General features: G+C 42.4%; 4 protein-coding genes across 5 annotated transcripts; all 4 read right to left on the bottom strand.

Annotated features, from left to right (window-relative positions):
* Positions 1-8,866: 8,866 nt before the first annotated feature.
* On the bottom strand, positions 8,867-10,783 carry LOC129483998 (probable lysine-specific demethylase 4F). Its single transcript, XM_055281403.1, has one exon. The coding sequence runs from the start codon at positions 10,781-10,783 to the stop codon at positions 8,867-8,869; it is 1,917 nt and encodes a 638-aa protein (XP_055137378.1).
* An 11,302-nt stretch (positions 10,784-22,085) lies between these two features.
* On the bottom strand, positions 22,086-23,031 carry LOC129483997 (serine/arginine-rich splicing factor 8-like). 2 transcript variants are annotated; one of them, XM_055281402.2, is made up of 2 exons: positions 22,534-23,031; positions 22,086-22,326 (listed from the first exon to the last, which is right to left on the bottom strand). In XM_055281402.2, the coding sequence occupies exons 1-2, from the start codon at positions 22,965-22,967 to the stop codon at positions 22,086-22,088; spliced, it is 675 nt and encodes a 224-aa protein (XP_055137377.1). In that variant the 5' UTR covers positions 22,968-23,031. The 2 variants fall into 2 exon arrangements, with proteins under 2 accessions (XP_055137377.1, XP_055137376.1); XM_055281401.2 differs by having other exon boundaries at positions 22,086-23,031.
* Positions 23,032-34,258: 11,227 nt separating this feature from the next.
* Positions 34,259-35,749, bottom strand: KDM4E (lysine demethylase 4E). Its single transcript, XM_055281400.1, has one exon. It carries the CDS (start codon positions 35,747-35,749, stop codon positions 34,259-34,261), a length of 1,491 nt encoding a protein of 496 aa, XP_055137375.1.
* Positions 35,750-57,490: 21,741 nt separating this feature from the next.
* LOC129483994 (probable lysine-specific demethylase 4F) lies at positions 57,491-59,333 on the bottom strand. The gene is given in 2 exon segments (XM_055281399.1): positions 57,491-57,574; positions 57,624-59,333. Coding segments are annotated over 2 exon segments (1,791 nt in total). The 5' UTR covers positions 59,331-59,333.
* Between the last annotated feature and the right edge of the window lie 12,756 nt (positions 59,334-72,089).

The following is a 72,089-nucleotide window of genomic DNA, read 5'->3' as shown; positions in this document are numbered from 1 at the left end:
GATAGTCAGCTGATCCTGCAGGGACTCTGGAGCACAAATGGCCTCAGGATTGTCCTGAGTTCAGCAGAGATGGCCAAGCTTTATGCTCCAGCACTGAGCAGTCATCGGATGTGGGCTACATTCAGAAGAGACATGGCCTTGGTTGGGTAAGGCAGCTCTCTGCAGCTGAAGGCTGTCTACCTCCTGCATTCCAGGGCCAATGATGCTTTTTCCTATCACATAATAATTGATTCCTTGGTCACACAAGATGTACTGTAGGTCCAGCAGTTCTCTAGGGCTTCTCCCTTCCAGTGAATCCAGTATGCTTTCATCTTGTGGTTCCACCATCTCAGTATTAGCTTTAGCCCCTTTTCAGCCAGGCAACTCACTCCATCTTCCTGTGTGCCTGGAGACTCTGTGTTCAGCCTCTCAGCTTGAATTTTATAAAGAATAAACTTCCATCTCTTATTACATTAGGAATGACAAAATTGTCTGAATGAGTGAGATAGGCAAGAAAATTTGTGTTTTTCTGTTCTTTATTGAGAAGTTCAGACAAGCACCAATTGTTTTTTACTTTGGCCCTCAAATTGCCTGGTGCTTCAACTTTAGAGCCTTAATAACATTCTGTAAGGGCAGTTAAGCAAGAGTAGTACTAAGGGGAGGGGTGGCTTGCTTCTCTGAATGTTTCCTTCTACATCCAAAACTGTCACTTTCAATTTCGAAAATAAGTTTTGAATTTGTCCACTTCTGTGCATTTGCAATATGAACAATTGAGTCTAAGCAACTGTCACTCTCACTTTTAGATGTCTGTTTCTCCTTCTGGCAAATTCTCCACAGAGCAACTAAACTGATTGTTTAAATGTACAAATCACATCTTCACTGCTGTTTTACACTTCCAGTGCCTTCTCAGTTCAAGTTGATAGAATACCCAATAATGCAATTAACATGAGTCACAGGGCCTAAGTGGTCTGATCTCTGCCTCTTCTTCTTCTGTGTGCCCCAGATATAAATAAGCCTCTATCGTATCGCTGGAAAAACAAACTCACCAAGTTCTATATTAGGCCTATTGCACTTACAGTTCCCTGCAAGTGGAAAATCTCAGTACGGACCTTCTTATTTTTCTCAGTTGGGGCCCCAGAAGGTCTCCTGTTCTCTGAAGCCTTCCTGGACCAGCGGCTCGGCCAACCTCTGCCCATTCTGCCCTGTTGTCCAATCCTGCTTTAGTTCCTACACAACACACATTCCTGACTGAAACTGTCTTATTCACTTATTTGGGGGTTTATTTACTGGGCTGAGTCAATGAATTACCAGTGTGAAATATGCACACAGCTTGGAGCATGGGAGAGAAGAGAGCCAGATGATGGCACCTTTATCCTAGGGCTGTTCATCTTTCCCAGCAACTTGGGTCCTGCTACTTGGCTGAGTGCCAGGCTGGTCCTACCAAGCTATCCTCAAAGCATAACTGCAACCCAGTGCTCCCACACAACCAGACAGCCAGAACCTCATAACCATACGCTGAGCTCACTCACCACCACAAAATGTAACCAGTCCATAAAATATTAGTGTTGCCTGAAATGTTCTCAAATAACTGAAGAAAAATTCATGGAGAATAACCTCTTCCTGCAATGTTTTTGAAATTACAATATTAGAAAGAAAGTAAGATTTTACATGTTGGTGACCTTTAATATATTTGTGAACAAATACTGGCGATATCACATTTTAAATATCTCAATGACTTAGAAATATGATGCTTTTTTTTCTGACTCTATTGACCTAATTGGCCATAAAAGGCTAGTTTTGCAAGAAGGGGAGAGTTGAGGGAGGGAGGGAGAGATAAGGGAAGAAGATTGAAGGGGAACCACACTCCAAATTCTTCAGAAGTTCTGCAGCCTCTATAGTTGGTCCAGAGTTTAGGACACTAGGGTAGATGAGCTCTTGGCAAACCCAGGAAGACCTCGTTCTCAGAGATACTCATGTCCAGCGGATGAAATCTCAGCTGGTGACGCAGAAGTAGAAGTCTCAAGATATTACAGTGTCTGAGAGGATGAAGAAAGTATAGTGAATTTGGTAACCACCTTGGACTCAGCAGTGCCCGGGGCCTCACCACAGGAGCTAAGCACTGGGAGGCACTGCAATTTTAGTGGCCTGAAAATTTGCCAAAAATTCTGAGTTGTAAATGTGACCAATCTCAAGAAGCCCCCACAGAGCAGAGCAGTGGGGTATAAAAGCTGACCGCGGACACAGGGGCGGGGCCCCAGCAGCACCCAGAATCCTTGGCAGGATGCTGGATCCTGGGCTCAGTGGTACAGGCCTATCCATCAAAGCTGCGTCTGTGGGCAGGGGCTTAGGTTCAGGGCCTGGAGGTGTGCAGTCTGTGACTACCAAAAGGCACCTCCTGGCCAGATGGAGCCTGGAGGATTGGCTTCTGAACCCCCAGTTACAAAGGATAAGGACCACAACCACATCTACCAGTTGAAAGGTTCAGACCAAGGTTGACAAAGCCAGGGTGGGCAGTGGGTCCAAGCTAAGGTCCTGGGCTAGGAAGCATCACTGCAGGCTAAATTGGCCACAGGAACACCGGGCACAGAAATATGAGGCAACAGGCACCACAGCTGGAGGTCATAGGCTGAGTGGGTCACGGCCCTGGTGACACAGGTGGTGCCTCAGTCCAGAGAGCCCTCTCAGGCACTTGGATCTTCCACAAGGTGGGCATCTCCAGGCTGGCCTGTGCCCTGGATTCCATGGGGTCTGCAACTAATCCCTCTTGCCTGGGTTTCCACAGCTCATAGCACTTGGGTTACAGGATGCCCATGACAGCGTCCAGGGAAAAGATCACAATGGCTTCCTCACCACTGCTCTGAGGCCACTTTGCTTATCACATGGTGGCAAAATTCATGGCCTCCTTGAAATTGAAGCCATGGCTGAAGTCAGCATGGTGGCCATAGGGAAGCCATTTAGATATTTAGCCCCCTCCTTGAGTTTTCCCTGCATTCAGCCTTATCAACTACAACAAAATAAATTTTGTCTCTTCCCTTCCATTAATTATAGCTCTAAAAATTTTTGCAGTGGTTAACAGCACTAATTCCATCAATTATTGACTGAAATGCCTCAAATACCTCACATTAAGGAAAATGCTGGCTTGGGTCTAAAATAGCTAACTAGTAGATAGAGAATTTTTGAATTTTATTTTAAGGAAGGATTCATTGCTTCCTTGTGGGTGTGTGTAAAACAAGACTGTTGAATTATATCAAATGCCTATCAACATCTATAAACATGATCATATAACTTTTCTTCTGGTTGTATTTACGGGATAAGTTATATTCCTAGATTTCCTTGTTCAAACCATCACTGCCTTCCTGCAATAAACCCCATGTAGTCATTGTATGTCATTCTTTTAATTTACTTAGATTCTCTTAGCTAATATTTAAGTTAAAATTTTTACATTGATGTTCATCAATAAGTTTTGTCCATCATTTTCTCTCATTCTGCAATTCATCAGGATTTTCTGTCAATGATGTGCTTATTTTAAAGCTTGAAATTTTTCTCACTTTAAAGGCCTATGTATACTCGAAATAAAATTTTCACACAATTCCTCTGTGAAATTGTCTAATCCTTGGCATTTTTGAAGAGTCAGATCTCCCGCCATCTTTCTGTAGTTCATACACAGAAATTTATGTCTTAAACTTTCTATGTAGTAAGTTAATTTTTCTAAAAAAACCATATCATTGGAGCTTTATGTTGATTTATTATTTTACAGTTATTCTGACTCATTTTCTGTGTATATGCGTATCAATTCCTTCTTGCTACTTTCATATAATTGATCTTTTCCTAACTTGTAAATCAGAAACTTAATCCAGTTAATTTTATTATTTGAATGTGATGAAGAAAATAATTAAGGCTGCAAATTTTCCTCAGCACTATTCTAAATGAATCTCATATATTCCTTTTTGTATGTTATTAAGTTTTAAATTTAAAAACACTCCAGTAAATGCTTACTGTATTCCAGGCATTGGTATTAACAAATTACATATATTCACTCATAGAACTGTCAACTAAACACATGAGGTAGGTGCTATCTCCATTTTACATTGAGGAAACTGAGTCATTAAGTAATTTTCAAGGTCACACTAGCTGGTAAGAGAAGCTGGAATTCAAAATCAGGCTATCTTGCTCTACAGTTCATATTCTTAATAGATATTTATTGTTTTGTGGAAATTTGGCTTTTATGATTTGTGCTTCCCTCAAATCTGAGATCCATTCAATAAAAAAAATTTATCCTACCAGGAAAAGGACCTGTACATTTTCTGACTTTCAAAAATATTTCAAATTTTATTGCATGATAATTCAGAATGTTTGAATTTTTTTCATTTTGTTTAAAGAAGATATTGATATTTTCTATTGACACTGATACATTGTCAAATTTCGTGATTGACTCTTTGGCAGGATAGGTTGTCAAGGACACGACATATACTTGGGATGCAGTGACCGTGGTGACCATAGAGTCAATACAATAGGCCTTAGCATTCATATTGTAACTGAGCTCACTCAAGCAAAGCTACCTTTAGTAGGGACTTTCCCTTCTAGAGAGCATGCACATTTTGATTTTACCTGTCCTCAAACTGATCTTTTGCTCATTACAATAGTAAAAAACACACCCATGGGTGGAGATTTAAGATGCTAATGAGACATGGGATGTATGAATAAGCATGTACAGCTACTGTACATGTACAGAAGACCATCAGAACCTGCTTATTAGTAACACCTGTTACCACCTCCTTATGAATAACCATGTAAAATTCCCATAATGGGGGTTTCTCCAGCAATAATCAATGCTGTCTCACCCTAACAAGCAGCCCACCCTGAATTCCTTCCCTCTCAGTGTGTACGGTCTATTCTGCACTTAACTTTCAAAATATTATTTTTCTTTCACAATAAATTACTCTATGCTGTTCTTCTTTTGCTGTATGTCTCTTGTTTAATTTATTTTAAACTAAGAAGAAACAGAGGTATCACAACAGCTGTCAACAGCACCTGAAGAGAGGAAGTACTTTCTATCATCTGGTTTGTCAATTCTACCTGATTGTTAATGTTGTCTAAGTTTTCCATATCCTTAGGTTTCTCTATTTTTTTCTGGCTTGGATGAATAAGGTGGCTATATTAGTTCATTCTCACTTTGCTGTAAAGAATATACCCAGGTAATTTATAAAGAAAAGAGGTTGAATTGGCTCACAGCTCTGTGGACTGTACAGGAAGCATAGGAATGTCTGGTTTGGGGGAGGCCTCAGGAAACCTACAATTATGATGGAAGGCAAAGGGGAAGTAGGCACATCTTTCATGGTGGGAGCAGGAGGAAGAGAGAGAGGGGTGAGGTGCCACACACTTTTAAACAACCAGATCTTGTAAGAACTCTATCACAAGAACAGCACTAGGGGGATGGTGCTAAACCATTTATGAGAAACCACTACTACGAGCCAATCACCTCCCACCAGAGCCCACCTCCAAAACTGAGGATTTCAATTCTACATGAGATTTGAGTGGGGACACAGATTCAAATCATATCAATCCTCCCCTGGCCCCCTCCTAAATCTCATGCCCTTCTCACATTGCAATATATAATCATGCATTCTCAAATGTTCCCCAAAGTCTTAACTCATTTCAGCATTAACTGAAATGTCCAAAGTCCAAAGTCTCATCTGAGACAAGGCAAATCCCTTCTGACTATAAGCCTGTAAAATCAAAAACAAGTTAGTTACTTCCAAGATAGAGTGGGGGTACAGGCATTGGGTAAAGACTCCTGTTCCAAAAGGGAGAAATCGGCCAAAAGAAAGAAGCTAGAGACCCCAGGGAAGTCTGAAACCTAGCAGGGCAGACATTAAATCTTATACTTCCAAAATAGGCTCCTTTGACTCCATGTCTCTTATCCAGAGCACAATAGTGCATGGTGTGTACTCCTAAGGACTTGTGTAGCTGTGCCCCTGTGTCTTTGCAGGGTTCAGCCCCTGCAGCTGCTCTCCTGGGCTCGTGTTAAGTGCCTGCAGCTTTTCCAGAAGTAGGGTGGAAACTGCTGGTTGGTCTACCATTCAGGCATCTGGAGGAAAGTGATCCTTTTCTCACAACTCTGCTAGGCAGTACCCAGTGGGGACTCTGTGTGGGGGTTCCAACCTCACATTTCTGCTCTGTACTGCTATAGTAGAGGTTCTCTGTGAGACCCTTTCCCCTGCAGCAGACTCCTGCCTGCACATGCACACTTTTCCATACATCCTCTCAAATCTAAGCAGAAGCTCTCAACCCTCAGTTTTAGCATTCTGTGCACCCTTGGACTTAACACCACGTGGAAGCCTCCAAGGCTTATGGCTTGCACACTCTGAAGCAATGGTGTGAGCTCTACCTGGGCCCCTTGAGCCACAGCTAGAGCTGGAGCAACTGGGATGCAGGCAGCAGTATCCACAGGCTGTACAGGACAGCAGGGCTCTAAGCATGGTCCACAAAACCATTCTGTCCTTCTAGACCTCCAGGCCTGTGATGGGAAGCATTGCCATGAAGGTCTCTGATATGCCTTCAAGATGTTTTTCTTAATATTTTAGCTATTAATACTTGCCTTTCTTTTATGATGTAAATTTCGGCAGCCAGCTTGAATTCCTCCCCTAAAAATGTCCTTTTCTCTTCTGCTACATGGCCAGGCTGCAAATTTCTTAAACTTTTATATTTTGCTGCCCTTTTGTACTCTGCTTCACTGGAACTGGATATAAGTTCCACTTTCAGGTCATTTCTTTGTTCATGAATGTGAGCCTAGGCTGTTAGAAGCAGACAGGCCAGATCTTAAACTCTTTGCTGCTTAAAAATTTCTTCTGCCAGATACCCTAAATCATCACTCTCAAGTTCAAAGTTCCACAGATCCTTAGAAAGGGGCACAGTGCAACCAACCTCTTGGCTAACACATAACAGAAGTAAACTTTGATCCAGTTCTCAATAAATTCTTCTTCTCAATCTGAGACCTACTCACACTGGAATTCATTTTCCATATCACTATCATGATTTTGGTCACAACAATATAACAAGTGTCTAGAATGTTCCAAACTTTCCCTCAACCTCCTGTAGTCTTCTGGGCCCTCCACACTCTTCCAACCTCTGCTGATTACCCAATTCCAAAGCCACTTCTACATTTTCAGAAATCTTGAAACCTATTCCTGGTACCAATTTGCTGTATTAGTTCATTCTCTCATTTCTATAAGAAAAATACTTGAGACTGGGTAATTTATGTAGAACAGAGTTTTCTTTGGGTCATGGTTCTGAAGGCTATACAGAAAGCATAGAAGCTTTTGCTTCTGGAGAGGCCTCAGGAAATTTACAATCAAGGCAGAAGGTGAAGGAGAAGCAGGCACATCTTATATGGCTGGAGCAGAAAGAAGAAAGATGGTGGGGAGGTGCTACACACATTTATTTATTTATTTTGAGGTGGAGCCTCACCCTGTTGCCCAGGCTGGAGTGCAGTGGCATGATCTTGGCTCACTGCAACCTCCACCTTCCAGGTCCAAGCGATTCTCCCACCTCAGTGTCCCAAGTAGCTGGGATTACAGGTGCCCACCACCATGCCCAGCTAATTTTTGTATTTTTACTAGAGATGGGTTTTCACCATGTTGGCCAAGCCAGTACAAAACTCCTGACCTTAGGTGATCTGCCCGCCTCAGCCTCCCAAAGTGCTGGGATTACAGGCATGAGCCACCACACCCAGCCATGCTACAGACTTTTAAACAATGAGATCTTGTGAGAATTCTAATGGGAGAACAACACCAAGGTGATGGTGCAAAACAGTTCACGAGAAACTGCCCCCATGATCCAATCTCTCCCACCAGGCCCTAAATCCAACACTGGGGATTACAGTTCCACATGAGATTTAAACCATGTCAGTGACTTCAATGTGCCTGTGTTTAATGAGTCTCTTTCTGTTTTATATAAGTCATACTTTATCAAACTTACTTCAATATTCATGACTGCTGCATTTTCATTGTGAAATTTAGCCTTTTACATTGAAGAGAAGCCTTCTATGTACATTTGGTCTTCATTCAGCTTAGACTGATATTAAGATCTGTGACTCTACTTTTATGTTTGTTCTTTCCTAGGTATACTTTTGCCATTCTTTTATCTCAATCACTTTTCCTCATCACTTTTTTTGATACATCTTTTATACTTTTATATAATTCTAATTTTAAAAACATGTATTAAGGATTTTTTTTCTTTACTTTGCAGATACACACTAGAGATTGCAAATTTAATACACATCAATAACATTACAAAATATCTCTGGGGCCATGAATGGCTAGCAGACTCAGTTGGTCTACAGGTCTAGTTTTGTGCATGAACAGTGGATGGTAGCCTGGGGTGGAGTGCATGTTGCAGTTGAAGGATTGTGAGAAGCCCCAAAACTCACTGGGGCTGTAGCAACGTCCAGTGGAATCCAAGGCCAGAGAAACAGAGGACCAGATGGAAGGTAAAAATGAGGGATTCAGTGAGATTCTCAGCAACATCCAATGTAAGTCCAAATTACTGTGGGATCTGGACCCATAGCACTGTAAAGGAGGTATCCTGAGGGCACAAAAGCAACAAGTGCTGTCCGTGGTATCTGGCCATGGTGAAGGCCACAGGCACAATGATTAGGAGAAGACTGAGAGTCCCTGAGAGATATTACAACATCCTACGGCAACCTTTGGGGTGGGGAGTTCACTGGCCTCTGGGAGCCCTGGTTGTCACAATTGGAGACAGCATCTGGGGGCCTTGGAAATTTGTCAGTTATGGGAGGTAAAGAATCTTCACTGTGAAGAGGCCCAGGCCAGAACTGTGCTTGGCAGGAATCTTCTCTGATTCCTGGGGTTGGGATAAGAAGTAGCTATCACTTGACATTTGACACTATATTCAATAGCCATGGGTCCAGAGGATTGATCATGCGTTCGAGAAAAATATCTCCAAAATCAGTAGTGTATCTCTGTCTGGCTTTAGCCCCAGCAGATGAGTCAGGGGCGCAGGAGATCCTGGAAAACTTAGTTGGGACCGGAACCCTAGAGGCATAAGAATGGTCCATTGCTGCAATCTTGGCCAGGTTCACCGGGGATTTCCAGTCCCCACCAGTGTCCCTGGACAATGTAATCAAAGGCACAGTGACACTGGGAGGAATCATGGGGACAACATCAGGAAGACTACTAGCAGTGCTGTCGAGGGATAGCAGGCAGGGGCCAGGGTGCATGGGTTCATCAGGATCCAGTGGGGGCCCCAGGGGTTGAAGATCAGGGGCACAACAGCAGCCAGAAGCCTTGGCAAAATGTGGAAGGCCACCACTCAAAGGTGCGAGTTTGTCTGTCAAAGCTTCGTCAGAGAACTGGAGTTGAGGTTTGCGGCCTGGAGCTCTGCTCCCTGTCCCCACTGTGAGGCGCCTCTTAGCTGCAGACTGAACAGTTGTCTCCTCAGTCTCCAGTTCTCGAGGACGACGACCACGGCCTCTACCACGACCTCGACCACGACCACAGCCGCGACAAGGACCCCACCTTCCAGTGGAAGGGGGAAGAACCCAGGCTGACGTCTCCAGGGTTTGGATTGCAGGTCCAGGCACAGCGTCGGTACTACCGCCCTTTGGGTTGAAACAGAGCCCTGGGGCCACAGTCTGTGTGGGACAGCTGGTTCTGTGGTTCCGGAGATGCCTCAGGCCCAGAGCAGCTCTCCTAAGTGCTATGTCCTCCCTCCAGTTGCTCGGCTCTTGGCTTTCTGCAACCCTGGGCTCCATGTGATCCACAACAGTCAAGTCTTGCCTGTGTTTCCAGAGCTCATAGCTCTCTGGTTGCAGGATGCGCACAAAGGCGTCCATGGAAAAGGTCACTCTCGCCTCCCCACAGCTACACTGTGAAGCCACTTTGCCATAATCAATCCATCGTGGAGTGGCAAAGTTGATGGCCTCTGCGCAGTTGAAACCATGGTTGAAGCCAGCATGGTAGCCATAGGGAAAGGTTACTATGAACTCCCCAGCCTGCTGAGTCATGCAATTGAAGGGGATCCCATTCTTTTTGAGAACTGTAGGTGAGATGAGGGCCACCTTGTGCCGCAGGAAGCCCTCACAGCCCCGGGAATTGCCTGGGAAGAGCTCCCTGGCCAGGCGTTCCAGGCGCTGACCGTGTTCTGGGGGCACCACGTACCAAGTTTTGGGCTCCCCAAAGTGCACGTAGTTGATGCTGTAAAGGTCCATGTCCTCCGTGTGCCAAGCGAACGTGGTCTTCCACATGCCAAAGTACAGGTAGGGTGTGTTGACACCCTCGATAACAACCCCACATTCCTGCTCCAACAGGTCCAGAATTGTTCCCAGGTGTCCTAGGTTCCATTGTTTAGTGCTTTCTTCAAATAAGGAGCCGCTGATATCAGCACCATAAATTGGTGGATTACCAGGGTGGCTCTTCCAGTATTGTTGCTCCAAATCTGCAAAATTCTGGTGTGGCGGAGTCTGATATTTTTTACTGTTTGCCAAGTGGCGATACTCCCTCACGGTCATGGCTTTCTTCTTTTTATGGTATTGAGTAAACACACCTCCCTGCCCAGAGGTCACCTGCTGGAGGGGAGTGGCTACTAAGATGTCTTCGATATCATCGTAAGTCTTTCTGGCTTTCCATTCCTTGGGTGGAATTACCTTGGCGAGGCCAGCTCGGTGTGCGCCTTGGGACTCCATGTAAGCAACATATTTGTTGAAATCTGTAAATTCTTCCATGGTTGGGTAAAAAGTCATGATGGTATGACTCGTGTTCTGGGGACTGGAGTGCACAGACTTCATGGCTGCACACAAGAAGCAGCTGACTCCCAAGTTCTTGGGTGTCCTCTAGATGCCTGAGAGTGCTGGGGAGGAATTTCTTTTCTCCACTTTGTTTTTCCAAAATACTTTGGTTTATCTGTGAGGGAGTAACTCACACTTGAACTTTTGAACAAGTGAGATCTTTCAGAGGCTTTCTGACTTCCCAGGAGGACTCTGCTCCAGTCAGTAATTTTTTGTCTGAAGAAAATAGAATATATCCCAGTGGGGCAGGCGCCCCGGCTGGAGTCCAGCTCCACTGGCAGCTCTGTGAGTTTCCTCAGTTGGGGGTGTCACTGTGAGGCTTCTCTTGATTCTCAGGCTTGGGTGCCCAGTAGCTGGTAACTCCACTGTACCCGGGCGTCTCCTCTAGGAAATCAAATCAATAAACCTGAACAACGACACAAAATACAGAATATTTGAAAATACGTGTATAACCAGACAAAAGAAATACTCAGCTAGTATTAAGCTAAACTAAAGGGTATGCTGTGTTAACATCAGGATATAAGGTCAAATAATAAAACAGAAAAAGAGCAGCATCTAATCAAACTAAGAGTGAAAATGATCAAGTTTGCAAAGGAATGAATTAAGCAATCCACTCAAGAAACTGGATGCATTAACATCAAAGGAAACAATGAAAATAAAGACACAAGCAGAAACCATTGCAAAAGGAAACAGAACCTCCAATAGGAATGATGACAACTAAAACTTGACTTTTCAAAAAGATGGTGAGAAGTAAAAAGCCATAGGCATGAAGAGAAAAGAAAATACAAATGAAACAATTGAGATAACTTAGGAGGCATAGCTAAAAATCTTGCCGAGATGTTTTAAAAATTTTAACTGAATCTTATGAGCAACTTGAGTGAGAATAATTTTCTCAGTAGGACAAATCAAAAAGTGCTCCAACAGAGAAATAAAATGACCTAACTTCCACCAAAAACTCACAATTCCTGATGAAAATACTCCAGGACCCAGAGAGAAGGTTTCCTCTTGGTAGCTGAACTCCAAATGCAGCCCCAGGTTGCAAAGACCCTGGCTTTATACCTGGGCGGCATCCTAACCCAATCAGTGCCCAGGTAATGTAATCACTGGGCTGGGTCCAGATTAGGCATCCCACCCGTCTGTGCCCCACCCTTTTGTTTTACATTTAAATCCTAGAACAATGCTAAGCGATTAAAAGTCAAGTTATGGGCCGGGCGCGGTGGCTCACGCCTGTAATCCCAGCACTTTGGGAGGCCGAGGCGGGCAGATCACGAGGTCAGGAGATCGAGACCATCCTGGCTAACACGGTGAAACCTCGTCTCTACTAAAAATACAAAAAATTAGCCGGGCGAGGTGGCAGGCGCCTGTAGTCCCAGCTACGCGGGAGGCTGAGGCAGGAGAATGGCGTGAACCCGGGAGGCGGAGCTTGCAGTGAGCCGAGATCGCGCCACTGCACTCCAGCCTGGGTGAAAGAGCGAGACTCTGTCTCAAAAAAAAAAAAAAAGAAAAAAAAGAAAAAAAAAAAAAAAGTCAAGTTATGGGAACAGGGAATCTAAATAAATACTAAACGAAACCGAGGGTAACAATATTAACATCCAGTGTATATATAAGATCCAAGAGGGACATTTTATAGTTAATGAAAAAAATTCACAGGAAAATATTACAGGGATGAACTTTATGCACCTAACCACACAACAGTGACACACTGAAGCCAAGACTGAGAGTTGTTGTAAGGTCAAACAGTAAAATCCACAATCGTGTTGGGAGTTGTGTGTGTGTGTGTGTGTGTTTAACATTTTCCTTTCAGAAACCAATAAGGCAGAGCAGAAAATTAATAATGTTTAGTAATATGTACAAGCTTAAGAACTTTGAGGATAGAGATTGTAACAATTAAAAAGCAAATGTGAAATGCTTTTCGGTACATAGGTAACATTTATAGTAGATAAATTTACCAATATAGGACTACAAAGTAAATATCAAATAAAAATTAAATTAAATGAATATACTGGCCAAAATGAAATGAAATTGAAAGTCAACAATACAAAACCTGAATCCAACCATATTTATTTGAAAATTAATATGCACACTTCTAAAATCCTATTGATCTTCACGTTGAACTCAAGCAGCGAGAAAAAAAATGGAACAAAATTCTGCAGAAGAAAATGAAAGATAGAAATAATGATAGAAAGATAAAAGGGAAAATGTATACTAACATAAAGGTGATTAATAAAACTAAAATCTGATCTTTTTTAAAGAAAAAAATACATAAGTGGAAGTATTGATAAAGAACACTTTGTAGACCTGGGCAAGTAATATACAGAAAGAGCCCAAAGCATTCGTAGCCACGGAAAATAAAAACTCCATAAATGCACACAATAAAAAATGCGGTTACTTCCAGTGGGACAGAAGGAAAACAATTCCCAATGGCCAAATCTCCAACAAATTGAGCAAGAAAATATGTAAATTGAATTATAATCCAAAATATGAAATAAATATCTATGAATTCATACTGATATAAATTAAAGATTAAGTCAACAAATAGCTGAGAAGTGACAAAGCTCTCTTTCATCAGAATTCTGAACAAATTAAATTAATTAAAATATTGTCTATTTTGAAAATGTTATGGCCCTATATAAATAAAAATAGAATTGTGTTTTATGTATTTTCATGTATTTTTTGTGTGGCATTTCCCTCATCTATGTTCTTCTGTGCAGCTGTACTTTGTCTTGTTTCCTTGCTGTAATTTATTCAGTGTTATAAGTGTTTCTGTTTTTAATGGGTATTTGGTTCCTTTCTGCTTTTGACCTCTTACAAAAAATGTTGCTCTGAAAATGCTTGGACATGGATAGCGCTTGGAGCTCACATGTACTCCCGTCTATGAATAGATATCTTGGTCACAGAAGGCAGTCAGGCCTCCATATCCTCTGGGTTCAGCAGCAGTGGATTCAACCAACCAAGGATCAAATGCATTCACAAAAAGAAAGAAACGGTGAAAAATAACGGTACGATAAAAACAATAAAAAGTAGAGTAAACAACTACTTGCCTGGCATACTAACCCAAGATTGAGCGTTCTAGAATTTAGTAAGATAGTTCTTACTTTTCTAGCTGCCCTTGTCTTGTCTCCTATTTGCTTTTCTCCAGTTTAAGATATAGGCAATAAAACACATAGATCTTAGGTCTCCACTTCAGTGAGTTTTAAAAATTATATACACCCATGTAATCAACACATAAAAGATGTAGAACATTAGCACAGCCCCATAAGATTCTCTCAGGACAGAAGCTTTCCAGCCAATCCTGACTCCCCACCAGAGGCAATCACTTTCTAAGTTCTATGATTACAGGGGAGTATGGCCTGATTTGGGAATGAATAGGAATGGAATCATACAGTATGTATTCACTTGGATTTTGCTACTTTTCCCATATGGGATGTTTGTGAGATCATCTATCCTGTTGCACGCACCGGCAGTTCACTCCTTTTAATGGATGAATAATATTTTAATACAATATAGTTTTTCTACTCATCTTTTCGGAGATATATGGATTGTTCACAGTTCTTCATTCTTACCAGTTGGGCAGATACCTAGAAGGAGAATTGCCAGAGACAGATGAGTGTGCAAATTTATAGAAGACTGACACGGTTTTTCAAAGGGGCTGTATGATGTCATATTCCCACTAGCAATGCATGTGAGAACCCATTGCTCTGGATATGAGACTGTTCCTCTCAGAGCCAGAGTGCATGGTCCAGTAAATCCAGGCATAAAACAGGGACTCATTCATCATGCCAAATGTAAGATGTTTGCTTTTTGTCCTCATGACTTCTGGTGTTCAAAGGAACATGTTTTCAATGGAGTCACAACAACAATGCCATACATAGGAAGCTGAGATTCCCATGTGGCCATTTCAATCTCCTCACATCACTGAATAACCATGCAAAGAAGGAATATAATTTCAGCAGGGAGGTGATTGATCTTTTTTCTCTCAAGGAACTATGCCATTTAAACACAAAGAAACCTAAAGTACACTTGCAGGTCAGGTTTACTACAGAGCAGACTCTAAGACGTCAGCACCAAGATCTTTCTTAAAGAGTGTCGTTGGGATCCGTATCTGAGAAAGGGAGGAGGGGGAAGCAGGTGTGAGCACAGGGAAATGTTGATCTGTGGGTTAGGGCCAAAGATAGGCAGCCGATCCTGCAGGGAGCTCTGGAGCTCAAATGCCTTTGCAGGGTTGTCCTGGGTTGAGCAGAGATGGTGAAGCTTTATCCTCCAGCACTGAGAAGTCATGGGATGTCAGCCAAATGGGGAAGAGGCATGGCCTTGGGTGAGGCGGCTCTCTGCAGCTGAAGGCCGTCTGCTGACTGCAGTCCAGAGGCAATGAGTCTTTTACCGATCACATAAAAGTTTATTCCTTGGTCATGCAAGATGTGCTGTGGGTCCAGCAGCTCTCTAGGGCTACTCCCTTCCTGTGAATGCAGCATGCTTTCATTTTGTGATTCCACCATGTCAGTGTTAGCTTTAACCTCATTTCAGCCAGGCATCTCACTCCATCCTCCTCTGTGCCTGGAGTCTCTGAGTTCATCTCTCAGGTTGAATTTTCCAAAGAATAAACTTCCTTCTCTTGTTACATTAGGAAAGACAAAGTTGCCTGAATGAATGGAAGAGGCAGGAAGGTATGGGTTTTTCTGCTGTTTATTGAAAACTTTAGAGAAGCACCAATTTCTGATTATTCCTGCTTTAAAATTTCCTACTGAAATGCTGATAGGGGAAGAAAGGAAGGGTCCTATTAAGGATACTACTTAACAAGCAAGGTGGCTTTCTTCTCAGAATGTTTCTTTCTGTATGAAAACTATCATTTTCAATTTCCAAAATATGTTCCGTCCACTTTTGTGCACTTCCTTTTTGTTGCTGGTTTTAAAGACAGAGTCTGGCTCTGTCACCCAGGCTAGACTGCAGTGCTGCAATCATGGCTGACTGCAACTTTGACCTCCCAGTCTCAAGTGATCCTCCTCTCTCAGCCTCCTGAGTAGCTGGGAATACGGGCATGTGCCACCACACCCAGGTAGTTTTTTTTTTTTTTTTAACTTTCTTCTGCAGAAACTGAGTTTCACTACGTTCATGAGGCTAGCTATGCAATTTCAAAACTAACAATTAAGCCTAAGCAACTGTCACTCTCACTTGTATTATAAATGGTCAAACTGCTTCCCCTACTGGCAAACTCTCCACAGAGCCACTAAGCTGATTATTTAAATGTGTCAATCACATCTTGTCAACTGCTGTTTTAAGCTTCTGATGCCTTCTCACTTCAAGTTGAAGGAACACCAAATAATGCATTTAACTTGAAACATGAGGCTCTACATGTTCTGTCCCCAGACTCTCTCCCTTCCCCTCTCTGCCCGAGACACAAGTAAGCTTCTTTTGTATTCCTGGAAAAAGAAAATCACTAATTTCCATGGTAGGTCTATTGCACTTGCTGTTCCCTGCAAGTGGAAAATTCTGCTCTGGACTTTCCGTTTGGTCAACTAGTTCTCAAAAAGGTCTCCTGCTCTGTGAATCCACCCTGGACCCGCAGCTCAGGCAGCCCCTGCCCATTCTTCTTTGTCATCTAATCCTGTTTCAGTTTCTGCACAGCACACATTGCTGATAAAAACTGTCTTGCTTACTTAGTGGGACTTGTTTATTGGACTGAGCCAATGAATTAACAATGTCAAACAACCCGCAGCTTTGAAAAGCCAGTGGAATTTGGCTGTTTTGGCTTGTGTTTTCGTCTTATCTAAAGCTTGCCCAATAAAGAATGTTCGCCTTTCAGAAAAAAGCATCTCTACATTTTCTATTTTTAAAACCAATTTCTAGTTTTATTGCATGGTATTGATTTTTTCTTTTTCTTTTGATAAGTTATTGATGTTTTGCTTTCATCCTAATATATTGTCCAATTTTGTGAATCATTCATTAGCACTTGAAAAAGGTGAGTATTCTCTATTACCAGGTGCATACATTGTACCTTGTTAAGCTTGTTTGTTTTCTATATCTGTATATGTGTCCATTTCTTTTCTGTCCTCAACACAATAAAGTGACTTAAATTCTCTGGTTTTTCAAACACTACTCCAACTTGTTTCTTACCAACTATAATTTTTCCTTAATCAAACTCACATGGGTTCTAGGCTAGATCTCAACCTTCTGGCCCTAAGCCTGCACCGTGTCCTCGTGGAGCTTGTTCTGAGGAGGAAAAGAGGAAGGAAATGAGACTTTACCAGGACTTTCTTCTCCACCTCTGTGGTACAATCCTCTCTGGACCCTGCAGCCCATGCTTGCCCCTCCCGATTTCCTCCTAGAAACACAAGCACAGCACAGAAAACTCCCTGGATAACCCTCTCCCAAGTACGGCCCGAGCCCAGCATGGGGTCCTGGGACAACCGCCTCTGGATTCTCTGGGCAAGCGCTCACCCTACGTGGATACAGTCAGGACTTTGGCAGCCTCTGAGACCAGAAGGCCAGGAAGAAGGAAGCCCACTAGAAGCGGTGCCCACTACCCACCCACGCTCACTCTGAGAGAAGCACACAAGCTTTGCACTGCCCGTCCTGTGCCAGGTAAAGGGATCCCGTGAGCTTTAGTGCATGTACAGTGCTGGCTGTGAGCTTGGAAAGAGCTTCCTGGCTCCACACAGCCACCTGGTCACCATGCCCAGCTTCCCACAGAGCCACATGGTACCCATAGTGAGTTACCACTAGCAAGAATAAAAAGATGTGGAGCACAACTCTCCCCAGGCTCTAACTGACTATTTGAAGAATGAAAATGCTGTTTCAAAGCCACGAAGACATCCATGATAAGAGGATATTGAAAGAAACTCTAGACTCTTAAACTTGGGACATAGGATAGAACTGAGAGATCCATGAATTCTCCCCCCATAGTAATAAATGTTGATGTGCATATAGTTGGTAGAGAAGTACAAGGTATGTTGCTGTCAGAAGTTTCCCCAAATTCATGAGAAGTGACAGAATTAACTTTTAATCTAACATTTTAATTTCATTTAAATTTAATTTAATTACAATTTTTGAAATTAAGATGATATTAAAAACTAATTTACTACAGATATATATCAGATCTACAGTCAAGGCAGATGCAAAGGCATATTAATGATGTCCAAGGAAGAATATGGAATTTCTAAAAGATGATTAAAATGGTTTTACCAGGGACTCACACAGATACTTTTATACCAGTGTTCATAACAGCACCATGCACATAGCCAAAAGGAGGAAACAACCGAAGTGTCCATCCATGGATGATTGGAATAAGCAAAATGTGGTGCATACATATGATGCAATATTATTCAACCTTGAAAATGAAGGAAATTCTGACACATGCTGCAACATGGATGCACCTGGAGGACAGCATGCTAAGTGAAACAACTAGAAATAAAAAGACAAATATTATTATATCATTGTGCTTATATGAAATACCTAAAATTTATTCATTTTATATTAAGATCTACCACCCCTCTTTTCTTTTGTTTGCATTTTCCTTGATCTAGTTTTGCCCATTCTTTTATTTTTCAGTCATTCTGAATCACTTAGTTTTAGGTTTATCTCTTTTATAATAGTGATTTTAAAATATGTTTTCAGGATATTCCTTTCTTCACTTGGTAGATACACACTAGGAAAAATTAATTTAATAAACAGAAGACAGCCTCTGGTAGCCTTGTGTATATATTAGTTCTTCAAGGTAAAAGAGACTGAGACAATCCCAGGCTCAAATTGTGCTTGGGTGGAGCCTTCTTTGGCTAGTAGGGTTAGGCTATGGTCAGAGGGACAGCCACATTTGGCAATATATTCAGTAGCCATGGGTTCAAAGGATTGAGATAATGTATCAGAGGCACATAGCTCCAAATTCAGATGTGCAGCACTGTCTTGCTTCAGCCCCAGCAGATGAGTCAGGGCCCAGCATATTCTGACAACATCAGCTGGGGCCAAGACCCCAGAGGTATAAAAATGGTCCATTGCTACAACCTCAGCCAGGTTCAAGGGGCCTTGCACTCTCCAGCAGCATCTCTGGAGAAAATTCTCAGCATCATAATGATGTTGGGAGGAATCAGTGGAACACAGTCAGGGTGGTTCAGTGTCATGCTGTCTGGGGATGTCAGATACGGGCCAGCACACATCAAAGCATCAGATCCAAAGTCTCTCCAAAGGTTGAAGATGGGGGCACTGCAGCTCCTGGAAGCCTTGATGGGATGCTGAGATGCAGGCCTGAGAGATACAGGCTTGTCTATCAAAGTTCCATCCCAAATAGGGACAAAGCCCCGGGATCAAGAGCTCTGTGTGCTGTGCCACTTGGTGGGAGATTAGAGGATCCCCTCCTGAGCTCCTAGTTCCTGAAGAACACCATCACGACCACCACTTCCAGTTGACAGGCAGAGAACCAGGGCAAACAGACCCGAGATAGATGGTGGGCCATGGTGTGTTCTTGGGAGCCTCTGGGGTCAATGACCTTTGGATGGGCATCAGTTTCCTGGGCTGCCACTGGGAACCAGGGAAACTGCAACTGGTACACATGGGCTCAGTGGTAGGTCCCACCATCCAGGACCACAGGCCTAGAAGAAGTCAGGTCCAGAGGAGCTTCAGGCCAGGTGCAATGTCCTCCTGCCAGGTAATGAGCTCCTGGCTGGCCAGCACCCTGGGCTCCCTTTGATCCACAATGGCCCCATCTTGCTAGCTTTTCCACAGGTCATAATGATCAGGTTTCATGATGTGCATGAAGGCGTTCATGGAAAAGGCCACCCTGTCCTCCCCACAGCTACACTGAAAGGCCATATTGCCATAATCTACCCATCCTGGGTGATGAAATTGATGGTCTCTGTGCAGTTGAAGCCTGTGTGGTAGTCACAGGGAAATGTCACTGTGAACTCTCCAGCCTCCTGAGTCATGCTATTGAAGGGAATCCCATTCTGCATGAGCACTGTGGGCACGATGAGGGCCATCTTGTGCCACAGGAAGGCCTCATAACCCTGAGAACTACCTGGAAAAGCTCCCTGGCTGAGCATTCCAGGTACCGACTATGGTTTTGGGGCACTGCGTACCAATATAGGGGCTCCCTGAAGTGATGGTAGTTGATGTAAGGGTCCATGTCCTCCATGAGCGATGGAAAGGTGGTCATCCACATGCCAAAGTACAGGTAGGGTGTGTTGACACTCTCTTTGATGACAACCTCACATTCCTACTCCAGAAAGTCCTAAATTGTTCCTACGTGTCCAGGATTATATTATTTACTGTTTTCATCAAATAGGAGGCTGAGGTTCTTCCAGTATTTTCTTTCCAAATATTCAAACTTCTGGTGTGGTCGAATCCAGTATATTTCAGAATATTTGAAGACAAATGTGTGACAAGCAAAATGCTGAGCTTTAAGCTACCTTAGTAACTTAGTGACGCCACGCAGGCTTCGACCACAGCTTTAACTGTACAGAGGCCATCAGTTCCACCACCCAGGATGGATCGATTATGGCAGATTGGTATGGTGTGTTAATATCAGGACTTAAGGTCAAATCATAACATATATAAAGAGGAGTATCTAACTGAACTGAAAGAAAAAAATAAGCGTTCAAAAATGATTGAATTTAGCACTCAACTCAGTAAACTGGATGAATTAAAATAAAAAAGGAAAGAAAATAAAGGTATAAGCAGAAACGATTACAAAAGAAAATATTACACCCAGTAGAGGTAATAACAAAAATCAAAATCTGATTCTTTGAAAAGACCTTTAGAAGTTAAAAATCACAGGTAGGAAGAGGAAAGAGTGTACAAAGAAACTACATTGTGATAAAATAATAAAGCACATCGCTAAACCTTGTAGAGTTTTTTTTAATTATAATTGAATCCTGTGAGAAACTTGGTAAAATAATTTTCCCAAAAGTACAAATAGCAGAAAGTAGTCTAACAGCAAAATAAAACAACCAACTTTCTACAAAATATTTCTAGTTTTATTTTGAGAAAAGGTAACACCAAGAAAACATTTTAATTCAATGATAGAAACATGGTTATAGTAAGAAATATTCATAATCAAAAACATGCACCATGTTATAAGTACCTACAGTTACAAACCATTTCTTCCACACCATTCCCCGTATTTTAAGTTCATGTATGTTGATATGATCAGATTTGCCATTTAACAGAATAGAGAGGGAGAAGACGTGTGATTATCATATCAGCTAGATGTGCTCACTGCATGCTCTATTATTTCTCTTCCAGGCCTTGGTGACTGGAAGGGCAGTTGACAGGCATTTTAATAAACTGAACAGCCATTTGTTTTTCAGGACAGGGCTTCTTTTTTCAGGAGCAATCAGAAGAAAACAGGAAACAGCTCAGCACTCTGCACTGCAGCAGGCCACCTTAACAGCTAACCAGCATCACTCAACTGCTATGCAGCCAGGCCTGGTACACAAAAACACAGAAGAGATTAGAATTGTGTTTGCTCAAAACCCGGTCTTTCCACCTGAAAAATCTTTATACAAATTTGGGTCACATTACCAGTTAGATTTAAAGGTAATAACATTACATATATACATTTATACTGCCTTTTGTAAGTTTTTAACTTTAAGGAATGAAGGCAGTTTTGAGGCAATGTCGTGACAGCGTTGGTCTGTGTGTAATGGCTGCACACATTTCTTAAGACACAGGAGGCCACAAATTAGGTTACCAACCTGTTCATTTCAAACCAAAAATATCAGCACTATAAAATCAAATATACGCTGGGCGAAGGGGCTCACACCTGTAATCGCAGAACTTTAGGAGGCCAAGGTGAGCAGATCACTTGAGCCCAGGAGTTCGAGGGCAGGCTGGCCAACATGGCGAAACCCCGTCTCTACTAAAAATCCAAAAATACAAAAATTAGCCCTCCGTGGTGGCTGGCGTCTGTAATTCCAGCTACTCCAGAGGCTGAGGCCTGAGAATTGCTTGAACCCAGGAGGTGGAAGATGCAGATGGCGCCACTGCACTCCAGCGTGGGCAGCAGAGCTAGACTACATCTCAAAAATAAAACACACACAAAAAAGACAAATATAAATTTTCCCCTCAAATATCCAAATCCAATCTAAAGTCGTTCACCTCACTAAATTACAAGAAAATTTGAAAACAACAAAATGGCACATAAAATGAATCTTGCCATCTGATGCAACGCTTCAAACTGGTAAAAAAGGTAGACCAAATGTCACACAACCGTTTCATTAGGCAGTCGCTTCTTCCAGTGACTCTGCTTCCGTGGACTGAGTGTGGAGTCCTTTTCCCCAAGTCCTCCATCACGCGTTAGCTGATGATCATTTTCCTAGGAGGGCACTTGTCCTTTTTCCCCTTCAGGAGACTTGGGAGGACTCTTGGATTGCGACCTGGACTTGGATTCCCTCTTGGATGTGTGGGGAGGATTCCCGGACGTAGATCTAGACCTGGACCGTGAGCAAGATCTGGAGACGGAGGAGAACTTGGATCTTCGCGGAGAGCTGGATTTGGAGGTTGATGGAGATCGAGAGCGAGACCCAGACTTCCAGTGAGAGCGGCTGTAGGGAGATCTGCTGCGGGAAGACCGGATGTAGGGAGACCTCCTGTAGCGAGATTCCCTGTAGTGAGAGTCCCTGTAGGGAGATCGGCTGTAGTGATGCCGGCTGTAAGATCGACTGTAGGGAGATCGGCCGTAGCGAGATCCCCTGTAACGAGATCGTCTGTAGGGAGACCGGCTGTAGCGAGATCTCCTGTAGGGAGACCTGCTATAGCGAGACCCCCCATAGTGAGATCTGCTGCGGGACCTAGAGTAGCTGGGACCCCGGGATTGGCTGCGGTGTCGCCCCCTGGGGCTGCGGCTCTGCCGTCCGTAGCGGCCGCCCCAGGACCTGCCGCGTGGCTCTCCCTGGCTGCTGCCAGACAGGCCCCGGCGGCCATAGCGCGCCACTTGCACCCGCAGCTCGCGTCCGTCCAGCACCGCCCCGTCCATGGCGGCCTCGGCGTCTTGAGCGTCGCTCCGGTCGTGAAAGCGGACGAAGGCGAAGCCCCGGGGCGCCTTGGTGCGGTGCTCCAGCGGGATGTACACGTCGCCCACGCGCCCGTACTTCTCGAACACGCGCCTCAAGCTGTCGGGAGAGGTGCGGTAGGTCAGGTTGTCCACCTTAAGGGTGATCATGCCGTCCACGTCGGGAGGGGGGCGGCCGCAGCTCATGGCTCCGAGAGCAGTCCCGGCCCGGAAACTGGCGCTGCACTGGGCGCTGGCGGGGCGACCTGCGTTCCTCTCTCGCGGTTGCGCCCCGCGTGGGGACGCCGGGAGAGACCTGGGGGAGAGGCGGGCTGCGGAGCTCCGCAGGGAGCGCTCTGGAGCAGCAATTCCCAAATTCCCAATTTCAGGCCAAATACTCCAGGACCCAGAGGAAGGTTTCCTCTTGGTAGCTGAACTCCAAATGAAGCCAGGTCCCGAAGATCCTGGCTTTATACCTGGGCAACATCCTAACCTAATCAGCGCCCAGCTAATGTAATCACTGGGCTGGGTTTACATTAGACGTCCCACCCTCCCATAACCTTCCCTTTTATTCTGCATTTTAAATCAATCTTAGAACAACGCTGTGATTAAAAGTCAATTTATGGGAACAGGCAATCCAGACAAATATTAAACAAAAGGAACCTAGGGTAGCAATATTAATATCCAGTGTATTGATATGATCAAAGAAGCACATTTTATAGTTAATGAAATGTCATAGAAAAATATTACAATATTACAGTAATGAACTTTATGCACCTAACCACATGGTACTGACACACAGAGAGCCAAGACAGACTTAGATGGTAAAACTGAAAAGTCTGCAATCATGATAGGAGATGTTGGTTTTTTTTTTTTTTAAATGTAACAGCATTTTAATCGAAACCAATAGTGCAGAGAACAAAGTTAGGAATGCTATATAATTTAGCTGGGCGCGGTGGCTCACGCCTGTAATCCCAGCACTTTGGGAGGCCAAGGCGCTTGGATCACCTGGGGTCGGGAGTTCGAGACCAGCCTGGCCAATATGGTGAAACCCCGTCTCTACTAAAAATACAGAAAATAAGCCGAGCGTGGTTGAGGGCACCTGTAATCCCAGCTACTGGGGAGGCCGAGACAGGAGAATCGCTTGAACCCTGGGGGTGGAGGTTGCAGTGAGCCGACATGGCGCCACTGCACTCCAGCCTGGTGGACAGCGAGACTCTGTCGAAAAAAAAGCTATAGAATTTGCAAAACAAACTTAAAACTGTGATCATTGTAACCTGCAACTACCAAAAACCAAATGGAAAATGCTTTTCAATATGTAGAACACATTTACAAAAATTTCCCAGTGCAGCTACAAATAAATATCAGTTACAATTCCATAAGTTAATAAATTGAGCATAATCTTGACCTTGTTGAAATAAAATTAAAGGTCAAAAATTTAAAAACTGAATCTGACTATATTTATTTGAAAATTAATATCCATATTTTCTAAAAATCTATAAATCTTTGTGTTGAAATCCAGCAATTAGTAAATAAAAACAAACAACATAAAATATTAAAACAATGATAGAATTATAAATAAACAAAACGCAATCTAGACAAAAGATGATTAATAAAACTGCAATCTGATAACGTTAAAAAAAAAAAAAAGGTGTGGCAATACTTATGAAGAAATAAAGTTTCTAGACCTGTGCAGGAAATATAGAAAGAGCCTATAGCCATCTTGGAGTGTTGGAAAATAAGAATGTGGTAAACACAAAACAAACAAAAGTATTGATGAGGTTATGTAAGAACATTTATGGGGTTATATTAGAAGAGCACAAGAACCAATGAAAACAGCTCCCAATGGCCAAATCTTAAACAAGTTAAGCAACAGAATAACGAAAATATTATTGAATTATAATCCAAAGAATAAAATAAATACCTGCGAGTTCATGCTGTTATGAATAAATGAGTAAATTTAACAAATTGGAGAGAAGAGACAAAACCCCTCTGCAGAAGAATTCTAAATAAATTTACTAAAATGTTGCTCATTTTAAAAATGTTATGTAACCTTATATAAATAGAATTGTGCTTTATGAAGTTGAATGGGTTTTTTTGTTTGTTTTATTTCCCTCATCTATGTTGTTCCGTGTAGCTGTACTTGGTCCTGTTGCCTGCTATAAGGTGTCCAATAGTATAAATGTTTCTGCTGTTGATGGCATTTGGATTGTTTCCACCTTAGCCTCTTACAGTGTTGCTCAGAACACGCTTGGACATGTATACTGGAGCTCATGTGTCCTCTTATCCGTGAATGGATCCCTCGTCATAGAATACAGGCAGCCCGTGCCTCTGCCCGGCCGCCCCATCTGGGAGGTGAGGAGCGCCTCTGCCCCACCATCCCGTCTGGGAAGTGAGGAGCACCTCTGCCCGGCCACCCATCATCTGGGATGTGAGGAGCGCCTCTGCCGGGCCGCCCCGTCTGGGAAGTGAGGAGCGCCTCTGCCGGGCCGCCCCGTCTGGGATGTGAGGAGCACCTCTGCCCGGCCACCCCGTCTGGGAAGTGAGGAGCGCCTCTGCCCGGCCGCCCCGTCTGGGAAGTGAGGAGCGCCTCTGCCCGCCACCCATCCTCTGGGAAGTGAGGAGTGCCTCTGCCCGGACGCCCCGTCTGGGAAGAAGTGAGGAGTGCCTCTGCCCGGCTGCCCCATCTGGGACGTGGGGAGCGCCTCTGCCCGACCGCCCCGTCTGGGAAGAAGTGAGGAGTGTCTCTGCCCGGCCGCCCCGTCTGGGAGGTCTACCACGGAGGCCAGAAGCAATGTGGGGGCTGGACGTGGTGGCTCACGCCTGTAGTCCCAGCACTCTGGGAGGCCGGGGCGGGTTGATCACTTCAGGCTAGGAGTTCGAGACCAGCCTGGCCAACATGGGGAAACATGAAAAATACAACAGACAAACCAACCAACCAACCCAGTGACAACAAAACAGGTCCACCCTGGAGTCATACTCTAATTTTTTCTATTTTCCTCCCTTCCTGATCCTTTATCCCACTTTCTTTTTCTTCCTCTTCCTTCTCCTTCTTCTTTGTCAAATAGAGGATTGAGTTATTATCATTGATCCATATAAAGTCCCTCTCTCATTTATTTTCTTTAATTCCCACTCCCCATTTCTATTCCCCGTCTTCCCATGTGCAACCTTCCTAATATGTTTGATACGCATCTTTTTGGTTGTATTTTTAGAAAATGTTTATTGTTTTGTGTGCAAAAAAAATTAATAATAAAAAAACAGAAACAAATAAATGTTTGGTGGAATTTAGCAGTGAAGCCATCAGATCCTTAGCTTTAATTTACCGGGAGACTTTTTATTACAGCTTGGATCTCATTATTTGTTATTGGTCTATTCAGGTTTTGGATTTCTTCCTCGTTCTATCTTGGTAGGTTGTATGTGTCTAGCAACTTGTGCATTTCTTCTAGGTTTTTCAACTTATTGCCATATAGTTGCTCAGAGTAGCCACTAATGATACTTTGAATTTCTGCAGTATCTATTGCAATGCCTCCCTTTTCATTTCTGATTTTATTGATTTAGATCTTCTGTCTCTTTTTCTTAATCGGCTAAAGGTTTGTCAATTTGGTTTAACTTTTCAAAACAACTTTGTTTCAGTGATCTTTTGCATTGTTTTCCTCATTTTGATTTCATTAATTTCTGCTCTGATCTTTGTTATTTCTTTTCTTCTACTAATTTTGGATTATTTCTGTTCTTACCTTTCTGCTTCTTTAAGAGGCATCATTAGGTGGTTTATTTTAAGTTTGTCCTCTTTTTTGATGTAGGGACTTATAGCTATAAACTTCCATGTTAGTACTGCTTTTACTGTATCCTATAGGTTTTAATATATTGTGTTTCCATTATGATTTGTTTCAAGAAATTCTTCAATTTCCTTCTTAATTTCTTCATTGACCTACTGGAGATTCAGGTGCATATTGGTTAATCTGTATGTGTTTGTATAATTTCCAAAATTCCTCTTATTTCTATTTCTAGTTTTGTTCCACTGTGTCCAGAGAAGATGCTTGGTATTATTTGAATTTTTGAACCTTTTAAGATGTATTTTGTTACCTAACATATGGTCTATTCTTGAGAATGATCCATGTGCTGAGGAAAAGAATCTGTATTTTACAACTGGTGGATGAAGTGTCCTGTCAATATCTATTAGATCCATTTGATATAAGGCAGACTAAATCTGATTTAGAGCCTTCTATTATACTATCTTGCTCTGCCAATTCCTCCAGTTTAAACTTATATACACCCATGTAATCATCACTCTAAATGAGATGCAGAACATTCCCATAGCCCCACAATATTCTCACATGCCTAGAACTTTCCAGTTAATTCCCACTCTCACCAGAGGCAACCACGACCTAAGTTCTATGAGCACAGCTTATTTTGGCCTTTTTATTTTTTTTGGAATGAATATAAAATGAATCATTGCTTTTTATAACTGAATACTATTTAATATGCTATAGTTTTTCCACTCATCTGTTCAGACACGTGGATTATTCACAGTTCCTGATTTTTAATGGTTGGGTAAATACTCAGGAAGAGAACGGCTATGGATAGATAAGTGGTCAAGTTTACAGAACATTGACAAACAGTTTTTCAGTGGGGCTGTATAATGTTACATTCCCACAAGCAATGTATGTGAGAGTCACTTGCTCTGAACATGATACTGTTTTGCTCAGAACAGAGTACATGGTTCCAGTTAATCCAGGAGTAAAACTGGCATTGATTCATCATGCCAATGGCAAGATGTTCGCTTCTTGCCCTTGTGACTTCTGATGTTCAAAGGGACATGTTTTCACCAGGGGTCACAACAATAATTCCATAAATTAAAAGCTGAAATTCTCATGTGGCCATTTCTATCTCCTCACATCACTAAATAACCATGCAAAGAACTATGATTTCAGTAGGGGTGACTACTCTTTATTCTTTCAAGAAAATTAGGCTTTTGAAACACAATGAAACCTGAAGTAAAGTTGTAGGACAAGTCCATTATGGAACAGACTTCAGCACCAAGATCTTTCTTAACAAGTGTGCTTGGGATCCATATCTGAGAAAAGGAGACGAAGGAAGCATGTTTGAGCACAGGGAAAATTGGAGCTGAGGATTAGGGCCAAAGATAGTCTCGGCAAATCTAGAGCACAAATGACCCTTCAGCAATGTGCTAAGTTGAGCAAAGATGGCCAAGATTATGCTCCAGCACTGAGCAGTCATGAAATGTGGGCCAAAGTGGGAAGGGGCATGGCTTTGGGTGAGGCAGCTCTCTGCAGCCGAAGACTGTCTGCTTACTGCACTCCAGGGCCAATGAAGCTTTTATCTATCACATAAAATTTCATTCCTTGGTCATGCAGGATGTACTCAGGGATCAGCAGTTCTCTTGGGCTACTCCCTTCCAGTGAATGAAGTGTACTTTCATCTTTGGTTCCACCATGTCACCATTAGCTTAAATCCCTTTTCAGCCAGGCATCTTAGTCCATCCTCCTATATGCCTAGAGACCGTATGTTGTCCCTCAGCTTGAATTTTCCAAAGAATAAACTCCTTGTTATGTTAAGAAAGACAAAGTTGCATGAATGAATGGGAGAGACAGGATGGTAAGAGTTTTTCTGCTCTTTATTGAGAACTTTAGACAAGCACCAGGTTTGGATTACTCATGCTTCAAAATTTACAGCCTTCTTGAAATTCTGGATGGGAGTGGGGAAGTTAAGGAAGGGTGGTACTAAGGTGGGGAGTGGTTTGCTTCTCTGAATGTTTCCTTCTTCATCAAAACTATCATTTTCAATATTAAAATATATTCTGAATTTTTCCATTTCTGTGCATTTGCAATACTAACAATTAAGTGTAAGCAACTGTCACTCTCACTTGTATTATAAATAGTCTGATTGCTTCTCCCACTCACACATTCTCCACAGAACAACTAAGCTGATTACTTAAATGTGTCATTTACATCTTTTCCACTGCTGTTTTAATGCCTTCTCGTTTCAAGTTGAAGGAACACCACATAATGCACCTGACATGAGACACAAGGCCCTCCATGTTCTGCCCCCTGCCTCTCTTCCTTCCTCTCTATGTCCCAGACACAAATAAGCTTCTTTTGTATTCCTGGAAATACAAACTCACCACTTTCTATGCTAGGTCTGTTGTACTTGCTGGTCCCTGCAAGCGGGGACTTCTGCTCTGGACCTCCCCATTTTGTAATTGGGTCCCCAAAGTCTCCTGCTCAGTGAATCCTTCTGAGACCGGCCACTCAGCCAGCCCCAGCTCATTCTGCTCTGTTGTCCAATCCTTCTTTACTTTCTATACAGCACACATTCCTGATTGAAACCTTGCTCACTTATCTGGGGACAATATTGGGTGGAGTGAATGAGTTACCAGTGTGAAATATACACACAGCTTTGAAAAGGCAGTGGAGCCCGGGAGAGAAGATAGTCAGATAATGGCACCTTCAGCCTAGGTCTGCTCATCTTTCCCAGCAATTTGGGTCCTGCTATTTAGCTGAGAACCAGGCTGGGCATAAGGCCAGCCTCAAAGTATGACTGCAACCCAGTGCTCCCACCTGGCCAGACAGCCAGAACCCCATAACCATGCCCTGAGCTCAGCATCACCACACAATGTAACCAGCCCATAAAGTACATTTTGCTTTAAAAGTTTTCAACTAATTATGAAGAAAAATGCATGGAGAATAACCTCCTTTCCAAGTTTTTTGAAATACAATATTAGAAAGAAAGTCAGATCTTACATTTTGGTGACTTTTAATTCATTTGTGAACAAATACTGGTGACATCACATTTTGAATACTTCAATGACTCTGAAAGATGATACTTTTTTTCTAACTCTATTGACCTAATTGGTCATAAGAGGCTAGTTTTGCTAGAAAAGGAGAGTTGGGGCGGGGGTAGGTAAGGGAAGAAGATTGAAGGGGAACCACATTGTGAATTCTTCAGAAGTGCAGCAGCCTCCATAGTTGTTCCAGCAACCGGGACGCTGGGATAGATGAGTTCCTAGCAAACCCAGGAAGACCTCTTTCTCAGAGACACTCATGTCCAATAGATGAAATCTCAGCTGGTGACACAGAAGTAGAAGTGTCAAGACATTAAAAGGTCTTGCAGGATAAAGAATATATGATTAATATACTCAGCAGCACCCAGGTGCCTCACCAGAGGGGCTATCTCAGCACTGAGAGGCTCTATAATTGTAGTGGTCTGAAAATTTGCCCAAAATTCTGAGATGTAAATGTGAGCAATATCAACAAGCCCTCACATAGCAGAGCAGTGAGGTACAAAGACTGACCATGGGCTCAGAGGCAGGGTCCCAGCAGCACCCAGAATCCTTGGCAGGATCCTGTATCCTGGGCTTAGTGGTGCAGGCCTGTTCATCAATGCTCCATCTGTGGGCAAGGACTTAGACTCAGGGCCTGAGGTGACCATTAAGAGGCACCTCCTGGCTGGAGCCTGGAGTATTGGCTCCTGTGCCCTTAGTTACAGAGGGCAAGGACCATGGCCACATCTGTCAGTTGAGGGGTTCAGACCAGGGTTGGCCTAGCTGGGGTGAGCAGTGGGTCCAGGCTAAGTTCGTGGGCTGGGAAGCATCATTGCAGGATGGAAAGGCCATGGGAACACCAGGCACAAGGGTAAGGCAATGGGAACCACAGCCCGAGGCCATAGGTTGCGTGGGTCATGACCCTGTTGACATGGGTGGTGACTGGGGCCAGGCTAGTCCTCTCCAGCACTCGGATCTTTCACCAGGTGGGCTTCTCCAGGCTGGCGTGTGCCCTGGACTCCATGGGGTCTGCAACTGCCCCCAGTGACTGTGTTTCCACAGGTCATAGCACTTGGGTTACAGGATGCCCACAATGGCTTTCCCACCACTGCACTGAGACTCCACTTTGCCTGAATTGATCTATTCCATGGTGGCAAAATTCATGGCCTCCTGGAAGTTGAAGCCATGGTTGAAGCCAGCATGGTAGCCATAAAGAAACCATTTAGAAGTTTAACCTCCTCCTTGAGTTTTCCCCACATTCAGCCTTATCAACTGCAACCACAACAAAATAAGTTTTGTCTCTTCCCTTCCATCAATTATAGTTCTAAAAATATTGTCAGTGGTTAATAGTGCAAATTCCATAAATTATTGACTGAAGTGCCTCAAATACCTCACATTAAGGAAAATGGTGGCTTGGGTCTAAAATATCTCACTACTAGATAAACGATTTTGTATTTTATTTTATGGAAGGATTCATTGTTTCCTTGTGGGTGAGTGCAAACCAAGACTGACTGTTGAATTTTATCAAATGACTATCAGCATCTATAAACATAATCATATAACTTCTGGATATATTTACAAGATAAGTTATATTTCCAGATTTCCTTGTTTTAACCATTGTTACCTTCCTGCAATAAATCCCATGTAGTCATCGTTACTCTTTTAATATATTTAGATTCTCTTAGCTAATATTTAAGTTAAAATTTTTACATTGATGTTCCTCAATAAGTTTTGTCCATCATTTTCCCTCATTCTGCAATTCATCAGGATTTTCTGTCAATATGTATTTATTTTAAAATATGATTTTTTCTCTCTCATTTTAAAGGCCTAGGTATACTAGAAATGAAGATGTCACACAATTCCTCTGCAAATTTGTCTAATCCTTGTCATTTTTGAATAGGCAGATCTTCTGCTCTATATTTCAGACGCAGAAATTTATGTCTTAAATTTTTCTGTCTAGTAAGTTAATGCTTTGTGTTGATTTAGTATATATTTTAGTTATTCTAACTCATTAATTTCTGTGTATACATGTATCAATTCCTTCCAACTACTTTCAGTTTATCTTTTCCTAACTTGTACATTAGAAGTTTAATCCAGTTAATTTCATTATTTGAATGTGATGGAGAAAATACTTAAGGCTGCAGATTTTCCTCAGCACTATTGCAAGTGAATCTCATATATTTCTTTATGTATTTTATTAAGTTTTACATCTAGAAACACTCCAATAATGCTATTGTGTCCCAAGCATTGATGTTAACAAATTGCACATATTAATTCATAGAACTGTCAACTACACACATGAGGTAGGTGCTATCTTCATTTTATGTTGAGGAAATTGAGTCATAAGGTTAAGTAATTTTCAAGGTCACACAAGCTGATAAGAGAAACTTGGGAACAAAATCAGGCTTTCTTGCTGAAGAGTTTATGCATGTAATAGATATTTATTGTTTTGTGAAAATTTAGCATTTTTGGCACTTGAAGAGAGGAAGTATTTTCTATCATCTAGTATGTCAATACTACCTTATTGTTAATGTAGCTTAAATTTTCCATATCCTTATATTTCTCCATATTTTTCTGCCTTGGATGAGTGACTGTTTCATTCACACATTGCTGTAAAGAAATGCCTGAAGGCTGGGTGTTGTGCCTCACGGCTGTAATCCCAGCACTTTGGGAGGCTGAGGCAGGTGGATGACCTGAGGTCAGAAGTTTGGTACCAACCTGGCCAACATGAATAAACCCCATCTGCACTAAAAATACAAAAATTAGCTGGGTGTGGTGGCAGGCACTAGTAATCCCAGCTACTCAGTAGGCAGAGGTTGCAGTGAGCTGAGATTGAGCCACTGCACTCTAGCCTGGGCAAGAGTGAAATTACATCAAAAAAAAAAAGATCTGTGAAATTGGGTAATTTATAAAGATAAGAGTTTTATTTGGCTTATGGTTCTGCAGGCTGTGCAGGGAGCATAGGAGCTTCTGCTTCTGGGAAAGCCTCTGGAAACTTACAATCATGATGAAAGGGGAAACAGGCACATCATATATAGCTGGAGCAGAAGGAAGAGAGAGGGGGAAGGTGGTACACACTTTTAAACAACCAGATCCTCCTAGAACTGTATCAGAAGAATAGCACTACGGAGATAGTGCTAAATCATTCATGACATCCCACCCCCATGATCCAGTCATCTCCCACCAGGCCCCACCTCCAACATTAGAGATTAAAATTTCACATGAGATTTGAGCAGAAACACATATCCAAACCATACTGTTGACTTAAATGTTCCTATTTTTAATCTGTTTCTTTAAACTTATCTTATATCTACTATAATTTATACTTTGTCGAACTTACTTGAATATTCATGACTGCTGTAATTTCATTGTGAAATTTAGTATTTTGCATTGTGAAGATCCATGCTATGTACCTTTGATCTCAGCTCAGGTTTGCCTGATATTAGGATCTGTAAATCTACTTTTATGTTTGTTTTTTGCTTGGTATAGTTTTCCCCTTCTTTTATCTCAATCACTTTTCTAAATCACTTTCTTTTTGATAAATCTATTTTATATTATTCTAATTTTAAAAACATGCACTAAGACTTTTATTTTCTTTGGAGATATACATTAGAGACAGCAAATTTAGTTAACATCAATATAGTTACAAAATACCTCTGAAACCATAACTGGCTAAGTAACTCAGTTGGTCAAAAGGTCTAGTTTGTACATGAGCAGTGGATGGTGGCCTGGGATAAAGGGCATGTTGCAATTGAAGGATTGTGAGAAGCCCTGAACCTCACTGGGGTTGTAGCAATGTCCAGTGGAATCCAGGGTCAGAGACATAGAGGACCAGATGAGAAGTAAAAATGAGAGGCTCAGTCAGATTCTCAGCATCATCCAATGTGGGCTCAAATTACCATGGGATCTGGACCCATAGCACTGTAAGGGAGGTATCCTAAGGGGGACATCAGAAACAAGTGCTGTCCATGGCATCTGGCCATGGCGAAGGCCACAGGCAATATGTGGAGTAGACAGAGAGTCCCTGAGAGGTACTACAACATCCTATGGCAACCTTTAGGGAGGGGACTTCAGTAGCCTCTGGGAGCCCTGGTTGTCACAGTTGGAGACAGCATCTGGGGGCCTTGGAAATGTGTCAGTTACTGCAGGTAAAGAATCTTCACTGAGGAGAGACCCAGGCTACAATTGTCCTTGGCAGGAATCTTCTCTGATCCTGGGGTTGGGATAAGAGAGACACTGACATTTGTCACCATATTCCATAGCCATGGATCCAGAGGATTGATCATGCATTGGAGGAAAATATCCCTAAACTCCGTGATGTATCTCTGCCTGTCTTTAGCCCCAGCAGATGAGTCAGGAGCCCAGGAGATTCTGGAAAACTTAGTTGGGGTCAGAACCCTAGAGCCGTAAGAGTGGTCCATTGCTACAACCTTGCCCATGTTCACCAGGGATTTCCAGTCCCCACCAGTGTCCCTGGAAAACTTAATCAAAGGCACAATGACATTGGGAGGAGTCATGCAGACAACATCAGGGAGATTACTAGTAGTGCTGTTGAGGGATAGTGGGCACGGGCCGGGGTGCATGGTTTCATCACGATCCAGTGGGGGCCCCAGGAGTTGAAGATCAGGGACACAGCAGCAGCCAGAAGCCTTGGCAAGATGCAGAAGGCCACCACTCAAAGGGACAGATTTGTCATCAAATCATTGGCAAGCAGGAGCTAAGGCCTGTGGCCTCGAGCTCTACTCCTTGTACCCATTAAAAGGCACCTCTTGGGTGCAGCCTGAACAGTTGGCTCCTCAGTCCTCAGTTCTCGATTACAGCAACCATGACCATGACCACGACTGCGACCTCGACCTCGACCTCGACCTCGACCACGACCACGACCACGACCAAGACCAGAACTCCAGTTTCCAGTGGAAGGGAGAAGAACCCCGGCTGACATCCCCAGGGAAAGTGACTGGGTCTGGGTATGATATGCAGAGCTTTGGAATGCGGATCCAGGCACAGCATCAGTGCCACAGCCTTTTGGGTTGTAACAGTGCCCTGGGGACACAGGCTGTGTGGGACACTGAGCTGTGAGGTTTGGGAGAAGCCTCAGGCCCAGAGCAGCTCTTCTAAGTACTATATCATCTCTCCAGTTGCTCAGCTCTTGGCTTTCTGCAACCCTGGGCTCTGTGTGATCCACAATGGCCAAGTCTTGCCTGTGTTTCCAGAGCTCATAGCTCTCTGGTTGCACAATGCGCACAAAGGGGTCCATGGAAAAGGTCACTCTCGCCTCCCCACAGCTACACTGAGAGGCCATTTTGCCATAATCAATCCATCGTGGAGTGGCAAAATTGATGGCCTCTGCGCAGTTGAAGCCATGATTGAAGCCAGCATGGTAGCCATAGGGAAAGGTCACCATGAACTCTCCAGCCTCCTGAGTCATGCAATTGAAGGGAATCCCATTTTCCTTGAGAACTGTAGGCGAGATGAGGGCCACCTTGTGCCGCAGGAAGGCCTCACAGCCCCGAGAAGTGTCCGGGAAGAGCTCCTTGGCCAGGCGTTCCAGGCGCTGGCCATGCTCTGGGGGCACTGCATACCACATTTTGGGCTCCCCAAGGTGCAGGTAGTTGATGCTGTAAAGGTCCATGTCCTCCGTGTGCCAAGCGAACGTGGTCTTCCACATGCCAAAGTACAGGTAGGGTGTGTTGACGCCCTCGATGACAACCCCACATTCCTGCTCCAACAGGTCCAGAATTGTTCCCAGGTGTCCTAGGTTCCATTGTTTAGTGCTTTCTTCAAATAAGGAGCCGCTGATATCAGCACCATAAATTGGTGGATTACCAGGGTGGCTCTTCCAGTATTGTTGCTCCAAATCTGCAAAATTCCGGTGTGGTGGAGTCTGATATTTTTTACTGTTTGCCAAGTGGCGATACTCCCTCACGGTCATGGCTTTCTTCTTTTTATGGTATTGAGTAAACACACCTCCCTGCCCAGAGGTCACCTGCTGGAGGGGAGTGGCTACTAAGATGTCTTCGATATCATCGTAAGTCTTTCTGGCTTTCCATTCCTTGGGTGGAATTACCTTGGCGAGGCCAGCTCGGTGTGCGCCTTGGGACTCCATGTGAGCAACATATTTGTTGAAATCTGTAAATTCTTCCATGGTTGGGTAAAAAGTCATGATGGTATGACTCGTGTTCTGGGGACTGGAGTGCACAGACTTCATGGCTGCACACAAGAAGCAGCTGACTCCCAAGTTCTTGGGTGTCCTCTAGATGCCTGAGAGTGCTGGGGAGGAATTTCTTTTCTCCGCTTTGTTTTTTCAGAATACTTTGGTTTATCTGTGAGGGAGTAACTTACACTTGAACTTTTGAACAAGTGAGATCTTTCACAGGCTTTCTGACCTCCCAGGGGGACTTCACTCTAGTCAGTACATATTTTTCTGAAGAAGTAGAGTATGTCCCAGCTCTACGAGTTTCCTCAGTTGGGGGTGTCACTGTGAGGCTTCTCCTGATTCTCAAGCTTGGGTGCACTATTAGCAGCTAGTGTCCCACTGTACCTGGGGGTCTCTTCTAGGAAGTAGAAGCAATGTACCTAAACAACAACAACAAAAGATACAGAATATTCATATTTTTAAAATACGTATATGACCAGACAAAAGAAATATTCAGCTAGCATTAAGCTAAACTAAAATATATGCTAACATCAAGATATGTTAACATTGTCAGGCTTCTGAGCCCAAGCTAAGCCATCATATTCCCCGTGACCTGCAGAAACACATCCAGATGGCCTGAAGCAACTGAAGATCCACAAAAGAAGTGAAAATAGCCTTAACTGATGACATTCTACCATTGTGATTTGTTTCTGCCCCACCCTAACTGATCAATGTACTTTGTAATCTCCCCCACGGTTACGAAGTTTCTTCCCCCACTCTTAAGAAGGTTCTTTGTAATTCCCCCAACCTTTGAGAATGTACTTTGTGAGATCCACCCCCTGACTCCAAAACATTGCTCTTAACTCCACCGCCTGTCCCAAAACCTGTAAGAACTAATGATAATCCCGCCACCCTTTGCTGACTCTCTTTTCAGACTTAGCCCACCTGCACCCAGGTGAAATAAACAGCCTTGTTGCTCATACAAAGCCTGTTTGGGGGTGTCTTCACACAGACACTTGAGACATTTCGTGCCAAAGACCCGGGTCAGCGGGACTCCTTTGGGAGACCAGTCCCCTGTCCTCACCCTCACTCTGTGCAGAGATCCACCTACGACCTCGGGTCCTCAGACCAACCAGCCCAAGGAACATCTCACCGATTTTAAATCAGGTAAGCAGCCTCTTTTTACTCTCTTTTCCAACCTCTCTCACTATCCCTCAACCTGTTTCTCCTTTCAATCTTGGCATCACCCTTCAATCTCTCCCTTCTCTTAATTTCAATTCCTTTTATTTCCTGGTAGAGACAAAGGAGACACATTTTATCCATGGACCCAAAACTCTGGCGCCAGTCACGGACTCGGGAAGGCAGCATTCCCTTGGTGTTTAATCATTGCGGGGACACGTCTCTGATTATTCACCCATGTTCCATTGGTGTCTGATCTCCGCGGGGACACCTGCCTTGGTCATTCACCCACATTCCCTTGATGGCAAATCAACTGTGGGGACAGCTGCTTTGGCTGCTCACCCACGTTGCAACCCAGGGCTGCTCCCCACCCCCCTTCTCCGTGTCTCTACCCTTATTTTTTAAACTTGCCGCCTTCACTATGGGCAACCTTCCACCCTCCATTCCTCCTTCTTCTCCCTTAGCCTGTGTTCTCAGGAACTTAAAACCTCTTCAACTCTCACCTGACCTAAAATCTAAGCATCTTATGTTCTTCTGCAACACCGCTTGGCCCCGATACAAATCGACAATGGCTCTAAATGGCCAGAAAATGGCACTTTTGATTTCTCCATCCTATGAAACCCAGACAATTTTTGTCGAAAAATGGGCAAAAATGGTCTGAGGTGCCTGACATCCAGGCATTCTTTTATACATTGGTCCCTCCTTAGTCTCTGCTCCCAAACAGACTTGTCCCAAATCTTTTTTCTTTCTCTCCTGTCTGTTCCTTCAGTCTCCACCCCAAGCTCTGAGTCCTTTGAATCCTTCTTTTCTACAGACTCATCTGACCTCTCCCCTCATCCCCAGGCTGCTCCTCGCCAGGCCAAGCCAAGTCCCAATTCTTCCTCAGCCTCTGCTCCCCCACCCTATAATCCTGTTTCCCTTGCCTCCATAACTGTTGTGGGTATTGACAGCCAAGCTTCTAAACCTCTTAAAACTTCCCAACTCTGGTGCCAATTTGGACAACATTCTTTAATGCATTCATTTTTAGTTATCCCCACCTGCCCAGCTCCCTTATTAGGTCGAGACATTTTAACCAAATTATCTGCTTCCCTGACTATTCCTGGGCTACAGCCACACCTCATTGCTGCCCTTTCCCCCAGTTCAAAGCCTCCTTCACATCCTCCTCTTGTATCTCCCCACCTTAACCCACAAGTATGGCATACCTCTACTCCCTCCTTGTCAACCAATCATGCACCCCTTACCATCTCATTAAAACCTAATCACCCTTAACCCGCTCAATGCCAATATCCCATCCTGCAGCACGCTTTAAAAGGATTAAAGCCTGGTATCACTCACCTGCTACAGCATGGCCTATTAAAGCCTATAAACTCTCCTTACAATTCCCCCATTTTACCTGTCCAAAAACCAGACAAGTCTTACAGGTTAGTTCAGGATCTGCACCTTATCAACCAAATTGTTTTGCCTATCTACCCCGTGGTGCCAAACCCATATACTCTCCTATCCTAAATAACTCTCTCCACAACCCATTATTCTGTTCTGGATCTCAAACATGCTTTCTTTACTATTCCTTTGCACCCTTCATCCCAGCCTCTCTTCGCTTTCACTTGGACTGACCCTGACACCCATCAGGCTCAGCAAATTACCTGGGCTGTACTGCCACAAGGCTTCACAGACAGCCCCCATTACTTCAGTCAAGCCCAAATCTCTTCCTCATCTGTTACCTATCTTGGCATAATTCTCATAAAAACACAAACTATGCTCAACTCACTCTCTACAGTTCTCATAACTTCCAAAATCGATTTTCTTCCTCACACCTGACACATATACTTTCTGCTCCCCAGCTCCTTCAGCTGTATTCACTCTTTGTTGAGTCTCCCACAATTACCACTGTTCCTGGCCCGGACTTCAATCCAGCCTCCCACATTATTCTGGATACCACACCTGACCCCCATGACTGTATCTCTCTGATCCACCTGGCATTCACTCTATTTCCCCATATTTTCTTCTTTCCTTTTCCTCACCCTAATCACACTTGGTTTATTGATGACAGTTCCACCAGGCCTAATCGCCACACACCAGCAAAGGCAGGCTATGCTTATAGTATCTTCCACATCTATCATTGAGGCTACTGCTCTGCCCCCCTCCACTACCTCTCAGCAAGCTGAACTCATTGCCTTAACTCGAGCCCTCACTCTTGCAAAGGAATTACATGTCAATATCTATACTGACTCTAAATATGCCTTCCATGTCCTGCACCACCATGCTATTATATGGGCTGAAAGAGGTTTCCTCACTATGCAAGGGTCCTCCATCATTAATGCCTCCTTAATAGAAACTCTTCTCAAGGCCTAGCGTTCCAACTTCTATCCCTCATGGCAGTTTTTCTCCTTCTCATCTGGCCACTCCCACCTACTCCCCAACTAAAACTTCCACCTATCAATCTCTTCCTACACAAAGCAAATGGTTCTTAGACCAAGGAAAATATCTCCTTCCAGCCTCACAGGCCCATTCTGTTCTTTCGTCATTTCATAACCTCTTCCGTGTAGGTTACAAGCCACTAGCCCATCTCTTAGAACCTCTCATTTCCTTTCCATCGTGGAAATCTATCCTCAAGGAAATCACTTCTCGGTGTTCCATCTGCTATTCTACTACTCCTCAGGGAGTGTTCAGGCCCCCTCCCTTCCCTACACGTCAAGCTTGGGGATTTGCCCCCACCCAGGACTGGCAAATTGACTTTACTCACATGCCCTGAGTCAGGAAACTAAAATACCTCTTGGTCTGGGTAGACACTTTCACTGGATGGGTAGAGGCCTTTCCCATAGGGTCTGAGAAGGCCACTGCGGTCATTTCTTCCCTTCTGTCAGACAAAATTCCTCGGTTTGGCCTTCTCACCTCTCTATATAGTCTGATAATGGACGAGCCTTTACTAGTCAAATTACCCAAGCAGTTTCTCAGGCTCTTGGTATTCAGTGGAACTTTCATATCCCCTACCATCCAAGATCTTCAGGAAAGGTAAAACGGACTAATGGACTTTTAAAGACACACCTCACCAAGCTCAGCCTCCAACTTAAAAAGGACTGGACAGTACTTTTACCTCTTGCCCTTCTCAGAATTAGAGCCTGTCCTCAAGATGCTACAGGGTATAGTCCATTTGAACTTTTATATGGATGCACTTTCTTGCTCGGCCCCAACCTCGTCCCAGACACCAGTCCTCTAGGCAACTATCTTCCAGTCCTCCAGCAGGTTAGACAGGAAATTCTGCAGGCTGCTAATCTTCTCTTGCCTACTCCAGATTCCCAGCCATATGAAGACACCCTAGCTGGATGATCAGTTCTTGTTAAGAATCTGACCCCTCAAACTCTACAACCTCGATGGACCGGACCCTACTTAGTCATCTATAGTACCCCAACTGCCGTCCACCTGCAGGATCCCCCCCACTGGGTTCACCGTTCCAGGATAAAGCTGTGACCGTCGGACAGCCAGCCTAATCTCTCCTCTTCCTTGTGGAAGTCGCAAGTACTCTCCCCTACTTCCCTTAAACTCACTCGCATTTCTGAAGAACAGTAATAACCCTTATGAGCCTAATACATCCCTTCATTCTATTAGGTCTGTTCATCCTTACCCTATTTTTTACAACAGAGCTTTACATAGTCACCCCCACTACTTGGACTGAGCCCCAAATACTTGTCATTCCTACTATCTTCTGTCTAGTCATACTCCTATTCACTGTTCTCAACTACTCATAAATGCCCTACTCTTGTTTACACTGCCGGTTTACACTGTTTCTCCAAGCCATCACAGTTGATATCTCCTGGTGCTATCCCCAAACCGCCACTCTTAACTCCCTCTTAAAATAAATAAATAATCTTTGCTGGCAGGGCTATGCTGAACCTCCTTGGGCACTCTCTAATTGGATGTCCTGGGTCCTCCCAATTCTTAGTCTTTTAATACCTATTTTTCTCCTTCTCTTATTCAGACCTTGTGTCTTCTGTTTAGTTTCTCAGTTCATACAAAACTGCATCCGGACCATCACCAATCATTCTATACAACAAATGCTCCTTCTAACAACCCCACAATATCACCCCTTACCCCAAAATCTTTCTTCAGTTTAATCTCTCCCACTCTAGGTTCCCATGCTGCCCCTAATCCCGCTCGAAGCAGCCCTGAGAAACATCTCCCATTATCTCTCCATACCACCCCCCAAAATTTTTGCAACCCTAACACTTTACCACTATTTTGTTTTATTTTTCTTATTCATATAAGACAGGAATGTCAGGCCTGTGAGCCCAAGCTAAGCCATCATATCCCCAGTGACCTGCACGTATACATCCAGATGGCCTGAAGCAACTGAAGATCCACAAAAGAAGTGAAAATAGCCTTAACTAATGACATGCCACCATTGTGATTTGTTTCTGCCCCACCCTAATTGATCAATGTACTTTGTAATCTCCCCCACCCTTAAGAAAGTTCTTTATAATCTCCCCCACCCTTGAGAATGTACTTTGTGAGATCCACCCCCTGCCCCCAAAACATTGCTCTTAACTCCACCACCTATCCCAAAACCTGTAAGAACTAATGATAATCCCACCACCCTTTGCTGACTCTCTTTTCGGACTTAGCCCGCCTGCACCCAGGTGAAATAAACAGCCTTGTTGCTCACACAAAGCCTGTTTGGGGGTCTCTTCACATGGTCACGTGAGACAAACATCAGGTCAAATCATAAAACAGAAAAAGAGCAGTATCAAACTAAAATGAAAAATGATCAAGTTTGAAAATGAATAAATTGAGCACTCCATTCAAGAAACTGCATGTATTAACATCAATAGAAACAATGAAAATAAATTCATAAGAAGAAACCATTGCAAAAGGAAACAGAATACCCAACAGGAATGACAAAGAATGAAAACTGAGTTTTCAAAAAACATGATGAGAAGTAAAAAGCCATAGGCATGAAGATAAATGAAAGTACAAACAAAAACACATTGAGGTAAGAAACAAGCAGCATAGCTAAAAATCCAGTGGAGATGTTTTACAATTTTTAACAAAATCTTATGAGCAAGTTGATGATAATAAGGTTCTCAGTAGGACAAATATCCAAAAATGCTCCAACAGATAAATAAAATGACCTACCTTCCGTCAAAAACTCACAATTCCATATGAAAATACTTCAGGACCCAAAGAGAAGGTCTCCTGTTGGTAGCTAAACTCCAAATAAAGCCCCACGTTCCAAAGACCCTGGCTTTATACCTGGGCCACACCCTAACCCAATCAGGGCCCAGCTAATGTAATCACTGGGCTGGGTCCAGATTAGGCATCCCATCCGTCCAAGCCCCTCCCTTTCATTTTGCATTTTAAACCAATCTGAAAACGAAGCTAAGTAGTTAAAAATCAAGGAATGGAAAAAGGCAACCCTGACAAATACCAAACAAAAGAAAACTAAAGCAGCTGTATTAATATCCAATGTAGTTACAGAATTAAAAAGGCACATTTTACAGCTATTGAATAGAAAAATTCACCAAAAGAGTACAGTGATGAACTTTATGACCCTACGCATAGCACTGACACATGGAAAGCCAGGACTGAGAGTTGTTGTAAAGTCAGACAGTAAAATATGCAATTGCGATGGTAGTTTTTAATTTTTTTAATATTGTTCTTTCAGAAACCAATAGAGCAGAGTAAAAAATTAGTAATGTTATAATAATATGTACAAGCTTAAGAACTTTGAGGAACGAAACTGCAACAATTAAAAAGCAAATGGAAAATGCTTCTCAGTACGCAAGAAACATTTATAATAGATAAATTTACCAATACAGGACTACAAAGTAAATATCAAATTAAAATCCCATAGAATGCATATACAGAAAACAATCTTGACCAAATGAAATGAAACTGAAAGTCAACAATACAAAAGCTGAATCCAGCCATATTTATTTGAAAATTTATATTCACATTTCTAAAATGCTATTGATCTTCAGGTTGAGCTCAAGCAGTGAGTAAAAATGAAACGAAACAAAAGTATGTAAAAGAAAATGAATATAAAAATGATCATGGATAGATAAATAAGCAAAAGGGAAAATGTATACTGAAATAGAAATGATTAATAAAACTAAAATCTGATACTTTTAAATAAAAAATAAGTAAGTGGCAGTATTGATAAACAAAGCGCTTGCTAGGCCTGGGCAAAAAAAGTAATATACAGACGGAGTCCAAAGCATTTGCAGTAGTGAAAAATAAAACTCGGTAAATACACACAGTCAAAAATGGGGTTACTTTGAGGGGCACAAGGAAAACAACTTCCAACGGCCAAATCTCCAAGCTGAGCAAGAAAATATATAAATTGAATTATAAACCAAGCATGAACTAAATATGAGTTCGTACTGATATAAATTAAAAATTAAATAAATAGCTGAGAAGTGACAAAATTCTTTTTCATAAGAATTCTAAATGATTAGGCCAGGCACAATTAGGCTGGGCGAGGTGGCTCATGCCTGTAATCCTAGCACTTTGGGAGGCCGAGATACTGGCCTCAAGAGATTGGAATGACTTGAGGTCAGGAGTTCGAGACCAGCCTGGCCAATATGGTGAAACCACATCTCTACTAAACGTACAAAAATTAGCCGGGCGTGGTGGCATATGCCTGTAATCCCAGCTACTCAGGAGGCTGAGGCAGGAGAATCACTGGAAGAGGTTGCAGTGAGCTGAGATTGTGCCATTGCACCCCAGCCTGGGTGACAGAGCAAGACTGTCTCAAAAAAAAAAAAAAATTCTAAATGGATTCAATTAATTAAAACATTGTCCATTTTAAAAATGTTATGACCTTACATGAATAGAATTGTGTTTTATGTATTTTCATGTATTTTTTGTGTGGCATTTCCCTCATCTATGTTGTTCTGTATAGCTGTACTTTGTCTTGTTTCCTTGCTGTAATTTATTCAATGGTATAAATGTTTCCATTGTTAATGGGTATTTGGTTCCTTTCTACTTTTGGCCTCTTACAGAAAATGTTGCTCTGAGAACGCTGGAACACAGATACTGGAGCTCACATGTACTCCTGTCTATGAATGGATATCTTGGTCATAGAAGGCAGTCAGGCCTCCATATTCTCTGGGTTCAGCATCAGTGGATTCAACCAACCAAGGATCAAATGCATTCACAAAAGAAAAGAAACAGTGAAAACTAACAATCAGTAAAAACAACAAAAAATACAGTAAACAACTAATTGCATAGCCTGCTAACCCATGATTAAGCTTTCTAGAATTTATTAAGATGGTTCTTACATTTCTAGCAGCCCTTGTCTTGTCTCCTATTTGCTTTTCTCCAGTTTAAGATATAGGCAATAAAACACAGTAAGACACATAGATCATAGGTCTCCACTTTAGTGAGTTTTAAAAATTATATACACCCATGTAATCAACACATAAAAGAAGACACAGAACATTAGCACAGCCCCATAGCATCCTCTCAGGACAGGAGTTTTCCAGTCAATCCCCACTCCCCACCAGAGGCAACCACTTTCTAACTTGGATGATTACAGGGGAGTATAGCCAGATTTGGGAACGAATAGGAATGGAATCATACAATATGTATTCACTTGGATTTTGCTTCTTTTCCCATACCCAATGTTTGTGAGATCATCTATCCTGTTGCATGCACCAGCAATTCATTCCTTTTGATTGCTGAATAATATTTTAATAAGCAACAGTTTTTCTACTCATCTGTTCAGAGATAGATGGATTCCATTTCTTGATTCTTTTGAATTGGGTAAATACCTAGAAGGAGAATTGCTACTCCTAGGTATTTATCCAATACCTAGAAGCACCAATGAGCGCTCAAGTTAATAGAAGACCGACACACAGTTTTCAAAGGAGCTACATGATGTCACATCCCCACTAGCAATGCATGTGAGAGCCCATTGCTCTGGACATGGGACTGTTCCTCTCAGAGCCAGAGTGCATGGTTCCAGTAAACCCAGGCCTAAACTGGGACTGATCCATCATGCCAAAGCTAAGATGTTTGCTTTTTGTCCTCATGACTTCTGGTGTTCAAAGAAACATGTTTTCAATGGAGTCACAACAATAATGCCATATATAGGAAGCTGAGATTCCCATGTGGCTATTTCAGTCTCCTCACATCAGTGAATAACCATGCAAAGAAGGGTGATAATTTTGGCAGGGGTGATTGCTCTTTATTCTCTCAAGGAAATTGTGCCTTTGAAACACAAAGAAAGCTAAAATACAGTTGCAGGTCAGGTTTACCACAGAGCAGACTCTAAGACTTCAGCACCAAGGTCTTCCTTAAAGAGGGTCCTTGGGATCCATATCTGAGAAAGGGAAGAGGCGGAAGCAGGTGTGAGCACAGGGAAATGTTGATCTGTGGCTCAGGGCCAAAGATAGTCTCAGTGGATCCTGCAGGCAGCTCTGGAGCTCAAAGGGCCCTTCAGAGGTGTCCTGAGTTCAGCTTAGATGGCCAAGCTTTATGCTCCAGCGCTGAGCAGTCACTGGATGTGAGCCAAACTGGGAAGAGGCATGGCCTTGGGTGAGGCGGCTCTCTGTAGCTGTAGACTGTCTGCCTACTGCAGTCCAGAGACAATGAAGCTTTTACCTATTACATAAAAATTTATTCCTTGGTCAGGCAAGATGTGCTGTGGGTCCAGCAGCTCTCTAGGGCTACTCCCTTCCTGTGAATGCAGCATGCTTTCATCTTGTGATTCCACCATGTCAGTGTTAGCTTTAACCTCATTTCAGCCAGGCATCTCACTCCATCCTCCTCTGTGCCTGGAGTCTCTGAGTTCATCTCTCAGGTTGAATTTTCCGAAGAATAAACTTCCTTCTCTTGTTACATTAAGAAAGACAAAGTTTCCCCAAAGAATGGGAGAAGCAGGAAGATATGGGTTTTTGTACTGTTTATTGAAAACTTTAGAGAAGCACCAATTTTTGATTGCTCCTACTTGAAAACGTAGAACCCTACTGAAATTCTGATAGGGGAAGGAACGAAGGGTTGTACTAAGGAGAGTACTTAACAAGCAAGGTGGCTTTCTTCTCAGAATGTTTCTTTCTGTATGAAAACTATCATTTTCAATTTCCAAAATATGATCTGTCCACTTCTGTGCATTTTCTTTTTGTTGTTTTTAAAGACAGAGTCTGGCTCTGTCGCCCAGGCTAGACTGCAGTGGTATAATCATGACTGACTGCAACTTTGACCTCCCAGGCACAAGTGATCCTCCTCCTTCAGCTTCCTGAGTAGCTGGGACTACAGGTGCGTGTCACCACACCCAAGTAATTTTTTAACTGTTTCTTTGCAGAAACTGAGTTTCACTATGTTGATGAGGCTGGCTATGCAATTTCAAAACTAACAATTAAGTCTAAGCAACTGTCACTCTCATTCATATTATAAATGGTCAAACTGCTTCTCCTACTTGCACACTCTCCACAGAGCCACTAAGCTGATAATTTAAATGTGTCAATCACATCTTCTTCACTGCTGTTTCAAGCTTCTATGTCTTCTCACTTGAAGGAACACCAAATAATGCACTTAACATGAGATACAAGGCCTGGCATGCTCTGCCCCGAGACTCTCTCCCTTCCCCTCTCTGCCCCAGACACAAATGAGTTTCTTTTGTATTCCTGGAAAAAGAAAATCACTAATTTTCATGGTAGGTCTATTGCACTTGCTATTCCCTGTAAGTGGAAAATTCTGCTCTGGACTTTCCATTATGTCAACTGGGTCTCATAAAGGTCTCCTGCTCTGTGAATCCATCCCAGACCCGCAGCTGAGGCAGCCCCTGCCCATTCTACTCTGTCATCCAATCCTGCTTTAGTTTCTGCACAGCACACATTGCTGATTGAAACTGTCTTGCTCACTTGCTAAGGACTTGTTTGTTGGACCGAGTCAATGAATTAACAATGTTAAATAACCCACAGCTTTGAAAAGCCAGTGGAATTTGGCAGTTTTGGCTTGTGTTTTCCTCTTTATCTAAAGCTTGCCCAATAAAGAACGTTTGCCTTTCTGGAAAAAGCATTTTCTGATTTTTAAAATCAATGTCTAGTTTTATTGCATGGTGTTGATTTTTTCTTTTCCTTTTGATAAGTTATCGATGTTTTGTTTTCAACCTAATATATTGTCAAATTTTCTGAAGCATTCATTGGCATTTGAAAAAAAAGTGAGTATTCTCTGTTATCAGGTGCATACATTGACCTTATTATTAAGCTTGTTTGTTTTCTATATCCTTCTATGTGTCCATTTTTTTCTGTCTTCAACATAATAAAGTGACTTAAATTTTCCAGTTTTTCAAACACTACTCTAAATTGTCTCTCACAAACTATAATTTTCCTTAATGAAACTCACATGAGTTCTAGGCTGGATCTCAACCTTCTGGCCCTTAGCCTTCACTATGTCCTCTTGAGGAGGAAAAGAGGAGGGAAATGAGACTTTGCCAGAACTTTCTTCTCCACCTCTGTGGTACAGTCCTCTCTGGACCCTGCAGCCCATGCCTGCCCCTCCAGATTTCCTCCTAGAAACACAAGCCCAGCACGGAAAGCTCCCTGGATAACCCTCTCTCAAGTACTGCCTGAGCCCAGCACAGGGGCCTGGGACACCCGCCTCTGGATTATCTGGGCAAGTGCTCACCCTATGTGGATGCAGTCAGGACTTTGGCAGCCTCTGACAGCAGAAGGCCGGGAAGAAGGAAGCCCACTAGAAGCAGTGCCCACCACCCAGCCACGCTCACTCTTAGAGAAGCTCGCACACTTTGCACTACCCATCCTGTGCCAGTTAAAGGGATCCTATGAGCTTTTGCATGTACAGTGCTGGCTGTGAGTTTGACAAGAGCTTCCTGGTTCCGCACAGCCACCTGGTCACCACGCCCAGTTTCCCACAGAGCCATGTGGTACCCACAGTGAGTTACCAACAGCAGTAATAAAAAGATGCGGAGCACAACTCTCCCTCAGCTCTACTGACTATGCGAAGAATGAAAATGCTGTTTCAAAACCAAAGAAGCATCCATGATAGGGGAATATTGAAAGAAACTTGAGACTCCTAAACCTGGGACCTAGGATAGAACTGAGATCCACAAATTCTCCAGAATAATAATAGATGTTGGTGTGCATATATTTGGTAGAGGAGTACAAGGTACGTTGCTGTCAGTAGTTTCCTCAAATTCACGAGAAGTGACACAATTAATTTTTAATCTAACCTTTTAATTTAACCTAAATTGAATTATAGTTTTTGAAATTAAGATGACATTAAAAACATATTTATGGCAGATGTTTAAACAGATCTCCAGTCAAGGCAGATGCAAAGGCATGTTAATGATGTTCAATGAAGAACATGGAATCTCTAAAAGGTGATTCAAATAGTTTTACCAGGGACTCACAAAGACACTTTTACACAAGTTTTCATAACAGCACCATGCACATAGCCAAAAGGAGGAAACGACCTAAGTGTCCATCCATGGGTGACTGGATTAAACAAAATGTGGTGTATACATATGGTAGAATATTATTCAGCCTTGAAAAGGAAGGAGATCTGACAGGTGCTGTAACATGGATGAACCTTGAGGACATCATGCTAAGTGACATAAGCTAGAAATAATAGGACAAATATTGTATCATTGCACTTACATGAGGTACCAAAAACAGTGAAACTATTACAAAAATAAAAAAGGGATACCAGCAGCTGGGGAGGCTATAATGAGGTGTTATTGTTTAATGGTTAGAGTCATAGTCTGTGATGATAAAAAAAAGTTCTGGAGATAGAAAGTGGTGATGGTTGTACCACAATTTTGTATTTAAAGAAGCTAAACTATACTCTTAAAATGGTGAAAATGGTTATATACATATGCTATATAGTGTATATATAGTATATATATACACACTATACTAGTATACTATATATACCATAGTATAATATATAATATATATACGAGTATAGTATGTACACACTATACCAAAACAAAAATAAATAACAATTAAAGAAAAAATTGCATGGCTATTTATAAAGGCTGTATTTTCATTGTGAAATAGCGTTTGGCATTAAAAAGAGTTTTTCTATGTCCCTTTGGTCTGCATTTCTTTGTCTCTTTGATATTAACATGTACCACCCCTCTTTTCTCTCTCTTTTATTTTTTGCATTTTCCTTGATATAGTTTTGCTGATTCTTTTACTTTTCAATCGTTCAAATCACTTAGTTTTAGGTATATCTCTTGTATTATTGTGATTTAGAAAATATGTTTTCAGGATTTTCCTTTCTTTACTTGGCAGATACACACTAGGAACAACAAATTTAATAAACAGGAGACAGCCTCTGGCAGCCTTGGATATGTATCAGTTCTTCAAGGTAAAAGAGACTGAGACAGGACTAGGCTCAAACTGTGCTAGGCTGGAACCTTCTTTGGCTCCGAGGGTTAGGTTATGGTCAGAGGGACAGCCACATTTGGCAAAACATTCAGTAGCCATGGGTTCAAAGGATTAAGATCATGTATCAGAGGCACATAGCTCCAAATTCCAAGGTGTAGCTCTGTCTGGCTTTAGCCTCAGCAGATGAGTCAGGGTCCCAGCATATTCTGACAACCTCAGTTGGGGCCAAGACCCTGGAAGTATAAGAGTGGTCCATTGCTACAACCTCAGCTAGGTTCAAGAGGCTATGCAGTCCCCAACAGCATCCCTGGAGAATATGCTGAGTGGCACAATGATGTTGGGAAGAATCAGTGGAACACAATCAGGGTGATTTAGTGCCATGCTATCTGTGTATATCAAACACACGCCAGGCCGGATAATCAAAGCATCCAATCCCGGTACCTCTAAAGGTTGAAGATGGGGGCACTGCAGCACCTGGAAGCCTTGATGGGATACTGAGATGCAGGCCTGAGAGATACAGGCTTGTCTATCAAAGCTCCATTCCACCTAGGGGCTAACCCTAGGGATCAAGAGCTCTGTGTGCTGTGCCACTTGGTGGGAGACTGGAGGATCCACTCCTGAGCTCCTAGTTCCTGAAAAGGACCACCACGACCACGTCTGCCAGTTGACAGACAGAGAACCAGGGCAAACAGACCCGAGACAGATGCTGGGCCATAGTGTGTTCTTGGGAGCCTCTGGGGGCAGTGACCCTTGTATGGGCATCAGTTTCCTGGGCTGCCAAGGGGCATCAGGGGAACTGCAACTGGTACATGTGGGCTCAGTGGTGTGTGGGTCCCACCACATATGACACAAGCCTAGAAGAGGTCAGGTCCAGGGTGAGAAAGAGGAGCCTCAGGCCAGGTGCAATATCCTCCTACCAGGTAATGAGCTCCTGGCTGGCCAGCACCCTGGCCTCCCTTTGATCCACAATGGCCTCATCTTGCTAGCTTTTCCATAGTTCATAGTGATCGGGATGCATGACGTACATGAAGGCGTCCAGGGAAAAGGTCACCCTGTCCTTCCCACAGCTACACTGAGAGGCCATGTTGCCATAATCTATCCATCCTGGGTGGTGAAATTGATGGTCTCTGTGCAATAGAAGCTATGGTTGAAGCCTGTGTGGTAGCCATAGGGAAATGTCAACATGAACTCTCCAGCCTCCTGAGTCATGCGATTGAAGAGAATCCCATTCTTCTTGAGAACTGTATGAGAGTTGAGGGCCACCTTGTGCCACAGGAAGGCCTCACTTTCCTGGGAACTGCCTGGGAAAACCTCCCTGGCCAGGCATTCCAGGTGCTGGCCCTGGTCTTGGGGCACTGTGTACCAAGACAGGGTCTCCCTGAAGTGATGGTAGTTGATGTTATAAAGGTCCATGTCCTCTGTGAGCCAAGGGAAGGTGGTCTGCCACATGCCAAGTACAAGTAGGATGTGTTGACAGTTTCTTTGATGACAACCTCACATTCCTGCTCCAGAAAGTCCTAAATTCTTCCCATGTGTCCAGGATTCCATTGTTCACTGTTTTTATCAAATAGGGAGCTGAGGTTCTTCCAGTATTTTCTTTCCAAATCTTCAAACGTCAGGTGTGGTAGAGTCCAAAATACTTGAAAATATTAGAAAATAAATGTGTGATTAAACAAAATATTGAGGTAGCTTTAAGCTACCTTAGTAGCTTCATTATGTCACGCAGGCTTCAACCACAGCTTCAACTGCACAAAGACCATTAGTTTCATCATCTAAGATGGACTGATTATGGCAAATTGCTATGGTGCTTTAATATCAGGATTTAAGGTCAAATCATAACATAGAGAAAGAGGAGTATCTAACTGAATTGAAAGAAAAAAATCAGCAAGTTGAAAAAATGAATGAATTTAGCACTCAAATCCATAAACTGTGTAAATGAAAAAGGAAATGAAATACAGATATAAGCAGAAACAATAACAAAATAAAATAAAACACCCAGTGGGGTAATAACAAAAATAAAAAATCTGATTCTTTGAAAAGAGCTTTAGAAGTTAAAAATCACAGATAGAAACACAAAAGAGAGAAAGTGCAAATAAACTACATTGTGATAAAATAATAAAGCACATAGCTAAAAACCTTGGAGGGTTTTTTAAAAATCGTAATTGAATCTTATGAAAAACTTGGTATAATAGTTTTCTCAAAAGTACAAATATCAGAAAGTAGTCCAACAGCAAAATAAAACCTACTTTCCAAAAAAGATTTCTAATTTTATTTTGAGAAACGGTAACAACAAGAAAACATTTTAATTCAATGAGAAAAACATGGTCATAGTAAAAAATATTCGTACTCAAAAAGATGCACCATAAGTCTTTACAAAGTTAAAACCATTTCTTCCATAACATTCTCCACATTTTAAGTTCTTACATATTGATATGATTAGATTTGTCATTTATTAGAATAGGGAGTGGGAAAATGTGTGATTATCATCAGCTAGATGTGCTTACCGCATGCTCCATTATTTACCTGCAAGGTTGTCAGGCATTTAACTGGACAGCCATTTTGTTCTTCAGGACTGGGCGTCTTTCCCCAGGAGCAATCAGAAGAAAACAGGAAACAGCTCAGCGCTCCGCACTGCAACAGGCCACCTTAACAGCTAACCAGCATCACTCAACGGCTATGCAGCCGGGCCTAGTGCACAAAAACTGAAGAAATTAGAATTGTGTTTGCCAAAAACCCAGTCTTTTCACCTGAAAAATCTCTATACAAATTTGGATCATATTACCAGTTAGATTTAAAGGTAATAACATTACACATACAAATTTATACCGCCTTTTGTTGGTTTTTACCTTTAAGGAATGAAGGCAATGTCGAGGCAATGTCGTGACAGCGTTGGGCTGTTTTTAGTGGCTATACACATTTCTTAAGAGTCAGGAGGCCACAAATTAGGTTACCAACCTGTTCATTTCAAACCAAAAATGTCAGCACTATAGAATCAAATATAGGCCGGCGCAGGGGTTCACGCCTGTAATCGCAGCACTTTGGAAGGCCGCGGTAAGCAGATCACTTGAGCCCAGAAGTTCCAGACCAGCCTGGCCAACCAACATGGCAAAACCCCGTCTGTACTAAAAATACAAAAATTAGCCTGGCGTGGTGGCAGACGCCGGTAATCCCAGCTACTTTGGGGGCTAAGGCAGGAGAATAGCTTGAACCCAGGAGGCGGAAGTTGCAGGAAGCGGAGACGGCGCCAGTGCAGTCCAGCCTGAGTGACAGAGCGAGACTTCAACTCCAAAACAACGACAAAAACAAACATAAATTTTTCTCTCAAATATCCAAATCCAATCTAAAGTCTTTCACCTCATTAAATTACAAGAAAATATGAATAGCAACAAAATAGCACACAAAATGAATTTTGCCACCTGATGCAAAGCTTCAAACTGATAAAAAGGTAGAGCAGTGTGACACAACCTTTTCCATAGGCAGTCGCTACTTCCAGGGACTCTGCTTCCATGGACTGAGTATGTGGTCCTTTTCCCCAAGTCCTCCATCACGTGTTAGCTGATGATCATTTTTCTAGGAGGACACTTGTCCTTCCCCTTCAGGAGACTGGGGAGGACTCTTGGATTGCGACCTGTACTTGGATTCCCTCTTGGATACTGGGGGAGGAGTGTTGGACGTGGACCGTGAGCGAGATCTGGAGACACTGGAGAACTTGGATCTTCGCGAGATCTCTTTGGAGGCTGATGGAGAGCGAGAGCGAGTAGGGGACCCAGACTTCGAGTGAAGCTGGCTGTAGGGAGACCTGTTGCACAGAGACCAGCTGTAGGGAGATGGGCTGTAAGAAGATCGGATATAGTGAGATCAGCTGTAGCGAGATTACCTGTAGGGAGATCAGCTATAGCGAGATCGTCTGTAGGGAGGGCGGTTGTAGGGAGATCCCCTCTACTGACGGGCCTGGAGCAGCTGGGACCCCGGGATCGGCTGCGGTGTAGCCGCCTGGGGCTGCAGCTCTGCCATCCGTAGACGCCGCCCCCGGCCCTGCTGCGTGGCGCTCCCTGGCGGCTGCGGGGCAGGTCCCAGAGACCATAGCTCACCACCTGCACCCGCAGCTCGCGTCGGTCCAGCACCGCCCGGTCCATGGCGACCTTGGCGTCTTGGGCGTCGCGCTGGTAGTGGAAGCAGACGAAGGCGAATAATTTTCAAAACAAACTTAACGACTGTGATCATTATAACCTGCAACAACCAATAACTAAATGGAAAATGCTTTTCAATATGTGGAACACAATTCCAAAAATTTCCCAGTGCAGGCCTACAAATAAATATCAATTAAAATTCCATAGGTTAATAAACTGAGCATAATCTTGACCTCATTGAAATGAAATTGAAGGTCAACAATTTAAAAACTGAATCTGACCATATTTATTTGAAAATTAATATCCACATTTTCTAAAAATCTATTGTTTTTATGTTGAAATCCAGCAATTAGTAAAAAAAAAAAAAAAAGCAAAAAACAAAAAAGGTAATAAAATGTTAATACAATGGTAGAATTGTAAATAAACAAAAGGAAATCTAGACTAAGATGTTCAATAAAACTGCAATCTGATACTGTTAAAGAAAATAAAAGAATGGCAATACTGATAAAGAAATAAAGTTCCTAGACCTGTACAGGAAATATACACAAAGAGCCTAGAGCATCTTGGAGTGCTGGAAATTAAAGATATGGTAAGTACAAAACAAACCAAAGCATTGATGGGGTTATAGTAGAGCACCGATGGGGTTATATTAGAAGAGCACAAGAACCAATGAAAACAGCTCCCATTGGCCAAATCTTGAACAACAAAATAACTAAAGTACAATTGAATTATAATCCAAAGTACAAAATAAATACTTGTGAGTTCATGCTGTTATAAACAAATGAGTAAATTTAACAAATTGGAGAGAAGAGACAAAACCCTTCTGCAGAAGAATTCTAAATAAATTTACTAAAATGTTGCTAATTTTGAAAATGTTATATAACCTCATATAAGTAGAATTGTGCTTTATGCAACTTAATGGTTTTTTTTTAAATTTCCCTCATCTATGTTGTTCCATGTAGCTGTACTTAGTCCTGTTGCCTGCTGTAAGGTATCAATGGTATAAATGTTTGTGCTGTTGATGGACATTTGGGTTGTTTCCACTTTTGACCTCTTACAGTGTTGCTCAGATCACGCTTGGACATGTATACTGGAGCTCATGTGTCCTCTTATCTATGAATGGATCCCTTGTCATAGAATACAGACAGCCTTCTGTAACCTCTGGGTTCAGCATCAGTGAATTCAACCAACTGTAGGTCAAAAATACTCAGAAAGAAAAGGAAAAAAAGCAACAAAAATAACAAAAAACAATACAGCAAACAACTATTTACATTGTATTGTATGTAATCTAGAGATGATTTAAAGTATATGGGAAGATACGTATAGGTTAAATGCACATTCCAAGCCATTTTATATACAGGATTTGAAAATCCTCAGAATCCTCAGGGGGTTCTAGGAAACAAACCCCCACCACCCCCAGGATAGTTGTTCCAGCAACTGGAACGCTGGGATAGATGAGTTTCGAGCAAACCCAGGAAGACCTCGTTCTCAGAGACACTCATGTCCAGTGGATGAAATCTCAGCTGGTGACACAGAAGTAGAAGTGTCAAGGTATTAAAAGGTCTGGGAGGATAAAGAATATATGGTGAATTTGGTAACTACCTTGGACTCAGCAGCACCCAGAGTCCTCACCAGAGGGGCTATCTCAGCACCAGGAGGCTCTATAACTGTAGTGGGCAAATTTGCCCAAAATTGTGAGATGTAAATTTGAGCAATACCAAGAAGCCATCACCGAGCAAAAGAGTGAGATATAAAAGCTGACCATGAGCTCAGGGGCAGGGTTCAGCAGCTCCTGGAATCCTTGGCAGGATGCTGGATCCTGGGCTCAGTGGTGCAGGCCTGTCCCTCAATGCTCCATTGTGGGCAGGGGCTGAGGCTTAGGGCCTGACGCATAGGGCCTGAAGCTATGTGCACTGTGACCATCAAGAGGCACCTCCTGGCTGGAGCCTGGAGTATTGGCTTTTTAGACCCTAGTTACAGAGGGCAATGACCACAACGATATCTGTCAGTTGAGGGGTTCAGATCAGGGTTGACGGAGCTAGGGTGAGCAGTGGGTCCAGGCTAAAGTCCTGGGCTGGGAAGTATCACTGCAGGCTATATGGACCACGGGAGCACCGGGTACAAGGGCAAGGCAATGGGTACCACAGCAGGAGGCCATAGGCTAAATGGGTCACGGCCCTGGTGATCTGGGTGGTGTCTCAGGCTAGGGTAGCCCTCTTGGGCACTTGGATCTTCCACCAGGTGGGCCTCTCCAGGCTGGCACGTGCCCTGGACTCCATGGGGTCTGCAAATGCCCCAGTTTGCCTGAGACTAGATAACTTAAAAACAAAATAGCTTTAATTGGCTCACAGTTCTGCAGGCTGTACAGGAAGCACAGGAGCTTCTGCTTCAGGAGAGGCCTCAGGAAACTTGCAATCATGGCAAAAGGCAAAGGGGAAGCAGACATGTCTTACCTGGCTGGAGCAGAATTACAGAGAGGGTGCAGGTGCCACACACTTTTCGACAACCAGATCTTCTGAGAACTCTATCACAACAACAGCACTATGGGAATAGCGCTAAACTATTCATAAGAAACACCCCTGTGATCCAATCATCTCCCACCAGGCCCTAATTTCAACATTAGGGATTAAAATTCCACATGAGGCCAGGCGCGGTGGCTCACGCTTGTAATCCCAGCACTTTGGGAGGCCGAGGCGGGGGGATCAGGAGGTCAGGAGATCGAGACCACGGTGAAACCCCGTCTCTACTAAAAATACAAAATAAATTAGCCGGGCGCAGTGGCGGGCGCCTGTAGTCCCAGCTACTCGGAGAGGCTGAGGCGGGAGAATGGCGTAAACCCGGGAGGCGGAGCTTGCAGTGAGCCGAGATTGCGCCACTGCACTCCAGCCTGGGCGACAGAGCAAGACTCCATCTCAAAAAAAAATAAAAAACAATAAAATAAAAAATAAAATAAAATTCCACATGAGATTTGGGCAGGAACACATATCCAAACCTTATTGGTGACTTAAATGTTCCTATTTTTCATGTTTCTTTAAACTTGCCTTTTATCTACTATAATTTATATTTTGTCAAAATTACTTGAATATTCATGACCGCTGTAATTTCATTGTGAAATTTCGTCTTTTGCATTGTAAAGATCCATGCTATGTACCTTTGCTCTCAATTCAGGTTTGCCTGATACTAAGATCTGTAAATCTACTTTTATGTTATTTCTTTGCTTGTTATAATTTTGCCTATTCTATTATCTCAGTCATTTTTCTACATCACTTTCTTTTTGGTATATCTCTTTTATATAACTCTAATCTACTAAAAATACAAAAAATTAGCCAGGCATGGTGGCGGGCGCCTGTAGTTCCAGCTATTCAGGAGGCTGAGGCAGGAGAATGGCGTGTACCCGGGAGGCAGAGCTTGCAGTGAGCTGAGATTGAACCACTGCACTGCAGCCTGGGTGACACAGAGAGACTCCATCTCAAAAAAAAAAAAAAAAAAAAAAGGAGTAAGAACTTTCTTTACAGATATACACTAGACAGCAAATTTAATGAACATCAACAATGTTACAAAATATCTCTGAGGCCATGACTGGCTAACAGACTCAGTCAAAAGGTCTAGTTTGTGCATGAGCAGTGGATGGTGGCCTGGGGTAAAAGGCATATTGCAGTTGAAGGATTGTGAGAAGGCCCGAACCTCACTGGGGCTGTAGCAATGTCCAGTGGAATCCAGGGTCAGAGAAACAGTGGACCAGATGCAACTTAAGAATTAAGTAAAGGGCTCAGTCAGATTCTCAGCATCATCCACTGTGGGCCGAAATTACCGAGGGATCTGCACCCATAGCACTGTAAGGGTGGTATCCTAAGGGGGACATCAGAAACAAGTGCTGTCCATGGCATCTGGCCATGGTGAAGGCCACAAGCAATATGTGTAGTAGACAGAGAGTCCCTGAGAGGTACTACAACATCCTATGGCAACCACAGGGGAGGGGACTTCAGTGGCCTCCAGGAGCCCTGGTTGTCACAGTTGGAGACAGCATCTGGGGGCCTTGGAAATGTATCAGTTATTGGAGGTAAAGAATCTTCACTGGGGAGAGGCCCAGGCTACAGTTGTGCTTGGCAGGAATCTTCTCTGATTCCTGGGGTTGGGATAAGAAGTAGGTATCACTTGACATTTGGCATCATATTCAATAGCCATGGGTCCAGAGGATTGATCATCATGCATTGGAGGAAAATATCTCCAAATTCTTTTTTGTTTCTTTTCTTTTTTTTTTTTTTTTTTAATATCTCCAAATTCATTGGCATATCTCTGTCTGGCTTTAGCCCCAGCAGATGAGTCAGGGGCCCAGGAGGTTCTGGAAAACTTAGTTGGGACCAGAACCCTAGAGGCATAAGAATGGTCCATTGCTATAACCTTGGCCAGGTTCACTGGGGATTTCCAGTCCCCACCAGTGTCCCTGGAAAACTTAATCAAAGGCACAGTGACATTGGGAGGAGTCATGGGGACAACATCAGGGAGATTACTAGCAGTGCTGTCGAGAGATAGCAAGCACGGACCAGGGTGCATGGGTTCATCAGGATCCAGTGGGGGCCCCAGGGGTTGAAGATCAGGAGCACAGCAGCAGCCAGAAGCCTTGGCAAGATGCTGAAGGCCACCGCTCGAAGGTACGGGTTTGTCTGTCAAAGCTTCATCGGCGAACTGGAGCCAAGGTTTGCGGCCTGGAGCTCTGCTCCCTGTCCCCATTGAGAGGTGCCTCTTGGCCGCAGACTGGACAGTTGTCTCCTCAGTCCCCAGTTCTCGATGACGACGACCACAACCACAACCACAAGGACCCCACCTTCCAGTGGAAGGAGGAAGAACCCAGGCTGACGTCTCTAGGGTTTGGAATGCAGATCCACACACAGCATCGGTGCCATGGCCCTTTGGGTTGTAACAGAGCCCTGGGGACATAGTCCGTGTGGGACAGCTAGTTATGTGGTTCCAGAGATGCCTCAGGCCCAGAGCAGCTCTCCTAAGTGCTATGTCCTCCCTCCAGGTGTTCACCTCTTGGCTTTCTGCAACCTTGGGCTCCATGTGATCCACAATGGTCAAGTCTTGCCTGTGTTTCCAGAGCTCATAGCTCTCTGGTTGCAGGATGTGCACAAAGGGGTCCATGGAAAAGGTCACTCTCGCCTCCCCACAGCTACACTGTGAAGCCACTTTGCCATAATCAATCCATCATGGAGTGGCAAAGTTGATGGCCTCTGCACAGTTGAAGCCGTGATTGAAGCCAGCATGGTAGCCATAGGGAAAGGTTACTATGAACTCCCCAGCCTGCTGAGTCATGCAATTGAAGGGGATCCCATTCTTTTTGATAACTGTAGGCGAGATGAGGGCCACCTTGTGCCACAGGAAGCCCTCAAAGCCCTGGGAATTGACTGGGAGGAGCTCCCTGGCCAGGCGTTCCAGGTGCTGGCCATGTTCTGGGGGCACCATGTACCAAGTTTTGGGCTCCCCAAAGTGCAGGTAGTTGATGCTATAAAGGTCCATGTCCTCCGTGTGCCAAGCGAACGTGGTCTTCCACATGCCAAAGTACAGGTAGGGTGTGTTGACGCCCTCGATGACAACCCCACATTCCTGCTCCAACAGGTCCAGAATTGTTCCCAGGTGTCCTAGGTTCCATTGTTTAGTGCTTTCTTCAAATAAGGAGCCGCTGATATCAGCACCATAAATTGGTGAATTACCGGGGTGGCTCTTCCAGTATTGTTGCTCCAAATCTCTAAAATTCCGGTGTGGTGGAGTCTGATATTTTTTACTGTTTGCCAAGTGGCGATACTCCCTCACGGTCATGGCTTTCTTCTTTTTAGGGTATTGAGTAAACACACCTCCCTGCCCAGAGGTCACCTGCTGGAGGGGAGTGGCTACTAAGATGTCTTCGATATCATCGTAAGTCTTTCTGGCTTTCCATTCCTTGGGTGGAATTACCTTGGCGAGGCCAGCTCAGTGTGCGCCTTGGGACTCCATGCTACTCAGCTACTCAGGAGGCTGAGGCACAAGAATCACTTGAACCCGGGAGGCAGAGGTTGCAGTGAGCCGAGATCACACCACTGCACTCCAGCCTGGGCAACACAGTGAGACTCTGTGTCAAAAAAAAGAGAAAAATCCAATGTATTTATAGGATCAAAGTGGCACATTTTATAGTTAATGAAAATTCATAGGAAAATATTACAAATATTACAGAATGAACTTTATTCACCTAACCACACAGCAGTGACACATAGAAAGCCAAGATTCAGAACCATAAGGTAAAACTGAAAAATCTGCAATCTTGATGGAAATATTTTTTTTCTGTGACACCATTTACTCAGAAACCAATAAAGCAGAGAACAAAGTTAGTAATGCTATAATAATTTGCACAACAAACTTAACAGCTTTGATCATATAACCTGCAACAAACAAAAACCAAATGAAAAAACCCTTTTCAATATGTTCAAAACATTTACAAAAATTTGCCAAAGCAGGACTACAAAATGGATACATATGTAACAAACCTGCACATTGTGCACATGTACCCTAAAACCTAAAGTATAATAACAAAATAAAATAAAATAAAATAAAATAAAACTCCATAGGTCAATAAATTGACACGATCTTGACCTAGCTGAAATAAACCAGGTCAAAAATAAAAAAACTGAATTTGATTATCTTTATTTGAAAGTTAATATCTGCATTTCTAAAAGCCTATTGATCTTCATGTTGAAATCAAGTAGTTAGTAAAACAAAATAAAAACAAAAAGAAAATAAAACATTAAAGTAAGGATAGAATTATAAATAAAAGGGAAATATGTTAAAAAATAAAGATTAATAAAACTGAAATCTGACACTTTAAAACAAATTAAGGAGTGGGCCAGGTGTGGTCACTCATGCCTGTAATCTCAGCACTTTGGGAGGCCAAGGTGGGCAGATCACCTGAGGTCAGGAGTTAGAGACCAGCCTGGCTAACATGGCGAAACCCTGTCCCTACTAAAAATACAAAAATTAGCTGGATGTGGTGGCACACACCTGTAATCCCAGCTACTCGGGAGGCTGAGGTAGGAGAATCACTTGAACCTGGGAGGTGGAGGTTGCAGTGAGCCGAGATCGCACCACTGTACTCCAGCCTGGGAGACAGAGTGAGACTCCATCTCTAATAATAATAATAATAAATAAAGGACTGGCAATACTGATCAATAAATAAAGTTTCTAGACCTGTGTAGGAAATATAGAGAAGGAGCCTAGAGCATCTTGGAGTGCTGGAAAATAAGGACGTGGTAAATACAAAACAAATGATGGCATTGATGGGATTATGTTAGAGGGGCACAGAAACCAATGAAAACAGCTCCCAATGGCCAAATATCAAAGAAATTGAGCAACAAAATAACAAGTAGAATTGAATTATAATCCAAAGTATAAAATAAATATAAGTTCGTGCTGTTATAGATAAATGTTTGAATAAATTAACACACTGGGGAGAAGAGACAAAATTCCTCTGCAGAATTCTAAATAAATTAATTAAAATGTTTCCCATTTTGAAAATGTTATATAAACTTATATAAATAGAATAATGCTTTTTTGTATTTTAATGTATTTTCATGTGTTATTTCCCTCATCTATGTTGTTCCATGTCGCTGTACTTGATCCTGCTGCCTTGCTGTAAGGTGTTCAATGGTATAAATGTTTCTGCTGTTGATGGGCATTTGGGTTGTTTTCACTTGGGCCTTTTAAAAACAATGTTGCTCAGAACATGTTTGGACATGTATACTGGAGCTCATGTGTCCTCTTATCTATAAATGGATCCCTTGTTGTACAATATAGTCAGCCCTCTGTAACCTCTGTGTTCAGCATTAGTGAATTTAACCAACTGTGGGTTGAAAATATTCACAAAATGAGGAAAAAAAACAATAAAAATAACAAATAAAAAACATTTATGTAAACAACTACATAGCATTTGCATTGTAATAGGAATTATAAGTAATCTAGAGATGATTTAAAGTATATGGGAGGACATGCATAGATTACATGCACATACTAAGCCATTTTATATGAAGGACTTGTACATCCTCAGAACGCTTAGGAGGATCTAAAATTCATCCCCTTCAGCCCTCAGAACATCAAGGGGCAACTGTATGTGAATTCAAACTTTACAATGCCAAATTGTTTTTCAACAGTTGTTACCAATTTACACACTTGCTAGCCATGTATGAGGGTACTTATTGCTCTTCACTTTTACAAATCTTTGGTGAATATCAGACTTTTTATTTCTACCCAATCAGGTTAGATTGTGGTGATGTCTCATTAAATTTGTATTTCCTATCATTGTACCCCTGAAGTCCAGCCTGGGCGACAGAGTAAGACACTATAACTTTTTTTAAAAAATGGTGACTCACAACTGTAATCCCAACTTTTTGGGAGGTCATGGTGGCCAGATTGCTTGAGCCCAGTAGTTGGAGACTAACATAGGCAACATGTGAATCCTCATCTCTATAAAAAATAGAAAAGTCAGCTGGGTGTGGTAGTGCACGCCTGTAGTCCCAGCTACTTGGGAGGCTGAGGTGAGAGGATCACCTGAGTCTAGGAGGTCGAAGCTACAGTGAGCTGTGATCCTGATACTACAGCCCAACCTGGGCTGAGACCCAGAAATAAAGAAAGAAAGAAAGAAAGAAGAAAGAAAGAAAGAAAGAAAGAAAGAAAGAAAGAAAGAAAGAAAGAAAGAAAGAAAGAAGAAAGAAAGAAAGAAAGAAAGAAAGAAAGAGGAAGAGAGAAGGAGAGAAGAAGGGAAGGAAGGAAGGAAGGAAGGAAGGAAGGAAGGAAGGAAATAAATAGAAACGGAAGGAGAGAAGGAAGGAGGGAAGGAAGGAAGGAAAGAGAAAGAAAGAAAGAAAGAAAGAAAGAAAGAAAGAAAGAAAGAAAGAAAGGAAAGAAAGAAAGGAAGGAAAGAAAGAAAGAAAGAAAAAGAAGTAGGGAGGGAAGGAAGGAAGGGAAAGAAAGAAAGAATTAATTAATTAATTTCCCTGATTACAAATGACAGTGAGCAATTTTTTCATATGTTTATTGGCCAATGCGATATTCTCACTCATGAAGTGACTATTATGTACTTTGTCCATTTCTCTACTGAATTTGCTGTCTCTGTGCTAGCTCTTTATGTATACTGGATATTAGCTCTTTGTTAGAGATGAGTAATACAATATCTGTTCACACTCCTTGGTTTGTCTTTTCTCTCCTTCTCCATATCTTTTGATGAACAGAAATCCCTCTTAATCTCTAATAACAAAACTGTTATTTAAAATAGCTAACATACATGGTGACTATAAAATGCCAAACATTGTTCAATTTACTTTGCATAGAATAACTCATTTAATCTTCATAATAACCTATAAGAAAAGCGTTACCTCTGTTTTCAGATGACAAAACCCAGTAATGGAGATATTAAGCAATTTGTTCAAGGTGATAGAGCTAGCAAGTGTTAGAGTCAGAGATTTAAACAAGAATCTCCAAAATGCTACCTTAAAAAAAGGACAAATTACTTCTCCCTTATCAAACTGTGATATTTGAGCTGAAATGAACAATACATCTAAGTACAGAGCACAGAGGCTGGATATATGTGCATGTACAGTTGACCCTTGAACAAGGAGAGGGTTAGGGACATTGAACCTCTGTGTAGTTGAAACTCCTTCAGTAACTTTTGACTTCCCTACAGTAAGACTGTAAGCCTTACTGATAATATAAACAGTTGATTAACACATATTTTGTATGTTACATGTATTATATACTGTATTTTTACATAAGTAAGCTAGAGAAAAGAAAATGTTTTTAAGAAAATCATAAGCAAGAGAAAATGCACTTAAAGTATTGTACTGTACCTTCAATTTACTTCATCTGTTTAGAAGATGAACAGTCTGTCTGAAATGGCTGGCAACATCACTGCAGATCTCAGTCTACACTATGTATCAAGCAGTCCAACTTTTTTGTAAAGTCATGACTTTTCTCTGCTTCTTGGTAACACTTTCAGCATCACTAGTGGCACTTCGTATGGGTTCCGTGGTGTTATTCAAACTTTAAGATATTATACTAAACATGAAAAATACTCAAGAACCTGTAATTTACTGAACATATTTGCTCATGTGTGGATGATTAGTGTCCCACAGCATTTTAAGAGGGTACGCCCAATACCGGAGCTCTCCTCAATAGCAATACGATGTGGTTTCAAAATTCTTACAGTAGTACAAGGGGTACTACAGTTAATTTTAAGCAGTTATGATTTAATACTACGTCTTTAACATTTGTTTACGTTTATCTCTCCTGAAATTGGCACCATGTATGATCTGTGTATAAGTTCTGATAAATTTTAACTTGTAAAAACAGATTTGTGTATGTTTTACAGTAATAAATGATAACATACATGTTATATACATGTATTTAATGCATTCATAACATACATAATTACTTTCATTTTTTCAATATTTCTAAACCATAAGATTTGTCTCACAGATTTTTCAAATTGTTCTGAATGTCCAAGATATTTACCAATATAGTTACTGAAAAAAATCCACGTGTGAGTGGACACATGCAGTTCAAACCTATGTTATTCAAGGCTCAACTGTACATGTGGGAATCTGTATATAATGAAAGTGGCATACCAATCCTGTGAAGAGGAATTAATTATTCAATAGGTGATATGATATTGGCCTTTTTGGGGAGAGAGAATAGCTCTACCTGACACTACTTAGATAAGTAAATTACTGATAGATTAAACACCTGCTTTGTACCTGCTTTGTACCTGCTGTACAAAGGAAAACTTCAAGACTATTTGAGAATATATTGAAGAATGTGTTTTTCCATTCAAGGTAGGATAATATGCCCTGAAGAAGAACCAAAAGCACAAACAATGATGGAAATGTCTGATATATTTAACCAATTCCAGTGTAATGATGACATAAAAAAATTAAGAGACAAGACACAGCATAGAATAGTTTTATCATACATAAAATAGACAATAAATGAGTTTCCTGAAAACTTCTAGAGATCAATAAACAAAATAGGAGTCAACCCAAAAGAAGTGGGCAAAGGCTTAGAAAAGGCAACACGAACAAAGGAAATCCAAATGGCCAGTAAATATGAGGAGATGTACAAGATCACTAGTAATTGAGAAAATGCAGTGATACTTTAAAAAAATCAATTTAGATAAGAAAAAGGTGAAAAGATCTGACAATATAAAAATGGGCCAACGTATGGGAAAACCAGAACGGTCACACTGCTAATGGAGATAGAAATTGTAGACCAACATAGCTATTCCTAGAAAAATTGAAAATGAGTAGAAATATAACCAAGGAACTCTAGTTCTAGGTACACAGCTGCTCAATAAAGCGTTGTTTAAGGTAAGAAAGATGTGGAAATAATCTACTTATCCATCAGCAGGGAAATAAATAAAATGAAAAATTACACAGATTGATTGACTCTGCTGGAGTCACTAGGATCTATATATATAGCAATGTATTCAGAACTTGTAACATTAAGTTTTTAAATGGTGGAGGGGGAGCAGGAGAAGTTGGTAAAGCCACACCTGACATATTATCTTGGCTGTGTAAAATTATGTGTATAAACGTGAGGTATGTGCAGAGAACACATGATTATTATTTCTCAGAAATGAAGGGAAGCCTAGCAACAGAGGTCATGGGAGAGGACAAAGATGGCTCTACAGTTGCCTTTAGTTTTTATTATCAATGTTTCTTGATTTTCCAAAATAGAATACAGCATGGCAAAAGGTTAATATTGAACATGGGCAAACAGCTTAATATGGGCACCATCTGTCAAGAAGAGCAGTCCAAATTGAGTGTGTCAAAATAAGGTAACATAGTATTCTAACTACAATTGCTTGAAGTAGCCCTCCACAACCACAAGCAACTTCCTGAATTATCTAAAGGCTAATTTAGAAACTACTTTAGCTGTACCATTGCTTGCTCTTGTTTGGTAAGAGAATGCAAAATGTTGACAATGTAGCTGAGTAGAAACAGCAGTGCAATAGGAGCAATATTTTCTAAAAATTCTCTATGTGCTTATGTTTCTTGTCTTCACAACTCAATATGCATTTTTTTAATTTTAGGTGTCCTGGGGCATCCATCTACATGGAAAGAGACTGAGATGTTGCTGAAGGATAACAAGCAGATGTTCAATTCTAACGTTCCAAATTAGAATGTGAGCTAAGCTATCAATCATCTGAGATTTTCAGAACTTCTTTATTTCTCTCCATTTCCTTAGCCACAATCCAACATTATCACCTAATTTTAATTGCCAATTAATCGCCTCGAATATATGAATGAGAAAGTCTCATCTTCCACTGGGGTGGGTGGAAGCAGGCATCCAGATGCTAACTTGATGGAGCTGATCCAAGGAACTAACAGTTCTCCAACATATTTTCAACACAACCTCTGTTTAGCCTTACATTTATTCCCAACTCCAGGAGTAACTGGTGTCACAAAATCTTGATTCCTTTCGGTTCTGCACTGGGGATTGTGTTGCTCTCCAGCTTTTTTCCCTGCCAACCTAGAATTTAGCTTTCCAGGGTTTCTTAAGATGGTTCCCACTTTTCCAGCTCCCCTGTGTTGTCTCCTATTCAGTTTTCTCCAGTTTAAAACACATGCAATAAAAGTTACAGATCTTAGGTCTCCACATCGGTGAGTTTTAACAATTATATAAACCCATGTAATCATCACCCAAAACAACATGCAGGACATTCCCACAGCTCCATACATTTCTCTCATGCCTGGAACTTTCCAGTCAATTCCCACCGTAGGTAATCCTGTTCTAAATTCTATGACCGCAGCTTAGCTTGGCTTATTTTTGAAATGAATATAAATGCAATCATACAGTATGTTTTCCATTGGATCTGGTTTTTCTTTGTCCCAAATCAGATGTTTGTAAGATCCATCTATCCTGTTGCATGTGTCAGCAGTTTGTTACTTTTTACTGCTGAATAGTATTTTAATACGTTATAGTTTTTCTACTTATCTGTTCAAAGACATATGCATTTTTCATAGTTCTTGATTCTTATGAATTGGGTAGATAATTAGAGGAAGAACTTCTAGGCATAGATGACTGCTTAGGTTTATAGAAGACTGACACAATTTTCAAAGCGGCTGAATGATGTCACATTTCCAGTCGCAATGCATGTGACAGCCCATTGCTCTGGACATAGGACTGTTCGTCTCAGAGCCAGAGAGCATGGTTCCAGTAAATCTGGGTGAAAAACTGGGAATGGTCCATCACGCCAAAGGCAAAATATTTGCTTTTTGTCCTTGTGACTTCTAGTGTTCAAAGGGATATGTTTTCACTGGGGGAGTCACAGCAATAATTCCGTAAATTGGAAGTTGAGATTCTCATGTGGCCATTTCTATCTCTTCACATCACTGAATAACCATGCAAAGAAGACCTATAATTTCAGCAGGAGGCATCGATCTTTATTCTCTCATAGAAATTAGGCTCTTTGAAACACAAACAAACCTAAAGTACAGTTGCAGTCAGGTTCACTACAGAGCACACTCTAAGACTTCAGCACAAAGATCTTTCTTAAAGAGCGCCCTTGGGATCCATATCTGAGAAAGAAAGAGGAAGGAAGGAGTTTTGAGCTCAGGGGAAAAGTTTATCTGTGGCTCAGGGCCAAAGTTAGTCTCAGTGGATCCTGCAGGCAGCTCTGAAGCTCAAATGGCCCTTCAGGGGTGTCCTGAGTTCAGCAGAGATGGCCAAGCTTTATGCTCCTGTGCTGAGCAGTCACTGGATGTGGGCCAAACTGGGAAGAGGCATGGCCTTGGGTGAGGCAGCTCTCTTCAGCTGTAGGCTGTCTGCCTACTGCAGTCCAGGGCCAATGAGGCTTTTACCTAATCACATAAAAGTTTATTCCTTGGTCAAGCAAGATGTGCTGTGGGTCAAGCAGCTCTCTAGGGCTACTCCCTTCCAGTGAAGGCAGTGTGCCCTCATCTTGTGTTTCCACCATCTCAGTATTAGCTGAGTCTTATGCCCCTTTTCAGCCAGGCAGCTCACTCTCATCCTCATTTGTGCCTGGAGTCCCTGAGTTCAGGCTCTCAGCTTCAATTTTCCTAAGAATAAACTTCCATCTCTTGTTACACTAGGAATGACAAAGCCACCTAACTGAACGAGAGAGGCAGGAAGATGTGGGTTTTTCTGTTCTTTATTCAAAACTTTAGACAAGCACCAATTTTTATTACTTTGGCCTTCAAATTTACAGGTGCTTCAAAATTGAGAGCCTTACTAAAATTCTGTGGGGGCAATTAAGGAAGGCTAGTATTAAGGGGAGGTGTGGCTTGCTATAATTTTAATTTACAAAATATATGTGAGCTTGTCCATTTCTGTGCATTTTCTTTCTTTTTTTTTTTTCTGAGACAGAGTCGTGCTCTGTCGCCCAGGCTAGAGTGCAGTGGTGTGATCTCAGCTCACTGCAACCTCTGCCTCCTAGGTTCAAGCAATTCTTCTGCCTCAGCCTCCCAAGTAGCTGGGACTACAAGCGTGCACCACGACGCCTAGCTAATTTTTGTATTTTTAGTGGAGATGGGGTTTCACCATGTTGATCAGGCTGGTCTCAAACTCCCAACCTCAAGTGATCTGCCCACCTCGGCCTCCCAAAGTGCTAGAATTACAGGCATGAGCCACTGTGCCTGGCCACTGCTGTGCATTTTCAATGCTAACATAAATCTAAGCAACTGTCACTCTCACTTGTATTATTTAGATTGTCTAACTGCTTCTTCTGCCCAACACTCTCCACAGAGCAACTAAGCTGATTATTTAAATGTATAAATCACATTTTGTCAACTGCTGTTTGAAACTTCCAGTGCCTTCTCATTTCAAGTTGAACACACACCAAATAATGTAACATGAGACCCAGGGCCCTACATGCTTTGCCCCCTGCCTCTCTCCTTCTCTTCCTCTTTCTGTCTACGCCCCTGTCTATGCCCCAGGCACAAATGAGCTTCTTTGTATTCCTGGAAAAACAAAATCACTAAGTTCCATGGTAGGTCTATTGCACTTGCTGTTCCCTGAAGTTGGGAAGCTCTACTCTGGACCTCCCGATTTTGCCAGTTTGATCCCAAAAAGGTCTCTTGCTTTGTGAAGCCTTCCAGGACCTGCAATTCCATCAGCCCCTGCCTATTCTGCTCTGTCATCCAGTCCTGCTTTAGTTTCTGCACAGCACACATTCCTGATTGAAACTGTCTTTTTCACTTACTGCGGGACTTGTTTATTGGGCTGAGTCAATGAATTAACAATGTCAAATCGACCTATAGCTATGAAAAGCCAGTGGAGTTTGGCTGTTTTGGCTTATGTTTCCCTGTTACCTAAACTTGCTCAACAGAGAATTTTAAACTTTCAGGAAAGTGCATCTTTATATTTTCAGAGTTTTAGAATCAATTTCTAGTTTTATTTCATGGTAATTATACTGCATGTTCTCACTTATAAGTGGGAGCTAAATTATGAGAACTCATAGACACAAAGAAGAGAACAACAGACACTGGGGTCTACTTGACGGTGGAGGGTGTAGGAAGAGGGAGAGGAGCAAATATGTATACATCTATATCTATATATCTATATATATTTCTAGACCTAAGAAAGGAAATGTATATATATAGATATATAGATATATAGTACTAAGCTTAGTACCTAGGTGTTTAAATAATCTGTACAACAAACCCCCATAACATGAGTTTACCTATATAAAAAAGCTGCACATGTACTCTTGAACCTAAAATGAAAGTTGTGGGTTTTTGTTTTTGTTTTTTTTTAAAAAAAAGAATGTTTGGCCAGGTGCGGTGGCTCATGCCTGTAATCCCAGCACTTTGGGGGTTCTAGACAGGCAGATCACGTGAGATCAGGAGCTCGAGACCAGCCTGGGCAACATGGCGAAACTCCATCTCTGCTAAAAATACAAAAATTAGCTGGGCATAGTGGCATGCACCTGTAGTCCCAGCACTTTGGGAGGCCGAGATGCGCAGATCACCTGAAGTCAGGAGTTCAAGACCAGCCTGGCCGACATGGTGAAACCCCATCTCTACTAAAACTACAAAAAATTAGCTGGGTGTGGTGGCACACACCTGTAATCCCAGCTACTCACTCGGGAGGCTGAGACAGGAGAATTGCTTGAACAGGGAGGCAGAAGTTGCAGTGAGCTGAGATTGTACCATTGCACTCCAGCCTGGGTGACAGAGCGAGACCCTGTCTCAAAAAAAAAAAAAAAAAAAGATATTTTCTTATTCTTTTGAAATCGTAAGTTATTCATGTTTTCTTTTCACCCTAATATGTTGTCAAATTTTGTGAATTATCCATTGGTACTTGAAAATAAGGGGATATTCTCTATTTCTGGGTACATAATTCTACCTTATTGTTAATGTTGTTTGTTTTCTATATCCCTATATTTGTCCTTTATTGTCTGTCTTGGATACAGTAAAGTTACTTAAATTCTTCTGTTTTAAAAGTACTACTCAAACTTGTCTTCTAGAAACTGCAATTTATACTTAATGAAACTCACGTGGGTTCTAGGCTGGGTCTCAAATTTCTGGCCTAAACCTGCACCATAAAAAGAAAAGCCCTATACCATAAAAGAGAAAAGAAATAATACTTTACCAGAACTTTCTTTTCCAACTGTGGTAAAATCCACTTTGGACCCTGCAGCCCATGTCCACCCCTCCTGTTTTCCCCCTAGAAAGACAAGCCCAGCATGGAAAGCTCCCTGGGTAACTGTCTCCCAAGCACTGCCCAAGCCCAGCATGGGGTCCTGGGACACCCGCCTCTGGATTCTCTGGGCAAGCGCTCACCCTACGTGGATACAGTCAGGACTTTGGCAGCCTCTGAGACCAGAAGGCCAGGAAGAAGGAAGCCCACTAGAAGCAGTGCCCACTACCCACTCACGCTCACTCTGAGAGAAGCACACAAGCTTTGCACTGCCCGTCCTGTGCCAGGTAAAGGGATCCCGTGAGCTTCACTGCATGTACAGTGCTGGCTGCAAGTTTGGCAAGAGCTTCCTGGCTCCACATAGCCACCTGGTCACCATGTCCAGCTTCCCACAGAGCCACTTTGTGCCCATAGTGAGTTACTGTCAGCAGGAATAAAAAGATGTGGAACACAACTCTCCCCAAGCTCTGCAGATTATGTGAAGACTGAAAATGTTGTTTCAAAGCCAAGGAGACTTCCGTGATGAGGGGATATTGAGAGAATCTTTAGACTCCTAAACCTGGGACTTAGGATAGAACTGAGAGATACATGAATTCCCTGAAATAGTAATAGATGCTGGTGTGCATATATTTGGTAGAGAAGTACAAGGTATGCAGCTGTCAGTAGTCTCTTAAAATTCAGGAGAAGTGACACAAGTTTTAATCTAAAATTTTAATTAAATTTAATTACAAGTTTTGAATTTAAGATGACATTAAAAACTGATTTGCTGCAGGTATTTAATCAGATCTCCAATCAAGGCAGACGCAAAGGGGTATTAATGATGTTCAATGAAGAATGTGTAACCTACTCTAAAAGGTGATTCAGTGGTTTTACCAGGGACACATGAAGATATGTTTATACCAGTGTTCATAACAGCACCATGCACATAGCCAAAAGGTGGAAACCACATAAGTGTTCATCAGTGGAAGAACTGATCAGCAAAATGTGGTATATACATACAGTGGAATATTATTCAGCCTTGAAAAGGAAGGAAATCTGACACATGCTGCAATGTGGATGAACCTGGAGGACATCATGCTAAGTCAAATAAGCTAGATATGAAAGGACAAATATTGTATCATTCCACTTATATGAGGTACCTAAAATAGTGAAATTACTAGAGAAATAAAAGAAGGGATCTCAGCAGCTGGGGCAGGCTATAATGAGATGTTACTGTTTAATGGGTAGAGTCCTAGTCTGTGATGATGAAAACGTTCTGGAGATAGAAGATGGGGATGGTTGTACAACAGTGGGAATGTCCTTAAAGCAGCTAAACTATACACTTAAAATGGTGAAAATTGTAATTTATACATGTATACTATACCAAAACAAAAATAATTAAAAATTTAATGGAAGAAAAAGTTGCATGGCTATTTATAAAGCTTGTATTTTCATTGTGAAATTTCGCCTTTAGTATTATAAAGAGTCCTTCTATGCCCCTTTGGTCTACATTTGCTTGATATTAAGCTCTACCACCTCTGTTTTCTTTTGCTTGCATTTTCCTTGGTATAGTTTCCTCCATTCTTTTAGTTTTCAATTTTTCTGAATCATTTACTTTTAGATGTATCTCTTTTATAATTGTGATTTTAAAATATGTTTTCAGGATTTTCCATTTTTTACACGTCAGATACACACTAGGAGTGTCAAATTTAACAAACAGGAGGCAGCATTTGGTAACCTTGAAAATGTGTCAGTTCTTGAAGGTCAAAGAGTCTAATACACAGGTCCAGACCCGAACTGTTCTTGGCTGGGAGCCTTCTGTGGCTCCTGTAGTTGGGGTCAGAGGGGCAGCCACATTTGGCAACATATTCAACAGTCATGGGTTCAGAGGATTGAGATCTTGCATTGAAGGCAAATATCTCCAAATTCTGAGGTGCAGCTCTGTCTAGCTTAGCGCCAGGAGATGAGTCAGGGGCTTAGGAGATTCTGGCAACCTCAGTAGGGGCCAGGATCCTAGAGGCATAAGTGGTCCATTGCTTCAGTCTCATCCAGATTTGCAGGGGCTGTACAATCTGGAGCAGCATCCCTGCAGAA

This window comes from Symphalangus syndactylus, chromosome 6 (genome assembly GCF_028878055.3).
Source record: "Symphalangus syndactylus isolate Jambi chromosome 6, NHGRI_mSymSyn1-v2.1_pri, whole genome shotgun sequence".
Taxonomy (NCBI): domain Eukaryota; kingdom Metazoa; phylum Chordata; class Mammalia; order Primates; family Hylobatidae; genus Symphalangus; species Symphalangus syndactylus.
This window is presented reverse-complemented; position numbering and strand designations above follow the sequence as displayed.

Excerpts from the sequence above, each read along its gene's own strand:
- LOC129483998 (XM_055281403.1), bottom strand. The coding sequence starts at position 10,783 with ATGAAGTCTGTGCACTCCAGTCCCCAGAACACGAGTCATACCATCATG.
- LOC129483997 (XM_055281401.2), bottom strand. The coding sequence starts at position 22,967 with ATGAGCTGCGGCCGCCCCCCTCCCGACGTGGACGGCATGATCACCCTT.
- KDM4E (XM_055281400.1), bottom strand. The coding sequence starts at position 35,749 with ATGAAGTCTGTGCACTCCAGTCCCCAGAACACGAGTCATACCATCATG.